The sequence below is a fragment of the Mustela nivalis genome (assembly GCF_964662115.1).
Source record: "Mustela nivalis genome assembly, chromosome: 16".
Classification (NCBI taxonomy): domain Eukaryota; kingdom Metazoa; phylum Chordata; class Mammalia; order Carnivora; family Mustelidae; genus Mustela; species Mustela nivalis.
In genome coordinates, this window is record NC_139035.1 from 58,747,507 (window position 1) to 58,819,595 (window position 72,089).

The 72,089-nt window shown below is 44.0% G+C and overlaps 1 protein-coding gene and 1 long non-coding RNA gene across 2 annotated transcripts; both read right to left on the minus strand.

Moving 5' to 3' along the window:
* Positions 1-2,827: 2,827 nt before the first annotated feature.
* Positions 2,828-41,795, minus strand: DUSP10 (dual specificity phosphatase 10). The gene is made up of 4 exons (XM_082702262.1): positions 41,659-41,795; positions 38,542-39,395; positions 7,429-7,800; positions 2,828-4,141 (listed from the first exon to the last, which is right to left on the minus strand). The coding sequence occupies exons 2-4, from the start codon at positions 39,350-39,352 to the stop codon at positions 3,876-3,878; spliced, it is 1,449 nt and encodes a 482-aa protein (XP_082558388.1). The 5' UTR covers positions 39,353-39,395; positions 41,659-41,795; the 3' UTR covers positions 2,828-3,875.
* On the minus strand, positions 34,435-36,538 carry LOC309849582. The gene is made up of 3 exons (XR_014303767.1): positions 36,449-36,538; positions 35,951-35,985; positions 34,435-35,377 (listed from the first exon to the last, which is right to left on the minus strand). It is a non-coding gene; the product is annotated as an uncharacterized lncRNA (long non-coding RNA).
* Positions 41,796-72,089: the final 30,294 nt, after the last annotated feature.

The following is a 72,089-nucleotide window of genomic DNA, read 5'->3' on the forward strand; positions in this document are numbered from 1 at the left end:
CTAAATGAGAAACTGCATTTCCCTTTCGTGTTTTACACTGGGTTAAGGTGAGCTTTCAGAGAAATTTACATGAGATTTGGAAGGAGGAAGTGAAGCAGCAGCCACTATGCTCTGAAGAGGGCACCAGGCAATATGGTCGACAGCACAGTTTCACTGATCTGCTGGCTCACCTGGGCTTGGGGAGCACCTGTTATTACTCCATTATTCCTCCTTCAGTTTCGCAAGTCCTGTACCAGGTGTGCATTCAGCTCCCTTGCTAAGAGCACCAGACCCTTCTCCAAAGTAACCCACATCATTGAGATTGCTGAAAGGCCAATGTGGGTTCTAGATCTTTCTCCAGATTCCACTTCCCATGCAACACACACCTTGATACATGTGTCTTGACATTGTACAAAGGTTCTCACAGAACCTTTGAACATTGACAAAGGTTCTCACGGAAAAGGAAATCAGGAACCATGGAAAGCAACTGTAATGCAGTCTACCACCTCCATAGGGGCAGGACGTCTTTTTTTCCAAATGCTTTATTCCTGCCCATTCTTCTGGGGTCCACTTCTCAATACTCATTTTCTGTTCACATCCATATATAATGACTGTGTCCGATTAGAGCTTGAAACCAAACATCAACCCATATTCCCTGAGATCAGCTATTTTATGTTTGGGGACTAAAACATAAAGACAAAATGTTGTGGTTTATCTACAAAAGCCTGTTCACAAGCAAGGTAAAAGCCATATTGCTTATCTCTATTCTGTGTGGCTCACCAGATAGTTCATCATCCAGAAGATCTAGTTAGAGCAATTTATCAGTATTTTATCTTAATCAACTTCTGAAGTGTGACTCAGGTCCCAGTTCTTCATTCTAATATAGCTTTTCATTTTTGTTTTACGGTAATCTCCAATTCTCTCTTTGCCACACTTTATTTCCTTTACAGAAGCTCATCTTTCCTCTTGTATTGTCCTTGTGTGATTGCTGCTATTTTCCCTTGTACATTTCTCTACTTGTCAGCTTTTCTGCCCTACCTTTTGCCCACTTGTCCTGATCCAAAAGCAGCTGGCATAAAGGCGAGCATCATATCCTGGTTAATATGCACTGATTAGAAAAGTGTTAACTGTTGAAATAAATGTACATAGAAATTACTTTTCTGTTCAACTTAAGGTAACAGTGCCAGCTCTATCTGCTGAATCTGTATGTAACAGATTTACTCTATTGAATCACTAAATTCACTCAGCACAAAACCATCATTGCCAGATGCTGAGAATGATGTATGCTTCAGTCAGTCAGAGACACTGTTTCTCAGGAAGACAACACTCAATTATTCCCCAGTTAGCCGAGGCACCTAGTGAAGCCCAGAAACCTGGGGAGTCTGGTTTTGACAGCAATAGCTTGGTTAATCCATTTTATTTTCATGAAGTGGTTCAAATTCCTCATGAAGAAATGGAGGCTAAGTGACTCAAAACAGATTAGCGAAAAAGACTGGAGTCTCTCTCAGAATTCTCGGTATGCAGGCTGGCAGGGTTCCTGTCTGCCCCGGGACAGTCTTACTCTCAAAATCATCAAGTTCAAAAAGCATAAATCATTTCCGTGCAGCTAAAGAACAGAAATTGTACTGATTTCTCTTCTTGTTTTCCTAAAAAAAAAAAAAAAAAAAAGAAAAGAAAGAAAAGAAAGGAAAGGAAAGGAAAAACAAAAACAAAAACAAAAACCTTACACTCTATCAGAAATTTAACATTTGGATTTAGAATAAACGAAAAGAAATGCCTAGTAAATCACCATGTATTTTAAATCACTAATCACATAACAACTTGACTTCTTAAATATGCTGTAGCACCAAGGGAATTATTAGTCTGAAGAATAGAAAACACCGTAAGAGAAATTTACTTTTCACCTGATTAACTCTTTGTCGTAAAAATAATTCAAACAGCTCTCAGTTAATTCCTGTTAAGTTCAGTCTTCACTTTTCTTTTTCACTTCCAGTAGAAAAGCTATTTAAAAAATAAATGTCAAAAAATACTATGTTGTGGCAGTTCTAAGCAATGTTCGCAAAAATAGGTCAAACGTAGTCATCTAGCACTGGACATGCCCAAACTCTTTAATTCTGTTACTCACCCCAGGCAAATTTCAGTTTGCTGTGAATCTTCTCCTTGGCCAAGTCCCTCTAGACATGTATTTTAATAAAATGTAGAAAACATTAAGATCATACTCTTCCCCTAGCCCCATGCCCTCTTTTCTCTGCATTGGAAACACCATCTATGTATTAACCAAGTGTGATAAGAAAGTTGTATTCGTGATGCTGAGCTCCATTTGCTGCCTTGCACTCTCTGTGGTTAGTGTCACCCAAAAGATGTCAAGTGAACAAGTGACAAGGGGAGTGGCAAGAGGGCAGGGGAGGGACTATCCAAACCCTAAATGGCGGATGGTCACAAATATTTCTCAGCCAGCCACTGGAAAGGTCACAGAATTCTAACCAATCAATCAGGCAGTGACCTGTCACCAGAACTCAAAGGCTGGAGTAGAATCCCCCTCATCCCTCTAAGTGACTTCACCTGAGGTTTTTCCCTATGCGGAAAATTGCATTTGCTGATGAGGGTAGAGATCTAAGAGAACAGGGGGGATGATAATCAGGCAGATTGATTACCTGAGCCCTTTGGTTTCCTTGCTAATTCTCTCTGCGTCACACTGGAATCCGAAAATATTTTCCCTTCCTCATCTCACTTTCCCCTTATAAAAACGTGTGTATTTCCAAGTATGTTACATGTACAAGTTACCAGAGGTAAGAGATGCTTGAACCTGAGTTGAGTGAAAGAGGAGGAAAAAAGACACATCCCAAAATGAGTTTCATTTATATAATGAAAATAAATTTTTACACAATCAACAGAAACACATCAAGTTTTTTTTTTGCGAAAAATATTTTTAAATAAATTTTTGTCTTTTTTTTTTTTTTTTTTTTACATTCTGATATACATATGTAACAAGGTTTATGGCACTGTAACCAGAATCAAATTAAAAAAAAAAATTTAGGGAAAAGGTGGGAAGGAAAGTATTTGATTTTTATTGAATTCCTTTCTATCTCCAAGCTGGCAAATTTGCACTATTTGTCTATTGTCGACTGCCAGCTCTAACTTGTTTGCACACTCAAAACACCGTATTATTGCACAAGAAGCCAGTGAAGGCATATGGTATAATGGTCAGCTCCTCGCTATTTAAAAAAAAAAAAAAAAAAAAAAAAATCTCTTAAACCCAAAGAAGGGGGGGATAATCCAGAGTATGAAACACACAAAATCAACAGTATCTTTTGTCTCTTTAAGAATGTGAAGGGTTCTTAGACCACTTAAGCTGCCCTGATTTTCTCTTTGCACCAGTGAGTACTACAGGGCTTGGTTTGGTTGGGTTGTTTTTTTTTTTTCCTGTGTTGGTGGCCCAGGCAGCTCTTGGGCCTTTGTGATTCAATGTCTTTTCTGTCTCTTACTTTTGGTTCTTTTTAATTTGTTTAAGTTGTAGTATCTTCGGTCTATGAACCTGCACAGACTATTTAATCATCAACTCTACAAATAGCTTAAAAGAAAAAGGGGGGAAGAAATGAGTTTTATCATATGTTTATTGTTGGCTTTAAAAAATTACTCTAGCTCTAGCCTCCCTGCTTTATCAGTTCGAGGGAAGGAAATCTCAACGGCATCAAAAGATAATTTCTTCTCACACTTGTGAAAAATAAAAAGTTTTTAAACAAGTTTTGTTTCCATTCACAAACTTGACCCCCATCTAAAAAAAAAAAGAAAGAAAGAAAAAAGAAGAAAAAGAAAGAAAAAGGGAAAAAAAGAATCCATCCTTCTTTCTCTTTGTCTCTTAACGGAGACGAGTCATCCTTTCCTCCAGACTTGTGTCAGACGACCGTTTCCACGCCCATCAGCTTTGGTGTAAGGATCCGAGGTGTCACACCATTGTTTAGGTCTTCCTCAAACTCCAGTAACTGCCCCATGAAGTTAAGGTTTGGGGAAATAATTGGTCGTTTGCCTTTGACAAATTTATAGGCATCAGTCATGGTCATCCGAGTGTGCTTCATCAAGTATGCAATGACGATGGTGGCAGAACGGGACACGCCGGCTTGGCAATGGATGAGAAGCCCTTTCCCACACTGATGAGCTTCCTCTGGGAAAGGAGAGAGAAAGCCAAGAGGTGCAGGAAGGAAGAAAGATACGGAAAAAGAGAGATTAGCTTTCATCCAGACTTGACAACGTTCTCTTTCGTAAAGAGTAAAGAATAAATAAATTCAAATGGCTTTAAAACAAAGTATAATTTACTAGTTAATCGTATGGACTTATGCTGCAACCTCCGGAAGTGGCTAAAAGTAATATTAGCATGAATAAGAATTTACATTTCTCCATTTAAAGAGAAGACGAGGGGAAGGAATCATTCCTAGAAACAGTTCGCTGCACAGGGGGTGGCCACTTAGGGCAGCCAGAGTTACAGCACAGTTAACTAGCTTGTGAAGCAAGCCACGGATTAAGTAGACCCTTTTGATAAAGGATGTTAATTTCAATCACTAGGTTGTATGGTTTATCAAAACTCGTGTTGTTAACAATGTCTCTCCCAGCTGTGATAGAGGAAGAAAACAAAACAAAACATTTCTTTCTTTATATTATAGAATTGTTCTGTACAGGAACTGGTATTAAATAGATAAGGATTCCAGCCTTACTAAACTCTGAGATTTGAGAAATGAAACCCAACTAGAAAGCAACTATGTTCAGCTTCTTACCAGAAAAGCCTGTTGTTGCAAATGTAGCTCAAGACTTCCAGCACTTAGGCACAAGGCATCATCTGCACTGAACTGTCCAACCCCCCTGCATCCCCGAATGCTCCTCCAACATGGCAGTGATGACAAAGATGGAGGAATTCTAATGATGGCCCAGAAATCAGAGCAACTGAAAGTAGCAATACTTTGTAAGTTTTCAGATACATTAGAAGCTCAGAGGAATAGCTTATGGGCACTGCCTAAACAGATTCTTAATGACACTTCTAGACCAGAAGGCGTCCCAAAGAAAGCATCCCTGAAGGAATATCAAGTAGATGATAAGTACGGGAGGGGAGTGAGAAGGAGTGATCTAACTTAAACCACTTTTTTTTTTTTTTTTTGGCTTATTAATTTACTTAAGTAATCTCTACACCCAATGCAGGGCTTGAACTCTTGACCCAGAGATCAAGAGCTGCGTGCTCTTCCAACTGAGCCAGCCAGCTGCCCCTAAGTTAAATTAGTTCTATTGACTACCCAGCAGCGGACTGAGAAAACTAACATTATGCAAAGTTCCATCTTAAAAATCTGTGAATTAAGCTTACTTCTCATAGATAAAAGTATCTGAAGAAAGTATTTCCCTTTTGCAATTTCTTCCCTTGAGCACACACTATTCATTGACCTCCACTATGCGCTGCAAAGTGCTAGGTTTGACCATTGGTTCCACTACAGGCTAGTGTGAGTCACCTGACTGCCGAGAGCTTCAACCTCCCATCCACATACTGGGAGGAATACTCATTAACAAGGCTCAGGGAATGTGGGAATAATATCATCCAATTCAGGAATAAATAAATAGGCATAGTTAAATCCTAAACATACACTCTGCTTAGTTTGTATTAGACTCTCAGTAAATGTCATCATGGTTGCAAAAACTGCTGCTTTCAGTTATCTAATGATATAACAACAAAAATAACATTGTGCCTATACAGGCTGTGATGCCAAATTGTTCTTCAGGCTAAATGCTCTTTGTTACTTGTTTTGTTTTCCTTTTTTAAAAGATCAGATAAGCCTGAATAGCGTATGAGGAATGCAGAGGCCTTGCTTGAAATCCTGTTGGGACAAGCATGTCTGATGCTACTCATTAAATGGAAAACAATCTCTTAACTTCCCCCAGCTGGAATTAAGTCAGATAAAATTGCAGTCATAACATCATATATCAACCAGAAAGCTCCTCATCTACTCGGTGACAAATAGTTCTTCCTCGGGGCTCAAAGTTTGATTCAAATATAATTAATAAAGAATCTAAGGTGTCTTTGCAGCCACAAATTAGTTAGTTGCCATTCAGGAACTAACAGCATTGGGAACACTGCCCCAGCGTATTGTAGAAAGGCCCCTGTCTTGGAGTCAAGAGCTTTGCATTCTGCTCCCTTCTCCGACACTACAATTCTTACAATCTTGGAGAAGTCACTTTATTTTTCTGAGTTCAGTGACCACCCAGACTATGCTTCCAGACTGAAGAGTCCATGGTCCTGCATGGAAGGCACAATTAGCCAGGAAAACAGCTGGGTGACGAGACCAGAACTGCCAACTCTATAGCAAATCCACCAGACCCAAGGTTTTGTTTTTGGTTTTTTTTTTCCTGATAAAGGAGCACCAAACATGAGTGCATTCTTCCTGGGACAGAGGCCAGTAACACCCTGCTACAATATTTGAGAAAAGTAGTGGATCACCTTTTTGTGGTAATGAAAGTTGGAGTCACTTGAAAAAAAAAAAAACTGGAGCATCTGCTAGGTGCCCAGTTGTCCCCCCAACATGATAATTTGAGCCTTAAAACAGTTCAAGGCTATAGAAGCCGCAAAAATTAAAGTTAGGATTAGGGTTAGCTTGGTGGTTACTTCCTTCTGGAGATTAAAGTCAACTGTTGTTAGAATTCCACCCCTCGGGAACTACTCAGGCTACACAACCTGGTCTTTCCGACTTTGGGGCAAGTCTTATGAAATCTAGTACCATCTCGCTAATGCTCACATTCACACCCTTCTGCTACCCAGTGTTTCAGAAGGGAGACAAAGCAAGTAGAAAGGAAAAACAACTCAGCCCTCCACTCCTGTCTCCCCTGTGCTGATGTGACATGTAGAAGATGTTCACGACAGCACTGTTCTACTGCAAAACGTTCTTCAGAAGCAGCCTTTCAGCAAATGTCACCTTTGCCTCAACCCCGCATAAAGAAGCTATCCCAAGTGCAGATGAATTCAGCCCAGGTAAGGGAAAAATGGGCAAGTTTGGAAGTAGTATCGTCTTCACTGTATTTTACCTCTTGCAAAGCGCTGGCAGACATGGTAGACCAGATAGCCACAGCCACAGCGCCAGCTCTGGCCTCCCAGGGCTTTCCTCTCCATTACTTCTTTTGAAATTCTGGGACAGAACATATCTGTGTGCATCCCTACCATCTTTTCATTGAGAAGGAGAGGGATGTGGATTTCCCCACCAAACGGAATCACTGTTTCTTTATACCCATCCCAGGGGCTCCCATGCATTCGTTCAATGGGCCGTGACTGAGAAGAACACTGGCCACACCAGGTGGCAAAGCCTGAAAACACCCCAGAGCAGCTTTTTGACAACGCAGGCATAAACCTTGGGCTTGATATCAAAGCAAAAGCTTTGGGGCAAGGAAGGTGGAAGACGAGAAGTCCCCTTGGGAGATAGTTACCGATGAACTCAAAAGCCTCTTCAAAGTACTGCCTCAGGTTCTGCTTGTTGCTGTCAGTAGCCGGCAGCCTCTTGTAGTTGAACAGGCCTTTCTCGTAGTGGTAGAGGGGCAGGTGAGTGGTGACATTGATGATGTAGCCGATGTTCAGCCGCTGCATGGTGTCCAGGTCCTGAGCGTCCTGCTCATTGCCGAGGAACAAGAAGGGCAAGATGGGCGTCAGCTCCGCATTCTCGATGTCAGGGGTGGTGGGGATGGACTGAGGTAGCTTGCTGGGGGCTGCAGATGCGCCGCCCCCCACCTCCCGGCACTCTTGGAGCTGGAGGGAGTTGTCACAGAGGTTTTCATGGTTCTGCTTGAAACTGCTAAGTCCACCTGGAGCAAACACACAGAAAGTGACAATGACCATCCCTGGAACTTCAGAGTTGCAGAAAATGCCACTGTCCCCAGAGACGTTAAGTGCATTCTTGCAGAGGCACACTTTTAAAAAAATGAGATCAGAATAAAAATGCAAGGCCATTTGGAGATCCAGGACAAGCTTCAGAGGATCTCACTGCATGTGGTACTGTCGCAATGTGGCTCTTTACACAAACCGTGGCATGGTCCCCTGGAAAGAGTTCATTCGCAGCACCAGGCAATTTTATCAGGAGCAGATTTGACCTGCCTCAAGGTGCCATATGCTCAGCGGCCTACATAGAACCTTGTACTTTGGGAGCCAGGGAAAGCATGGCCAACCTCCGTGGGCAGTGTAGGCACGCCCTGCACTCTTCCATAAGCTGACCTCACCCAGAAAGACAAGTCAGCTTCCAATACGGAAGAGTGGCTATGGACAGGGACCTTGGAAGACCCAGATTACCTTGGCTATAGTCCCAGGAACACAACTTCTTGGCTCTGTGACTTAGGCAAGTTAATTTCTCTCTCTGTGCTTGTGGTTCCCCATCTATAAAATGAGGGAAATAGCATCTACCTTTTAGTGCAACTGGGAGTCTGGACTTAATGAATACAGGCACAGTGTGCAAACCACCACCCCATGAGTAAGTCCAGCAGCGCTTTGAGGAATAGAGCTTAAGAAAGTGATCTAACTAAAATATCCAGCTAGATGTACAAAGAGGTTTATATAGCATTATCTGTTTCACAGAAAAGGCCAAGGACAAAAACAAATCTTAAAAAATGAAAAGTTATCATTTTCATCCAATGGAATGTTATGTAGCCATTAAAAGTTGTGAAAGGAATATGGAAACAAAGAAAATGTTTCTATATGTAATGTTAAATGAAACAAAGCCAATTCAAAAACATTCACCATACTTGTGATCAAGAACTAAAAGACCATGCAAAAAAGAACACTTGTTTAAGGTAGGAAATTTATGGATCACAGTTTCTTTAACTTTTTCCTTTAACATTTGTTAGATGTATCATACACATGCAGAAGCCCAAAGGATTATCAGGAGGGTCAAATGACACAATGTACATATAAGGTCCAGGAAATCTGAGTTGATATTATTCTCACCAAATGGGCTCTAATTCTTATCAAACAACTACATACCCTGGTCTTCCCTTTGAAAGGAGGGGGAAGTTAGAGACCTCCTAAAACCTGAAAGCCTCCAGAATACAACATTTATGCCCTCTGAGAGTTTTAGGAGATTAGGCCAGAAACACAGAGCTGGTACAGGATACGGTTGTGTTGAAATAGACAGGAAGTTTATATGTCCAGGGGGTTCCGAACGTAACTTATGCCTTTCCCATTTCAAGTCTCATCTTTGGTATCTATAGCAGGAGCTCCAGACTATAACCTAGACCAAGTCTCAAGGCTGTGCTTGCCTAGTACATAGCCAGCTAGACGTGACAACCCAGTAAGTCCTATTAATTATCATTAAGGTCCAGTGGTGGCACAAAGATCATTCAAAGAGGGTAATATTATGGTCACTCAGTTCATTCATCGGTAAGTGCCAAAACCTATCTTTGCTTTTTGAAAAGAAAAACAGGAGCTACAAATTCATTTTAATGGATATCTAGAATTAAACTCTGCCTTTACATATTACTAGTTCACTCTGCTATGATATCATGAGTAAAAAGTTTGTCTGTGCCCTAAGAGATTATTTTTAAAGTAGAGAGAAGAAATGGAAAACCAGAAAGACTACTTCAGTAGTGACTACTTTCTAGAAAAAAAATTGAAATTACCCACCATCACCATTACAAACCCCATGAAAAAGACTATGAAGAGTTATTTAAAAATCCGCTCAGCTTTGCCTCCATAAAATCCAAGTAAACAATTCACACTGATGCTGTGATGGGAACCTAATTCACTTTTTTTTTTTTTCCCCTTAAGAAAAGGGCAGTGGTTACACTTTTTCATATGAGAGGAAAGACCAACAAAATAAATTCAAAAGAAGTCTCTAAGGGGTGCGGGGGGGCTTTTGTCTATTCTTATTTAGGGTACTCAAGCTGTAATTTGTCTTAAAAGCAGCTAGTTTAAAAAAAAATGCATGCCAAAAAAACCCACACACAGAAAAAGCAGCATACAGCTTTTTAAAATTCTGTCTCTACACCTCCTTTCCCCATGACATCAGCTGGAGGCTCCCCACCTGCCCAGTTGCCATAGCAGTTACACAAAGACATACAATGACATCAGTTGGCATGATATCAGCTCTTTGAGTACAAACAATACAAGAAGAACTACTTTGTTTAAGGCCTTTGGTGCAACTGTGTTCTGGGGAGCCAATGATGTAATGCTAACAGGTGGCATGGGCCTTCCATTTGCCTAATGGGGGGAAAAAACCCATGGGGGAGGGGAGAAGGGAATTTGAGACAGACAGACACAGAATGCATCGAATCCCAGGGGGTGCTCATGTGCAAAACTACATGTATATGGTATGTTTAAGCCATGTGGGAACTCTGTTCATCACTATTTGGAGATGGAGAGGATATTAAAGGAAATGTTATGACTCAAATACATGAGTTGGACAAGAAAATTCTCCTTGAGGGGCATGAAGAAACAGTCTCCCATTCACTTGTCGGTCTGCTGACCAGCGCAGGCATCAGTTCTCACTGAGGGTCGTGCCTATCCACACGCAGCAGTCACGCAACTCTCCCGGGGCAAGGGGGGTGCTCCAAGGCAAACCAACCCGTCAGATCTCACAATGGTGTTTTTTTAGAGAAATGTCTGCAGAGAGGATGGTTTTATTCTCTTAGGAGATCGGACTTGGAAGCTGGGGAAGGAGAGCAGGAAAGACTAAGGCTAATATGGTTTTCTCCTTCAACCACCTTCCCCCACCCTATCCCACTAGCGGCTGAACAGCCTGATCACTTAATGAGGAGACTGATTATGTCCTGTTCCTTATTACTACATAAGAACATTCTAACTAACATTCTAACTAACAAGTGAGGTAGAGACAAAGTAGCTGGTGATTAAGAGCACATGTTAGAGGCCGACAGATCCAGGCTACAATGTTGATTCTGCCCCATGAGAGCTGTGAGTCATGGTGCAAATCACTGTCCCTCGCTAAGCTTTGGTTTACTGATCTGTAAAGTGGGCATAAAGTCACCTACCCATGGAGCTGTGGTAGGGGCAGCCTATGAAAACATGGTGATCTATGACCAGGCATTTGATAAATAATGTCTTCTTACTCTGCTATCATCACTGTCCGTGTCCTCATCTCTCTTTGATCTGTCCACACTGCAGTCCGTGAGAACCCTAAGTGCTGGGCAGTGGTTCTCAGGCCAGATGGCGTGGATCTCAGTCCCAGCCCTGGCGACACAAGCTACCAGATCCTGAGCAAATTCCTTACCTCCTGGTTCCTCAGTTTTCCCAGATATAAAACAGGGATAATAATCATACCTATCTCACATTCCTGTTTTGAGGATTAGACTGGTTAGTAAAAATAAAGTATTTTGAAACAACATCTATCCATGGTAAGCACTTTTTGTTTTCATTACTTTGGGAAACCACTATTTTAAAGATCTAAAAAAAAATTTTTTTTCTTTTCCTTAATATAAAGACTCTAAATGACCAGTAAGCAAATGTTCCAGAGTTTTTACTTTTAACATTTTATTTAAAAAGAGCTAAGTCCGGGGCGCCTGGGTGGCTCAGTGGGTTAAGCCTCTGCCTTCGGCTCAGATCATAATCTCGGGATCCTGGGATCAATCCCCACATCGGGCTCTCTGCTCAGTGGGGAGCCTGCTTCCCCCTCTTTCTCTGCCTGCCTCTCTGCCTACTTGTTATCTCTCTCTCTCTTTATCAAATAAATAAATAAAATCTTAAAAAAAAAAAAAAGAGCTAAGGCCTAATGGACCTGAGTGGTTTTAACATTTAAATAATATACTTTTATCATAAAAAAGCCACAGCTCCCTATTCTTCCTAAACAAATAGGTTTGATTTCCTTTGTCCTTGCTTTCCCAATAAAAACTGCATATTTTTTTAATTTCTGTGTGGTTGTTTTTTGTTTTGGCTTAGTTTGGTTTTGGGGGTTTTGTTTATTTGTTTTTTCCAGTGACAGAGTATGTTTTAAGTAAAAGTGCTCTTGGCCCATCCCTTACTCCACGCCCTAGGCCCCACCGGTCTGAGCCATCTTCTTACACACACAATTGCTTGCAGTCACAGTGCAAATATTTTCAAGGCACGAGCAACACTGCTGGGGGCAAACATTTCCAACCTTATCTCAAAACTAGGTTCTCTGCCCAAATGAGCATGGTCAGCACTTTGATTCTGAATGGGAACAACAAAGAAGATTCTACCCCTAAAGAAAAATATGTAGAAATACAAGTCCTGGTTTCTTCCAACAGCATGGCCACAGACCCACAGCAGCAACGGACTCTGGTTTTAGTGGCAAAGCTCTTTGTAGCTTGGTTTCGGCTCCTGCTGCTGTTTTGGCCATGGTGCAGTTCTAGAAGCAGCAGAGCCTTCTGTATATGATTCAGAAGCGGTGCTCTGGGTGGCAACAGAAGGAACCACGTCCAAATGCAGGAGCTATAAGCAAGAGATTTCCATATTCTGAAGATGGACAGCACTTTCACACACACGCTTTTAGGTTTCCTGTGATGCCGGAAAGTGAGCACTCTCCAGAAATGTCAGGACAACTCTCGCTGAAGGTCAGCAAGTGGAATTAACACCCAAAGAGAGAAGGAAGGGGATGAAAATGCAACTTCTACCAGCTTGCAGCGAGCATACCAACCACCCCTTTTTGTTGTCTGTTTTCTCTTAGGGGGAGACTAGACTTCTATTTGTTTATTTATTTATTAGTTTTTTTTTTTTTAAGTTTTATTTCTTTATTTCAGAGAGAGAGAGAATGCAAGCAGTGGGGAGGGGCAGAGAGAGAGCAAGAGAGAGACCCTCTCTGCTGAGTGCAGAGTCTGACACCTGACTTGATCTCACACCCCTGAGATCATGACCCGATCCAAATCAAGAGTTGGATGCTCTACCGACTAAAGCCTGGGTGAGCAGTCTTTTCAAGTAAAATGGTACTTTGATGACAGTGGTTAAGAACACAGACTGGAGGCACACGGCTTGGTTTCAAAATCCTCCACTAACTAGCTGCCAGCACTAACTAGCTGTGTTACCTCGCGCAAGTTATTTAATGTTCCTATGCCTCTGTTTTCACATCCACAATATGTAGTTAACCCTGGTATCCATCTCCTAGGTCTCTTAACGTGGATAAAACGATACCTGACTTAAATATTATTACTACCAAGGGGAGAGCTATTGGTGTAAAACGGGCCCTAAAGGATCCTATTTTGTGGGTCCTTCAGGCAACTGCAATGCATCAAAGCAGACTCCCGAGATTCTTATACACAAGGACCCTTGTGGAAGAAACAAAGCCTGGATCAACTGGAGGGGACGCCAGGCTTCCTGCGCTGAAACGCTCAAAGACAGGGCCATGGTGATGTCATGCTTTTCAAAGCAGAAAACCACCCACCTTCACAGGAGAAGTATTTGGGATAGCAGCTAAAGCCGTTCAGGGTACTGTTCCTGCTTTACATGGAATTGTCTTCATAGTCCACAGACTGTATTTTATAGTAGGCATGATTTCAAGTTCAATGGCTGCTGGTGTCCCCTACACTGTCCTATGACCCTGTCCCCAGGCAATGTGTGGGGCGTCTATATTAAAGAGAGAGACTGTGTCCAGTGAGAGTGCGGTGTCAGTAGGTATAGGAAGAAACAAAGGGATCAAGAAACACTTCTGTTACCTAAGGAAGAGGGAGACTTGGGAAGCTGGGTCCCACAGTTCGGTTAGTGAGGCCATGAGTCAGGGAGGAGTCTCCCAATCACACTGTTTCATCGCTTCCATGTGAAATGTGCAACGTGTGAAAAGATATAAACAAAGAGGTATCATTAAGCTTAACCTTCTTAACAATGCCAGGATCTTCAATCCAACGGAACACATATGGATGATTTGGACAAATATTAAGTGTTCTAGGAAGATATATCTGTGTCACCTCGTGGGTTTTGTTTTGTTTTTTTGTTTTTTAATTCCTTGGTCTCTTTGATAGGAGATACAAGTTATCTACAGATATATTTCAAAAGCCAACTCTATAAGGCAGTCTCTGATATATAAGGCAGCAGGGGGAAATCCTTGCCTTGATTCAGAATAGTAGCTCGACCCCATGCTAGCTGTGTGGCTTTCTGAACATTATTGGGTGTTTCTTACTTTTCCTTAAGTATAAAACGGGAATACTACTTACTACTCAGTCTCCTGTAATGATTCATTCATGGAAACCACTGGTGAAACATCCATCCTCCTATCATTAAGAAGATTTTTCAAACCCGTAGCTATTTGCATAAGAATTGTCCTTGGGGCCACCAAGATAAGGAGCACTCTGGGTGGTCGGTGCTGGAAGATGGCTGTAGAGGGTCAGAGTTGGGGGCTGAGCTAGATAGAGGTGGGACCACAAAAGAAGACACAGATGTTTCAGAGACACAGAGACATGAAGAAAAGAACATCTGCTAGCACCAGTCCCAAGCAAGGGACAGGCTATCAAAGCAGAGCCTACAGGGCACCCTGCCTACAGCGCTGCTCTTGGAACGGTCAATTCGGTCACAGCTTATATTCCACTAATGCAAGAGGAAATGGCATGCAGAAGGGGGGCTCAGTCTGCTGGTTGGTGGTCTCCCCTGGAAACTTCCTTATATTTAGTTATTTGTGTTCTAAGATGTCAATAGAGGCAGGATATATAGGGTCATCAATACATATAAATGCATGCCTGGCAAATTTTATGGAGATACATACACACACACACACACACACACACACACACATATACATATAGACACACACACACATATATATATACATAAACACACATATATTTCTAGAAATTTTAGAAATAGAGATATAGAAAAAGTGTGTGCATGTATAACTTTTCCATTCCTGTAATTCCTCAATTAGCTGAGATGTTCAAAATTTTGCTTGGGGTCACCGTATAAAATCTTAGTTCAAGCGTCCGTAATAGGCTCACATGCAACATCACTTCACAACTAAAACTGCACTTTTAATGTTTACTCTTTTTGGGGGGGGGTATTTTTCTTCCTATGTATAATTAAATTAATCGTTTTAATAGAACTTCGGTTCTTGAAGAGCAAGAATAGTCTTATTTAAATCCCTCAGTACACGGGGTTTTGCCAAATGTCACAGGAAGACAGGTGGTTTCTTGATATATTTGATCCCAATAACTGTAGGGAAGAGATATTGAGATAGACGATCAATCCCTTTTTGGAAATAATTTACAAACATTAAAAGATAAAGGTAAAAGTTCTCTCTGGTGTCAACTTTACCTAGTGACAAATCATAGGTAGAAAGTATTTCAAGAATGCCCCTTAGGGGGCTCTGTCTGTTAAGCATCTGCCTTCGGCTCATGTCATGATCCCAGAGTCCTGGGTTCGAGCCCCACATTAGGGGGGAGGTCCTTGCTCAGCAGGGAGTCTGTTTCTCCTCTGACTCTCCCCCAGTATTGTGCTGTCTTGCACACTCTCTCTCTCAAATAAATAAATTCTTTAAAAAAATATACATAGCATTATGCCCTTCACAAAATCGTCTCCTATAACAGACTATATAGGTCACTCGTGTTCTTATCCTTGATATTACTTAATCTAACCAAGAGGTATTTAGTTATGTTTTAAAGAAATTTCCTGAAAAGTTTACACTAGAATTTTCTCAAATTCTGAGTTTAAATAATAAAGTCCTTTCAAAGGATTTTCTACTGGACAAAAATCATAAATTAGACCACTAACGCTCACCCCAAATAAACATTGCTTGTTTATTGTCTAGTCATTGTAACTCAAGTAACTTACTCATTTTTATATTCTTCAGACCACAATCTGGTAGACTAATAAAATCCAGCATTCTGGAAAAGAAGCTAATACACGACCTTAATCTATATCAAGAACTAAAATCAGCCTTTGCTCGTTCCCAGTCTTTGTACAATTTACAATGAGCTCTCAGCTTCAATTTTGTCTCTATGTGCTTTTATAACTATTTTCAATCATTAACTTGTTTGGGGGCCCTTCTTTCTTATGTTTTAAAAGACACTGCTTCCTTCTTTGATCGATCAAATCTTTGTAGTATCCTCAGTGGGAATTTTTTTTATATAAATACATGCATAAATAGTTATTTCAAAAAAGTAAATGGAATCAGAAGGATCCAAGAACTCAGGAACCCTGATTTTAAAAAGTTGAAAATGAAGCTCTGATCGTAGCCTTTGCAAGGAACGCTGATGCTGGCACGTTTCTGTCCAAATTCCAGAGATGCTGTCTCTGTCCTCACCACCTCACACACCTCCCAGCTCAAAAGTTGCCTCCCTGGGCTTCCAATCACCTTCACTGCTGAACAGGTCAGAACAGTGCCCAGACTCCCTCTTCAGCCTTGGGCAGGAGCTCCAGTGCACTAAAAAAGGACTGGGTGGCTCCGTGGATTAAAGCCTCTGCCTTCAGCTCAGGTCATGATCCCAGGACCCTGGGATCGAGCCCCACATGGGGTCTCTGCTCATCAGGGAGCCTGCTTCCCCCTCTCTCTCTGCCTGCCTCTCTGCCTACTTGTGATCTCTGTCAAATAAATAAAATAAAAAATCCTTTAAAAATAAAAAAGCACTTTCTCCCACGAAGGGAGGTGGACTTCTAATGCCCCCCACCCCCCACCCAACACCATCCCAACTTTGAGACTTTCATGGGTAAGGAGGGTTCAGGATTCCCCAAGTGTAATTCCTGCCTGTCGAGGGAGCACCAGTTGGATGGCTGGCGAGGATTCTTCACCAGGAGGTAAACACAGTCTGTTTCTTTAAATCTGTGACCTCATGTATTTACATTAGAACAGAAAGCACTGCCAGAAGCAACAGCCGATGACAGTCATGTAATTTTCCACAAAGACAACAATCAAGCAGCTTCGTGTTATTTTAATGAGCAGATGACTTTTCTGTGAGTGGGATTTGAACCGTAAGATTTCAGGGTTCCCACAGGCCCAGGAACCCCCTCAGGTTCTCGCACGCAGGACGCACTTGGCCCCCCCTCGGTTTGCTCCATCTGTCCTCCTCCCTCTCCCTGCCCTCCCCCCCAGTCTATCTCAGAAACCCTACGGAGAATCAGGGAAGAAAATGAGAGGGGAGATTCTACCTGGAACAGGTATGATGCTTCGCCTGCCAATGAATCTGTAGATGATGTCTGAAACCCAGTGCAGGGTAGGGATGGGAAAAGAGATCAGGCCCCTTCTCCTCCCCAGGGCCCATAGTGAGGCCCTGTTCATGCAGAAAACCCCATCTTGATACCCACTCTCTCTATTCTGTCAGAAAGATTTCAACAAGAACCACCTGGAAGGCAGGGGTGAGCATCATTGACTCTGGGGAGTCTGCCCCTCTGTCTGAGAGGCTGGGACAAGCCCCCCTCGCCCTACAGCCTGGCCTGGAATGGGCAGAGCAGCCACCCCTGGTGGGTCCAGTTGCTCCCTGCAGCCTCCCACTCCATCCGCAGACCCACTTGTGGAATCTCCTTCTCGCGGGGAGTCTACCTGCCTCTAGAACAAGCCCCCCCTGCCCCTCTACCAAAAATGCCAGTGAAAGAGAGAAGATGTAACTGTTTTCTCTTCACGATGGGGCTTTGGGACTCAGTCGAGTGAATGGCTTTCGAGTGAATGCTGTGTGGAGAGAAAATAATGGAGCACAGGGACCGAAGGAAGTTCCAGCCCCAGGTCCCTGGAAAACTGCAAGTTTGGATTTCCCTTTCATTCCTCCAGCTTTCCACGTCTAAACTGTCCCAAAGTCTCAGCACAGACCAAGCAGCTCCCAGGGACAAAGGTGCACCAGAAACACTCTGCTCGAGTCTCTGGGTTCTCTTAGACACACCAGGGATATCTGTAGATGTTTCCCCTTGATAATCTCTCCCATCTAAGAATGAGCCCTCCCAAATTTGGGGGGATTTGAATGACATGCTGAAGATGTTCCCTTCGTCTCTCCACCCTGCTCCGTCCCCACAGGTCAGGGTCCAATGGGAGGAGATGGATGATAAACAGATAAACACACAAAGAGAAAGGTAATGATTAATTATGGTAAGGGACAGGAGGTGCCCTCCAGTTCCTGGGGTCTGGAAGAGGGAACTAATTAGATGGGTTTCAGGGAGAGCCTCCCTGGGGATGAGAAGGGAACTGGCTGGTTTGGGAAAGGGGTAGAGGGTAGAGAGAACCACACTCTTCGCAAGGGCAGGACACTCGTATGCCTGTAGTGACTCAAGCGAGTCAGCCCCATGTTTGAAGCCTTCAAACATGGGGCTGACTCCCTTGAGCAGGCAGGGGGAGGGAGTGACCAACAGAGTTAAAAAAAAAAAAAACAAAAAACTCTGCAGAGGGCCTCTTAGGGACAATAAGCAGTGAGGAGGATTTTATTCTAAGGTCAGTAAGCAGGAAGCTCTTGAATGTTCAGAAGTCCATAATAGGGATTATTATGTGTTTGAAAAGAAAAGGGGGATCAAGAGAGAAGGGGGAAAAAATAATTTACCAGATGGTGTGATTTAACTCTACTCCAAGACCTGGGCATAAATCACACCCTTTCTCTCCCCAAATAACATCTTTTTTTCCTATAGGGACTGTGTCCCCCACTCCATGCCAAATTTGCATGTTGAAGCCTGACACCCCCCAACTCCAAAATGTTGTGGTATTGGGAGATGGGGGTCTTTGAGAGATCATTAGGTTTAGATGAGGACATGGGGTGGGGTCCTCATAAGAAGAGACAGAGCTTGGTGACTGTCAGTCCACCATCAGGGACACAGCAAGAAGGTGACCACCTACAAACTGGGAAGAGGACATTCGCCAGAACCTGACCATCCCAGCCCCCAAATCTCAGACTCCCAGCTTCCAGAACCGGGAGAAAATAAACTTCTGTTGTTTAAGTGACCCAGTCTACAGTATTTTGCAGATTAATACCGTACCACTTTTCTCAGCACCATAGCTGACTTGTTAAAACTACGAATTATAATTCCTACTTTCCAAGAACCACACCCAAGCTTATGGAATACCTGAGAATCTGGCCCCTGGGAACCGAACCATGTCAGTACCATATCTTAAAATCAAGCCAGAGACGTTCCAAGTCAGGATAAGGATGCTGCCTATGGACCAGCATGGCCATCAGAAGCAAGTCCATGGAACCCTCCAGAATCTTAGCTCCATGAGCCCGTTGCAAGCGGAGAAGCCTACTCCATTCCCAAAGACACCTAATTCATTCGTTATACACTCCTTGTGGCTCAGCCTTGACCCATGCTGTCCCCGCAACACCTCTCTGGGCTGAAGAACATTTTTGTTGGACAATTTCTGTGTATTTAGGAAGCTACTCTCTACCACGGTAGGGCTCCACCTTCTCTGTTCGCTAAAAACCTCAATACCGGTTAATCCATCAAGGCGGATTAAGGGAGGGGGAAAAGAATCCATGAGATCATACTGGAAGGCTGCAGAGGGAAGAATGTTAACAGGAGGAGAATGTTATAAAACACAAAGCCATATTTTTCCCAAGAGCTCAACTAGATACTCTCCATTATTATTTAATTCTCTGAAGAGAGGGAAAACATTCTTTGCTTTTCAGGGCAGAAGTTTAAATAATGAAGCATTGCTAAACAAACAAACAGAGGAAAGCCCAGTGAAGCTATTCATTAAATGACCCCAGTGTACAAAAAGGAGCATGGCTGCTAACAGTCCAGCTCCCCCGAGGACCGACATTTGTCTTAGACCCCAAATTAAACACATCACAACTTCACAGCAAAAGTATGTTTTCCAATGGGATTTAAGTAGAGTCCAATTAAATAAATCTCTAGAAATATCAGGAGCAAAGCCTCAAGGGAGAGCATATTTCTACTGTGAAACATTCTCATTGGAAATTACATTCACAAAAGGTCATCTAGAAACATCCATGGCAAGAGAAGGGGAGGAGAGGCAGGAAGCAAGGCAAAGGGACACACACCAAGGGAAGCCAGGGACAACAATCCTGGGTGCATCTTCACCTGCTTGAATGAAAGCCCCATGTCCAAACAAACAGCTTTTATGACCCTGTTTTTTAAATATGCCCTGGAGGTCAAAAGCTGTAGCTTAGGGAATTCAGGAAGTGGAAGGGGAAAAGATCAAGTGTCAACATCAAAATCTGAATTGTTTTACAGAACCTATGTTTTCAGTTCACGAAAAGCATAGCAACAAGTTCCTCAAGTCACCAAGCTGAATTCTATATTTGGCAAGAATAACGAAGCAAGACTGAGCACTTAACGATCAACGGCCAGAGTGAGCAGGCGTGAGCTCCCCCCACAGCAGATGGCACCCAGCCTGCCTGTGGCACACAGTCAGACCCCGGAGGGAGGGCTGAGCTCAGAAGGGTGGGCCCAAAGCCAGGGGAGGCCTCAGGGCACAGTGAGAGACAGGAGGTCACACCAGATCAAAAGCTAGCAGGTCTAGGTGCACTTTGTAGACCACCTCCTGAAATTAAGGGGAAACTCACTAAGAGACCAGTGCATCTTTGAGGAGGGGGCTGGGACGATATACCATGCTCATGGACTTGAGTTGAGGCTAAGCGGAGGGCCAACCAAGTCATGGTCAGTTCAACCTGGGACATGTGCAGTGAAGAGCAGGCTTGAGATGCTCCCCACATCTGGCACTGTCACACCACCCAGACACATCCCCTTGAAGTCCATGCCAATGCCCCACATTGCTTGGGGTGACAGAAGTCCCAACGGGCCAGCACCTGAAACGCAAGATCGAGGGATCCTGGGTTCTAGCCTGGGACCTCTGCTGCCACTTCTATGAAATCAGGAGTTTCTCCAAATGGGGATTCTGCACTCCCAATGCCAGCACTCAGTAATTTAACACAGCTTCGCTAAACCGGCTCCGGGTGCAAGAACCAGGGAGAAGCTGTCTTTTGGTGCTGAGGCCTGGGTGGTCAGCCTCCCACTAGAGGGGCCCAAGCACTTGCTGCTCTCTCTTCCTGGAACCGTCTCCCTCTCGTTCATCACGTGGGTGGTTCAGACCTAGGATTAGACGCAGTCTCCTCCCAAAGGTCTGCCCGACACCCAGTCTACAGTGAACCCGCTCTGGTCACTCCTTCGTTTTGTATCATCAAGTCTCAGAGTTTATTGTCTTTAGGGCGGTTACCACAATCGGAAATTACTTGTCATTTCTTTACTTGTGTATTGTGATTATTCAACTGGTGAGCCCCACCCCACCCCCCCACCGCCCTCCCAACCCCACCCAAGAATGTCCATATGCTGTTTGTCTTTGGGGAAATGGAGCCCAGCAGTTCACCGTGCTGAGGCCTGAGCTCTCTCCAGGATGTTCTAGCAGTAGGATCTTGGCCAGGCTGCTTAACCCTCTTGTACTGTAGTTTCCTCATTTGTAAAATGGGACAAAGTGCCATAGGCAACAAGATTTACTGCAAGAACTGAGTGAGCTAATGCTGGTAGTTATTAACAGAAATTATAAAGGTATTTACTGTCCGGCACCCAAAGTAATACCCAATTTGTACAGGGGCTCATGAAATATTTCTAGATTATGTGACCTTTGCAATGAGATGGGGAAACGCCAGTTAGTTGACAAACACCTATTATGCGTGGTTCAGCATAATGTTAGGGACTTGAGAGATTAAAAAATATATATATATACATATATGTATATATTCATATATTCTCTGAGGATAAATCTAATGAGACAGAAGGAAGGGTTAAGGTACATTGGAGGAAGCTTAACAAAAGGACTGGCATAAATCTTTAAAGAACCTACCAAGGGGGCACCTGGGTGGCACAGTCAGTTAAGCATCTGCCTTCAGCTCAAGTCATGATCCCAGGGTCCTGGGATCGAGCTCCACCTTGGGCTCCCTGCTCCGGGGGGGTGGGGGTTGGGGGTGGGGGGTCTGCTTCTTCCTCTCCCTCTGCCCTTCCCCCTGCTCGTGCTCCCTCTCTCTCTCTAATAAATAAATAAAATCTTTAAAAAAAATTTTTAAATAGGGGCTCCTGGGTTGCTCAGTGGGTTAAGCCGCTGCCTTCGGCTCAGGTCATGATCTCAGGGTCCTGGGATCAAGCTCTGCATCGGGCTCTCTGCTTAGCCTCTCTGACTGCTTGTGATCTGTGTCTGTCAAATAAATAAAATCTTAAAAAAAATTTTTTAATAATATTTTTTAATTAAAAAAAAAAAAAGAACTGTCCAACTGTGATTCACGGAAGGCAGGTGCCGGACCGGACAGGTGAGGTCAGTACAAGGACACAGAGATCCTGGCCCTCTGCGGCTGGGAAGGAGGACCAACAAGGCTCCCGGGAAAGTGGCAGCCTGCGCCAGGACCCAGACCTGCATGTGACATTTAGTTATGACTTGGGTCATAGCTTGTCATGGCTGCAGCCGGAGACAATGTGCACCCGGTGGCTTCCAGTGCTTTCTTCCTTCCCCAGACCTCCCCCTTGGACATTCTAGATGAGTGGTGAGATGGGGAGATGGATGGAAAGCAGCCATGAGGGAAGGAAAAAAAAGGCCCTGGAGGGCACGCCTGGCCTGAGAGATCTCAGGGACTTTTGAGGGGGTGGCAGTTCAGTTCTACACACATTTATGAAGCACTCAGTATGAGCTGGGGGGCCCGGGACTGTGTGTACAAATCCCAACGAGCTCTGGTTCAGCCTCTCTGAGCTCACTGACCCCCGCCCTGGGCACGGTGAGCAGGAACAGATAGACGATTCGGGGACAAGGTCTGCACCACGTCAGCGGCTGTTTCTTCTGCCTCCCGTTGAAGAAACACAATGTGGGATCTTAAAATCAGGCATTCTGGGTTCCTCTCACCCCTCTCATTAGTCCTGCTTCTTTGGGCAAGTTACTTAATCTTAAGTAACTTAATCTTAAGGTCACTTTAAAGCATGATCACATCTTCAGAACTTTTTCTTCAAACATGAGCTTCCTCTTCTCACACATTTATGAAGCACTCAGTATGAGCGAGGGGCCGGGACAACCCTCGCTCTCTCACGGGAGTAACATTATGTCTGCTCATGTCTCTGTAACATCGTTACACCTTACTCTGTTCCATTGTTCATGTCTCCGTAGCAACGTTTCTGTAACACTACAGTCCGCTCATAGGCAGACAAGGGGCCTCGGGAACTCTGGTCCTCCGGAAGGGGAGAGGCTCAAGGGTCGGGGTGAGAACGGAATGCCTCTGTACCCCTTTAGTTGTTTCCGATGATCCAACTTCCCTCTTAGAAACTGGGACTGACTGACGTTCCACAGTCACTGACAGTAGCAGGGAGAGATGCTCAAGGGGTTACAGTCCCCTACACCTTGAAAGTGACCAGCTCTGAAGAGCGAGCCTCCCATAGGGGCAGAATGACGAGCACCCAAGGATGGCCCAAGTCGGAGAGAAATCAAGTCATCTTCAGTATTTCAAAAGACCTCTTTTAGACCTCTAGAACCCTTTTGGTTTTACTCCTAGCTTTCACTGGTAAAGGAATTTTCCCTCGTAATCACCACAGAGTTTAAGTTTGTCTTTTCTTAGAAATGTGCCTTCAAGGGCCGCCCCAAGACGCCCTTTCAGGACTCCACTTTCTAGGAGTTGGTGACCTAAGAGGCCTTGCAGGACAAGGGCCAGGCCTGAGTAGGAACAGAAGGACGATAGTTAGAACCACAGGCAAGAGACAGTGTCTATTTTAAGCAAGGAAGGAGAAATTAACCAAACAAAAATAAATCAATAAAGGACACAGGATCATGGTTTAGAAATGCAAACGAAAGCCTCCAAAGAAAAGACAACAATTGATATGAACACAGTGTTTATGAGATGTAATGGAACCACAAAAGTATGGTTCTAGAGGCACCTGGGTGGCTCAGTCAGTTAAGTGTCTGCCTTCAGCTCAGGTCACTCCCTGCTCTGCAGGGAGTCTGCTTCTCCCTCTGCCCCTCACCCTGCTTTTGCGCTCTCTCTCTCTCTCTCTCAATCTCAAATAAATAAATAAAATCTTAACCACACAAAAAAGTATGGTTATTGCAATGAAAACTATTAAAAAATAACCTACAAAAATGCTCCTTACCCACAGCATCACCCTTGATCAGTGTCCTATAAGGAACTCCATCCCAAATCAATATTTAAGAATCTCTGGCACGAATGAGGTGCCGGCACGTCATCTCTGTATGCCATCACCATCACGTAGGGCTGTCTGCGGAATGAAGACACAGAGCAGACCCTAAGTGTTGCGGGCCAGGAGCTACTGGCTGTGGTGGCATCAGAGACTTCCCCATCTCCAGGCTGAGCCTAGTGGTCAAAAGCATTGACTGGTGGTTAATGACTCAAAGGCTGAGTCATTTTACACGTCTAGAATGGAACTAGCCATTGTCGCCCATGATATGGGGTTAGGGAAACAAGCAAGTCCTTCATTTTCCCAATTACCGTGCCCCTAAAATATATATCCAGATGAAAGGTATATTCTCCTGTAAGGCTGCAGTACAATCCTGACCCTAACAATGTGGAGTCAGCACAGACTCCACAAGCGAAAGCCACAGTCCCCTCACTTCAGATACCAACGCCAAGTTCAGGAGTCCCAGGCCATCCACGCTTCTGACCAGTAGACTAAAATTCTGGGATTCCCACACCCCCTCAGTTTGGATAATTCACTACAATGACTCTTAAATTCAGGAAAATGTCATACTTACTCTTAGTTTTATTACAAAGGATACAAATCAGAACCAGGCAAATGAGGAGACCAAGAGAGGGAGGTCTGGGAAGGTCCTAAACACAGAGTTTCCTTGCCTCGAAGACCCCTATCACCCTCCTAGCACATCAATGCATTCATTAATCAGGAAGCTGAGCTGAGCTTTCGTGTTCAGAGTTTTTCCTGGGGTTTCATCACAGAGGCATGGTTCAGTGAACCATTTGGTCATGTGACTGAACTCAATATCCAGCCCTTCTTTCTTACCAGGAGGAGGTCTGGATAATAGCGAGTCCCCCATCCTCTAATCACATTGTTTGTCCTCCTGATGGCCCACCCTTATTCTGAAACATCTCATTAGCCTAAACGATCTTATTAGCCTAAGCTATCTCATTAGCATAAGCTTGGGTGTGATTACAGGTTAGGACCCAGGAACCAAGGACAAAAGCTGGACAAATTCTCTATCATACAGTTCAGCAGTGGGGAAGGGTGCGAGCTCCAGAGTCAGGTGGCTCCGAATTTGGCTTTCTGCTGTGTGACTTTGGGCAATTTACCAAACCTCTCTCAGCTTCCGTGTCCTCATCTAAAAAGTAGATCCGGATAATAATACTGTTATTACTATATATAGATCAGCACCATGTAACAAAATTATTTTTCTAGTAGCTGCATTTATAAAAGTAAAAAGCAACTGATAAAATTAACATTAATAATATATTTTACTTACCTCAACATGCCCCAAATAGTATCATTTCAACATGCAATCAATGTTAAAACATTTCTTTTATTTATTTATTTATTTATTTATTTATTTATTTAGAGCGATGGAGAGAGAGAGGTAGGGGGGAGGGGTAGAGGGAGAAGGAGGGAGAGAACTTTAAGCAAGCTCCATGGGCACAGAGCCCCACATAGGACTCAATCTCACAACTCTGAGATCATGACCCTGAGCCAAAATTAAGAGTCAGACACTTACCAAGTGAGCCACCCAGGCACGCCCGGGTTAAAACAATTATCAATGAAATATATTACATTCTTCTTTTACACAAAGTCTTTAAAATCTAGCATGTATTTTACAAATGTGACATGTTTCTGTTCAGACTAGTCCCATTTCAAAGGCTCGGGGGCCCCCTGTGAGTCCTGGCTACCTACCACACTGGATAGTGTTCAGATAGAGATCACTGGAGAGCTTAGATCGAGGGCTGTTATTTCCACTAAATGGGTTGGAGCTCAGTGCTGTACCAACCCTGTTTAAAAATGTGAACTGAAATATGTATGTGCACAGAGGCAGTGGCAAATGACTAAAACCCAAGCCGCGCTATGTCTGTTAGCTCCACAGAATGTAAAATGGCCCCCCTCTTCTCAGGAAAAGAACCACTTCAACTTGGAGTAGAGAGGCTCTTGGATAGTTAATCCACAGCTGCTTTTTTATTCCCATGCTCCCACATCTCCCTGACATAGATTTAAAACTGGCAAAATCAAGGGACAACAGGCAATAGCTTTCAATGGGAAAAGATGCCCCAAAGCACAGAGCTGCAAGTAAGTAGCTGTGAATGGCTGGGGGAGAAGGGGAGGGGAGAGGGTGGGAGGAAACCAGAGGGAGGAGTTTAGCTCCTTGACTCTCTGAGGAGCCCCCCCACCCCCCAGAGTCACTGCCCAGCCACCAGCTAGTATACCAAACCAGTCACCTACCCTGCACTCCCTGGAAAAAGTTCTGCACTATAAATTCAGAAAAATATCACTAGTAGGGGACAGATTTCAAGGTAATTGTTTAGGCAGCTTTGTAGGTTCTGATTCTCAGGTCCCAGAACATTCTCAAAGGTTCTTTTTTTTTTTTTTTTAAACTTTGCAGATTCTAATATGGAAGTGCTGTCTCTTTTAATGGTGGCGCCCCACATTCGGCTGTGGGTCCCAACTTTTGCAAGGGAGAGCTGCCCAACACCCTGACATTCATCTAATTCATTCAATTCTCATTGGAGTTGGGATGGGGCGAGTGCCAGCCACCCTCAAGGTAAGAATAAAGAGATCCACCTAATAAGGGCAGACGAATGCATTTTTACATAATATGCAAGATTAATTATAATAAATGCAATCCAATTCACATACCTTATCAAGGAAGACAAGCTAATTATCTGTCAGAGAATTAGCTCCTATTTAAAGGGCATTTTACCTCAATTTGGCAAAAAGAACTAATGGGAATTGTCTCCGATCTGATATATTCTTTTGACTGCACTTGCTTAAACACTCAGAAGACTTCAACACTGCCCTAAAACCCCAGGGTTTAAGGAGGGACGGGGCAGGGGGGACCCAGAAGCACGTATTAGTCAGCATCTCACAAAGTCCAGCTCTTTCTGCTGTCATTGTAATGATGTCCCTTCTGGAGTATCTTATCAGCAGCATGAAACTGGGGGTGACTCATATTTACAAAACGAGGGGGTATTGACCCTGCTAGACTGTCCACTTCCACAATGCCTTCTGTTTCTTAATAGTGCTGAGTGGTATCTCCACACTTCCTCACTCTGCCCTCCAAAGCAGAAGCCCAAGACTTACCAACGCATGCTTTATTCAGGGATGTGGGCTGCACACACAGCTGAGATGCCTGTGGAGACCTACGCTTGAGGACAAAGACTTCCCTAAAAATTAGTAACTTTCCTGGGTAGTTGGTTCTTGTATTCTGGAGAGAAAGGTAGGAATGCACAATATAAAACCAAGGTAGCTGGCCCTACCCTCTATTCCTTAAGGTGGAGGTAGGGGTGGGGATGGGGAGGGTGGTGAGGAAGATTCGGGAAGGCACTCCCTGAAGAGGCTTCTCTTATACAATCAAAAACTTGGAAATAATCTTGATGTCATTGATAGGAAGATTCGTCAAGTAAAATGTGAGGAACCCACAAAATAAGACATGTCATAACATTTAAAGAAAATCTGCTGGTGATGAGGGAAGCAAAACTATATGCAATGTAAAGTGAAAATGAATTTCAGTTTCCATATGAGAAACTCTGCAAATTATGCACATATATGGGTAAAGAATGAAGAGAATATGTAAAAATGAAACCAGGCCAGGCAGGGGGATGAGTATATCATCTGTTTTCTCCTTTATAAAATTTTCTTGATATTCCAACAATGGGTATGGAACTGAGTCTTTGCTGAGACTTAATTTTATAAGATTTCCACACAGAGAAATAGTCTATAATTTTCCAGTATGGCACTGATTCAGAAAAAAGTACGGATGTACTTAGCTATCCACTCCACTGGGTTTTTCCAAACCTTTAAACCCAAATCTACCAAGCGTCAAGGAGTTGTTTCTATTTATATTGTACCAGGGGCAATGTCAATTCATTTTTCTGAATTAGATCACTCATGTATCCCCTGGACATAAATAGACAACGATGAATTATTCTTGTGGCTCTTTCAGATTATAATTATGGGACATTTTTAATAAATGCTACTCGTTGTGTGTCTGGCGTTGTTCAAAGCATTTGTGCAGGTGTTATCTCATTTAATCCTCAATTAATTCCATGAGGAAAGTATCCTTATCTTCCCCATTTCATGGATAAGAAAAACGAGGTACACCCAATTTAGTGCGCTCAAGTTCATGCTTCTAATAAGCAGCAAACTCAGAATTCAAACTCAGCAGTCTGGCTCTAGAATGTGTGGTTAACCTCCCTGCTATACTTTAAATTCTGAAGAAGAGTGATGACAAACACAAATCCGCAGACCGCTTCATTGAGAAATCACATACGAAGCTCGCTACAAAGAAAAAGGGAATAAAAAGGTGGAGCGATCCGGCCAAACATGTGGACCCCTAAGAGTCTCTTATTTGATAACAATTCAGATACACACTGAAGGATTACACTCCCACTGGGGTTAAAACAAATTCTTGAACCAAGAGTAAGGAAACGTGAATCCTGTGCTAGTTCTGCTTCCCGCTACTTCGATGCTTTTGAGTAAGGCATTAGTGTCCACATCTGTAAAATGGGACTCTTGGAACACATACTCAATAATTCTGCTGCTTCTGGCCCAGGTTCTCAGGGGTCTGTTCTGCTAGCCTTCGAGGGAGTCAGTTAGGTGTTTTCTAGGGTCCATCCCTGCCATGCGCCCTGATGATCTGAGCTGTACATGCAGGCTTAGGCTATAGAAGGGAAGAAGAAAGATAAGAAAGGAAAAGAAAGCAGAAGAGAAAAATAATAAAAAGTAAATGGTTTAAGATCTCTGTTCACTTATCCCAGAGAATTGACTCTCTCAAAGGATAATGATAACCCTAGTAGAAATTCCTTCCTCACACAATTTGGGTTGGTGGGGATCTATAGTGAACGTTATTATCCACACTAACAGAATGGATGATGACTACGAAGCAATCAAACGTCTTTGAGTATTGGAGTCTGCGGAAGGTCATCACGTATCATCATATCACATATTCCATCATACTTTCTTCGTCTAACTTTGTACTTATCTTTTTTTCTGGCTCATCTAATTCCCCCTATAGAAAGTGAATATATTAATAAGTGCAGAAGGAACATCATCCCCATATCCACAGGCTACTAGGAGAATGCATCCAAAGTTTCTCTTATATTGAAAACGCACCCAGCAGAAGCGTAACAGTGCTGGGCCCAGGCTCCAATGGCTGAATGACCTTGGACAAGGGCCTGAACCTCTTGGAGTCTCAGTCACTCCCGTATAAGCTAGAGTGTTATCATGAGATAGAAAGCTCCGAGCACCGAGTCTGGTATATATAATAAACATTTCGTAAATGTTAGAGATAATTACTGCAGTCTTCAAAGTTTCTTTATTCAATCTGTTACTCCTTAAAAGCCTCTGCCATCACCAAAGTTTGAAGTTGCCAAAAGCTGAGATATAATTCAGAGCGAGGTCACGGGAAGACTGCTCTTCTCTGAGGACACAGAGTGGGCCAATTTTCAAAGCAGTGGCATTCCCAGTGGAGGGGGAAACAAGAAAACGGAGGGGCTGGGGGAACTGATATAACTTAGGGCACCTCAGAGATAAAGCACACTTAAAGCAACCGTAAGAAATGAGATCTAGAGCTCACTTATTTATGAATAAGCATGCAGCCAGCTTGGAAGGAACTCGGGCCTCAACATCCTAAGCACTGGGGTTCCATTCTCATTCACCAACTCACTGGTTAATAACATGGAAGAAAATATTGAATCTGTTCCTCAAATTCTGCATCCGTGAAACCCGAGATCTACAGCCTCTCTCACAAAGCTGCACTGAGAACAAAATAAGACACAGATTATGACAGTATGATGCCCAACTTCCCAAACTATCTGGAAAATAATTTTTTTTAATTTCAGGGATGACAGGTTGGCCAGACCCAGAGTAGTTATGTGTGATTAAATGGTGTTCTGCTGTCAGATGAAAATATCACTTCATGAGAACCATAAAACCCTTCTTATAAAGTCTTATCATAAAAATATGCTATTTTCGTAAGACTAGAAATATAAGACCCGAGAAAATGCCCCCTAGCCCTTCATGGAAGCCCCCCTTAGAAATCTGTGTCTAGACTTAACTATTTTAAGAGGGAAGCAGACGCTCCAATAGCTAATGACAGTAACTCACTGTCTTGAACATTAGAACCCAGGACCAGGGCCAGGACCCAGAAGGCCCTGCCACCCCGAGGGGCTCCGCCATTGTCACCCTGTTCTGTTCCCGCTACTCCACTGCCCCTCCCCTTACCCCCCCAACCTGGTCTTCTTGCCACTTGCCAGCAGCAACAGCTGGCAACGTTTAGCCCGGGGGTTGTGGACCTTGTGGCCGTGATTCAAACTGGTGGGATGAGTCCTTCCATAGAAGAACTATAAAGGAAACTGGAGAGTGATGCCCTGGCAAAAGCGGTGACTGCCTTGTCACCTATAGACACCAGCTAAGATCGGCAAGGGTTTATGCACCGCCAAAGGGACACCGGCCAGGGACAACCCCTGGGTCAGGCATTTTTATTTATGTCTCTCGTTGAGAAACTGGGCAACAGATGCCCAACAGGGGTCCCATCTGGAAGGCGAGACAAAGAAACTGAAACCCTCTGGTGGAGCCCTGAGAAAGTTTGGCCTTGTTTTGCCATGAAACTCCAGTCTTAGAAGGCAAAAAAAAAGACGATGAGGTCTTTACTGAAAGTAAAACCTTAAAGGCAATACAGATAATTTGAGGAATCCTTTGCTCCCTGTTAGTGATCTTCCACTTGGCCAGAAGCAGGGCCTGGGGTAACGTCCTTTATCTTCTATGAAAGTACTGGGCTGCAGGGCTCATTTCCTGACCCAAGAGCAGAAGCTCCAGGTTCCCTTTCCTTCCCATTACACATGAAAAACGGGTCTTGCTGGGGTAGAGGAGTACAGATATGTATGTGTGTGTGTAATATACATATTACACACACACATATATATATCCCCATACCTTTAAGTAATAACAGATGAAACAGACACAAGCTAGGAAGAAAAAGGATGCTACTATCTTCCTCTTGGGCTGATGGATGAACACATCTCAGAGTCAGACTTCATAATTAGAAAATACACATCAATGTCAACATAAAGTGTGTATTTCTAAATGTATGGTAAAATTCATGTTTTGATTCACACTCATCATTTTCTCTTCCCTCCAATTTTTCCGAATTAGTAAGGGTTATATAATATGAGTGTAGTAGAGTCTAGAGTATATGGAAATGCAGCCAGTGAAACTTGGCCCAAGAGGGACCCACACGGTTCAGGGGAAATAATGCAGGCTTTGAGATGACAGACTTTGTGTTTTTATCCCAGCCCTGTCTCCTAGCATGGTTTTTAATCGTACTTGCAAACTTTTTATTTCTCTTTTTCCTGAGCAGGCTAAAACCTTGTCTTTGAAATATCATTTACAATGCTTGTTTGCTTAGCATGCCCTCTTTTCATAGATAGCATTCAGGAAAAAATAAACACCAACTATGTTCCTATTAGCAACATGTCCAAAATTAGTGAGGTCCAAATTACAAAGTTCCACTCTAATGCACGAAGAAGGCCTGTCAGCCCGAGCTTCTAAAGCAGAGAGAGAACGTGTATTCTCTTTTCCATTAAAAACCTACAATTTAACAAAAAAAAAAATCATTTCTCTTTGGATCAAGTCTTTGGGAATAAATTCTATTGGCCCATGAAGATGTGCTTAGAAAAAGCCAGACTTTATCCTGCAAGGGACAAAGAAAGGAATGCCAAATGTCTCACAAACCTGTACTTCCCAGGAGAATGACAGCCCTGAAGATGAACTCCTCCCTAAATAAGGTTGTGTAGGACAAGAGGATGAAGAATACAAACAGGTACATGATCTTCAAGGTAGAAAGATCTGGAATACCGGCCTGGTCTGGGTATTCTCTCACCAAAGCATTAAGATTGTAAGGGTTTTGGGGGCAGAGTCCCCAGCCTGAAAACAAAAGCCCAGCATGCAGAAGGCATTCAGTAGTATCAAAAAGTCTCTAGAACCCTGAGATTCTCTGGTACAAGGGTGCACTTTGATACGTGTGTTCCAGCTCGTTATTAAACCACTAAGTTTCCCAGAAGACAAGTTTAAATCTATGTTAATATTTGTCCTGTATTTCCAGGACCCACGCAAGTATCAGGACCATGAGCTGCTGCTTCCAAAAGAGCTTAGACTTAGGTCCCTATAGTTCTGGACTGAAATCTCAAAATTCAACAAAAAAGGGTATTAATACTAAAAATTATTAATTAAGTATATTATTTCATATTTGTATGCTCACATTAGATACTGTTATCATTAGATAATCACACAGACACACACACACACACACACACACACACACTATCAACCTGGCAAGACCTATTTTAGCACTAAGGACCCAGGCTCTAAAATTAATCATGCATGTGACCTTGGGCAAGTTAAATCTCTCTAGGTCCATTTCAGTAACTGCATAATGAAAAAACAGGACTAGATCAATGGTATTCAAACTTTGCGGCATGTCAGAACCACCGGGGAAGCTCTTCAAATTCTTGATGCACAAGCTGTACCCCCAGACCAATTTAATCAAACTGTCCAGAGGTGGAAACTGAGCATTGTAGGTTTTAAATCACCCCAAGGGATTCCAGTGGGCAGCCTGCAGGGACAACTTTGGGACTAGGGAGCCTCTAAAGTTCCTTCTTATTCTAAAAAGTGGGATGCTTGAGTTCAAAGAATGTGAGAAGACCTCCTCTGGGATCAGAATTTCCATTCCTACTGCCCAGTGTATCCTTGTCTATCTACTTGAAGTCAATTGCCTAGGCACTGCAAACTGACCCATTTTTATGCCCAAACTGCTCCCCCAGGCTGGGTCCAGGAGCCTGGCTGCGGCCAACACCGAGTCTTAGGAAGCAGGGCTGGCTTGGTTTCTGGTCAAAGGTCCACCCTTAGCTTCTGAGGGTACGTGCGCCGCAGGCTATACAGAGAGTTTCTCTGCTCCCATGATTTTGTCAACCCTCCCTGCCCTCACCCTCCTTTTTCTAATCTAAAATCATTATCTACTACTGCCAGGAAAGGAGTTTATTGAACTTGTCCTTGACAAGCCAGATGGTTAACTTAACTGATCTGAGTTAGCAAGGACAAGTGGTTGATATTAACAGGCTCCTGTAGTACTATGCTTGGAACAACTTGCCATCTTCTCCTCTGACCAGCGTCTAACGTAAGAGGATCTGAAAGGGCACAAGGGTGGTGGAACAGGGCCCAGACCAAGAGCTATTTATGTGCCCAGGTACCTGATTTCCATTGTCTCAAGCCGTCCTATGAGGGGGAATTATGCCTCTTTGACAGTGGAGAAAGAAGTGGGGCTTTGGGAGGTGACCTGAGCTCCCTAAGGGCACCTACAGTTGGTCAACAGAAAAGCCTAGATTTGAACTCAAGAGCACACAGCACACTTTGCTGAGCACACAGTGAACGAGGAACAGATCGAGCAAGGACAGGGAGGAGGGAGACAGCTCACTTACATCTTTCCACTTACATTCTAATTAGGAGGCAGGGTAGTATATCCAAAAGCTCAGAGTACAGGCCACTGTGAACCAGTTCAGAGAAAAGGATCGCGTCTCACTTACAAAAACGAGCAGGCCTTCCCACGGTTCCCTCCTTTTTCCTTCACACGCCGTATCGACACAACTCAAAGCTTCGAGAACTTTTGAAAATGAAGTACACTTCCCCCTCCTTCCACCTACCCTTTTATAGTCAGACTACAATCCTTATTCCAAAAATAAATCAGCCTGATGAGAGGCCAGAAAAAACGAAGCTTAATAGTTTTCCACTTTCATTATGGGACACTAGTTGGACAGACTTATCATCATATTTTTACAAATTTCCCCTACAAATAAATAATTCTAGGATATGCCCAAATAACTCTGGCATCTTGGCTCAACATGTTTTTATAATTACTTGGCACTCCAACTGTATGCTACTTAAATCAGGGAACAGTCAACAAGTTATTTTTAGGCCATAGCAACACACACACACACACACACACATACACTCTCTCCGTTATACCTCGCTTGTCACTTACACTCCTTTGGAAGGGGAGCCCAGATTGTCTTTATACTGATGCCATCATTTCTTTTCAACCAATGGTAGTAACAGTATGAAGCTTCAGTTAGGGAGCACTCACCATGTATGAAAACTGGTCTGGGCCCTCTGTACACATGACTTCTTTCGACTCCTAGACTAAGACTGTAACATAGCTGCTTTTACATCCTCTTTTATAAAGGAGGAAATTAAGGAAGTAAGGGATGAAGCAATTTGCCCAGGGGTTCATGGCTAGTACAAAGGGACCAAGGCTAGAATCAGACAGACTGGATCCAAAATCCTGCCTGAATTTCCCCACCATTTGCAACAAGGCGAATGTCTGGCATGTTTGGATGTTAAGCGGGGGCTCAGAATAACAACACGAAGTTTGTGCCTACAGGAGGTATGTCTTTATTTCACGTATCTTTTAAAAAGTTCCTCCCGACATCCAGAGAGACAAGAGGAAGACTGTTGTTCCCCCACGACAAACAACACAAAAAAAGACTATTTTCCTGGGGTCTCTGATTACTGAGCATAGCCTTTCACACTTGGTCGTCCAACTCAGTACCGCCTGTAAGTGTTACTTCAGAAGCGTTTGTGATTATGGAAGAACGTGTACTCTGCGTGCTTTATCCCTCAGGAATTATGATGGAAGGTTTTATAGTCTACAAATTGAACTCCCTACGGATCAGCCTCCTGAAGAGATTGTCCTTCCTCCACTGCTCCCCACTGAACACCGCTGGTGCAGCAGCAGGTCCGGGGAGGGGGGGGGGGGCTGGGTCTGTCGGTCAGTCTTTGTTTCCTGACAGCCCAGAGCAAGTACAGGCATGGGCCTGACACATCCACATGGAAGGGAGAGCTACAGCCCCCCCGAGGAGACGCCCAGAGCCCTCCCACTCCGAGGGAGAAAGGCTTCTCCACAGACCTGAGAGCTAGCTAGTCACGGTGGCAATTTAAGTTTGAAAAAGTGGGCGTAAGACACTGAAGTATTCAGGAGTGAAAATGTTGTCTGCACGGTACTATACAATAGCCGCAGCCTTATTAATTCTAGAGCAGTAACTTTAAACCTGAAACATATCTGGCTATATTAAAATGTTACCTGTACTATAAAATATTTCAACAACCGAAAAAGGAAGAGAAAGCCAATAGGGCAATCAAGAACAGCGGTTTCATCTGCGGGGTAGATGTACGGTGCTCTTAATCCCCTTTCTTATTTTTCTGCATATCTGAAAATTCTTATAATAAAAGTTTTAAAGGCACAGAGGTCTTTAAGGAGGAGGCAGGTGGCAGTAGATTATCCTTTTCAACACAGGTAGGTAAACGAAGATTTTCCTGAATCCAGCTTTCCTGAAAAGGAAGGGTACCTTATAAACATCAAAACCAAGATGGTGGCTCTCCTTCTGGGAGGTCCAGAACCATCTAGCCTTCTTATTCAGTTTGGTTAAAAATCATACTGAAAATCAACTTGGGGTTGATTTCAAAAATTTTGCAAATCCCTAAATATTTATGCATTGGGATCATTTTCACCACAAGGAATAGAAGCACTGGTCTGATGCCATTTATTCTTCAGAAGATGAGAATAAAACATGGATTCAGACACAGGTCACAACAGGGAGGGGACTGTAAATTAGAACAGTAACTTAATCCCAGGGGCTTCTGCGGCTCTGATCAGTTTCTTCCCAACCTGACACAGCATTACTAAAATGGTAACTGAGCAGCCGCTCTACTTGACAAGCAGTACCAAAAATGGAGAACATGGCATTGAAACAGGGGGACAGAAAACTTGGACAGGGGAGGGTAGCAACCAGTGTTTACAAGTTTACAAACATAAACCAGAGAATCAGTTGGGCCAGCCATAAATTACCCAAGATTGTACTGAAATCTCTCAAAATAAATTAATGAGGACTTCAAAGTTTCTACCTTTCATTCTAACTACCTTCACCACCATAGTTTCCCTGCAAAAAAAAAAAAAAAAAAAAAAAATCACTCGTTCCAAAATGGTACCGTTACCATTTCACTAAAATAAAATCTTGCATCACCTAGGGAGGGGATTAGTAAAATAAACCTCAGCAGAGAAGCCAGACCAGAATGGTCTGCTTGACCCACTCAAGAACTTGGGAGAAGTCGCTGACCATGTCTTCTGAGAGATGCCCACCCCATTCTTTACCTCCACGGTGCTATGGTATTAAGCTTTGGTATACCCAGATGAAAGGGTAGCTACAGGTATCATAATTATGATCACTCTCCTTTCTTTCCCATCTTGGTCCCAATTTTAAGCCATTCCCCCCAAAGAGACCAACATAATAATGATGACAATAATAAATAAATTAAATTACCAACCCTTTTGCTCCTAAACTATTTTCAATCAAATTCCCAGATATTTGAAGGAAAAGCACCCAAAACTACAAATAATCCAACCTCTACCACCAGTGCGTCTTCCAGGTCGACCGCCGCTGTGTCTCACCAACCCGAAAATGATGAGCCCTCACCGCGGCCGCCTGGGGTGCCCAGTGGTGAGGTCAGCAGCATGTCCGGCCCCGCCCCACTGAGGCAATCTTAACTTCACTGACACTGAGGAGCAAGCCCAGGCTGCCCGGACTCTCAGCTACATCCACGGGGAAGGAACCCCACTTTCTTTGGTAACACCGGGGAGGTTCATTTCCAAGCATTTGACAGGCCACCCCTAAACACAATAATGTCTACTGCAAACAAGAGGGTAAGATCTCCAATTCCGCCTAGTCATCCACATGTTCAAGTCCAGAGTCACCTTAATTTGTATTGTTCGATGTCTGTCCTCAAATCACATAGACACAAAAGGTCTGCTTTTTCCTAACATCGACACTACATGAGCAAAGAGATGACCTACAAGACCACTGGCTACCCCTCTCTTTGTTCCCCAAGATAAACTATTACAAATGAGAAATTTGTGGACTGTATTTTCTCATCCAAAAAAGACAAAACAAGCCAAGATCATGGTGAGAGAACACTAGCTGGGTATGCCAACTGGGAATCACTCAAAGTCAACCAAACAAGAATGAAAACAATAAAATACAGAGCTACACAAAGGAAATCTGAATGTGTCTGTAATCCTAAGAAAATTCATCAACCACAACAAAAATGCCTGGGCCCTGCTGAAATTCTCTGGATATGACCTCCATCATGTTCTCCTTCCCACCAGAGCCTTTCAACCCTAAGAAAAGTTATGCCTTTGTGGCAGTTGAGCCAATGACAGCAAGCTCAAGAAGAGCTTGGAGGGGATGGGATGGAAGTCGTGGGGGGTAGGGGATTTGTCAACATAATTCAGAACCATATTTCCAATAATGCTACTTAACAAAAGGCAGAGTGCATGATCAAGAAGATAAGAAGGAGAATGGCAGAGCTGTCACACAAAGATAAAATAAGTGACTTACTCATCCCAATGATCTATTGCATTTAATATGCAAGGTGTTCAAAAGAACAGAGCAGTACCTCTGGTCAACACACTTCAGGAGACTTGATAGTGATGTGGCCCAGAAACTGTGTACCTTAGCTCAAAACACAAGAGAAGAAAAGAGAGAAGATGACCATCTCTCAGCGCCCTCAAAGGACAGAAGACACCAAAGAAAAAGAGTGGTGTGTAGTGCCCCAAATGACAACATCTGAGGGCAAAGAGCAGCGAGTCAGATAGACACGAGATGAAGGTTCCCCTGCTATGTTAGGCAACACTGTGTGGAAGAAGCTCAGAAAACAGTGGGTAATTATTTCTTCCTGCCCAGGCTCAGCAACACTGATGTCAGAGTTATTCTGCATTCAGTGTAAGGGGCCAAGTGACCGACCACCCCATCCTGGAAGGAGCCATGATGCCAATGTTTGTCAGATGAGGCCAGAAAGAACAAAGGGTTGAGGAATATTTCATAAAAATGTCTCTGTCCCCTTGGAGCTTTGGCAGAAGAATGAATGTCGTTGGGACACTTACGCTTTGGTGCTGGGGGGCTGGCGGGTGCTTACAGGAAAGACCTCTGCCCTTCTTGAAGGTCACTTTATAATCCATAGAAAAGCCAAGCTAGTCAGAGGTGAGAAAGAAGATTTCCTATAAAAAACACTGGTACCTGAAGGTTTACTGATAGTTCACCATAGCTTCTGCTTCCTCTTAAATCTGAGAGACTGTAACTTTCCAACTGGTTTTTGACTGGAATAGAGCTACTGGACTAGCTATGACTTGAGATACCATCTGGTGGTCCACAGCCCCACTAAAAGGTGAGAGAACAGTCTCAGAGAGGTGAAATGCTCGCACAGTACAAATGAGAAGCTGCGCGGAGGCTAGAACCTGGGTCTTCTGGCTTCTGGTTCCATGTGACTGGTTTTTCTCACTACAGCAAAATAGTTAAGGGCAAAGAAGGGAAGACAAGAAGAAGGAAGGCTATTTTGGTCTCACGTAGCCATGGTAAGGAGAATCCTGGCACTTCTAAGACAAACCCAAAGTGAACCCAGGCTAACCAGGACTGTGCTTGGGAGGGGGACAGGGGCATTACCTTTCAACACCAGAGGTTCTTTGCCTTCTCTCTTCAGGGACTCGAGGACTATGTGAAGTGGCTGGGAGGGCATCACTCGGCTCGGCTCATTGGTATTCTCATCATAAACTATAATTTCTTTGGAAAAGATCCTCTTGAAAGAGTCCTTGCCTTCCCTACAGGAAATCAAGTCTAAGACCGTGATCTTGCCCTGCTGCAATCTCCGCCGGCTGATCTTATCGGCACAGTTAATGTGGACAGCTCCTTGGATGTGACTTTTGTTGTACTCCATGAAGGGCCTGCAGTCAATGATGACAGGGCCCTGGCTTGGCAGGTGACTCTTGCTGCATTTGGTCATCTTCTTCGCCAAGTCATTGGGGTAGATTATTTTGATGCTGGCCAACTGCTTGGGGGTCCCTGACACGGGGCTGCCCACCCCACCTGACGGACTTAGAGAGCCTGCATTCTCATTGTTGTTGACCATCTGGTTGGCAGGGTAGGTGGTAGAGGTTCCGATGGCGGTGGTGGCGGTGCCGGCAGCGATGGCTTGGGTTTGGGCCTGATTGTCCTTGTCGTAGGTTGCCACAGTGCAGCAGCTGGCACTGCTGCATCCACAATTCAGGGAGCGGGCAGAGCCGCTGGATGAGGGCATATACGTCAGATTCGCAGCCTTGAGGGATACGACGGTGGCAGCAATGACGGGAGGGTGGCTGTTACTGCCTGGGGCGGCAGAGCCAAGGTAGCTAGAGTCTAAACAAAGGTTGAGATCCTGAGGTCGGACGGGCCTAGACAGTGCCACTACTACCCTGTCGTCTAAAGGAGACGGAGGCATGAGGAGGCTGAAAACTGGCAATTGAAGAAGAACTCAAGACAGTCTGTAAAGAAGGGGAGGGGGAAAGAAAGAATAAAGTCACGTGACACAAAAGGCAGTCTGATCCAAACCCTAGGAAAGGCCTGTGCATCCCTCTGAGTGAAGTTGTCTTATGGGCCCTTTATCATGCCACTCTCCAAGCCCGAAACTCATTTTTAGAGATTCGAAGACGATGTCAACCTGAGGGCCCCCACCTATTTGGTGACTAAGTCTTAGGTTCCACGGACGGTCTACACAAATGTTGATGAACAACCTCTCATGGACCTACATCGAAGTTCAGCCTCGGAGAAAGTACAAGTACAGAGAGTCAGAAAAGCCAAAGACAGAAGGGAAGGCTCTTAAGAGGCATCTATTCCGGGCCCCATCTCCTGGGCAGAAGCATAGCGCAACCATATGAGAAAGACCCATTTGTCCTCCCTTGCATACTTTCCATTTAATTCCTTCACCCACTGCAAAGGCGAGGGAATGACCACGAGCTCTGGCACGGCTCACCGAAATATACAGCAGCTAAATATACATCAGGGGTGGATGGCAACTTTCTGCGAATCAGAATGAAAGTATCCCCCAAGTGAATCTCTTTAACTAGGAGCTATTCTTGCTTTGCATCCCTTTGAAAAGCACAACACAGTCATATTAAAACCTCCTGTGTTTCCTGTTAGTCTCTTATAAATTAATCTGCATTTCCCCTTTTGTTACAAAGGAACTGTCCTGAAACAAAGACTCAGGTCAAGAAGCCAGGTCTGGTAACCCCCCAACCCTGGCAGACCCATCACCCTTTGCTCCTCTGCTGTCCACCTCAATCCCCCTTTCCCCCGCCCACACTCCTGCCTTTAAGAAAATGATCACTTTGACTGCCCCTCCTTCAGTTCCCTAGTGGCACAGACTATGCAACCCAGAGCTTCTCTCAACGTGAGGGAGGGAGCCACTGTGTATAATATTTCAATCCCCCACAGAAAGACCCCTGCCCCTTGAAGAGGATGAATTCCATAGAAAGGACTTGCCCTGTTAATGGGGGCCGTGAGGTGTTGCCCACTGGGTCCACCTCCTGTCACCTGAGAGGACGCCTGCAAAGGAATACAGTTCCTTCCTTCCCATAGGCACAGGGGCACTCGACAACCCGACCCTACAGGCTCTTCTGCTATTAGACATACTCAGAGAAAAGAAACCAAACCCCATGCAAGAGTCCTCACCTAAACAAACTTTAAGAGATGTCTGAGAAAATGTCATCTATCATCCGTCTACACACGACCGCACCACTCTCTGACACAGAGCCAAAGTGTCACAGGCAGAATCCACACACGCGCGCACACTCATACACTCAGAGACACGCACCCGACAGGTCCACAGATCCCCACCGACTCACGTTTCTCTCACCCACCTTTGGATGGGAGAGAAGGATTCAGCCCCGTTCCTCCCTCCTGTCCTCTCACCTCTCCCCTCCCCGCCCCTCCTCCCTCCCTCCCTTGCGTAGTATTTTTTTGAAGAGCAAGTACTATTCCAGAAGCTATAACTGTTTCCCAGCTGGACCAAGCGGTGAAAGTCTTTGCTATTGTGTTATCAGGTAGGGTACGTCCCAGGATCAACAGCCCATTTCCTTTGCGAGGGACGCAGAAGCGTGCTCGCGGAGACACAGACACAGGCTGGGACCCCCCACCTCCACACGGAGTGCGCGGCTGGCTTTCTCTCTCTCTCTCTCTCTCTCTCACACACACACACACACAACACACACACACACACACACACACACACACACACACACGCCCCGAGTGTATAAAGAGATCTGCATCCCTGCAGCAGAGGGTCGAGCGTATATGTTGCCCGTGAAAGCATCCAGACTGGCCCAGGAAACCTCCCAGAGAAACACTATGCTATCCCCTCTCCCTTGCTAGTCGTCCTTCCACCTCTCGGCAAGGGCTGGGAAGAAAATTAAGTCGTTAGAGAATGCTACTTCCCCACTTCTGGGCGCTTATTCCCCTTCGCAACACAACGCACTAACAAGCCCCTGGCATTTAAAACTGCCGCAAAGCATCCCAACAAACCTCATTTTTTTCTTCTCCGCAAATCCAAGTAGACTGCAAGGGGAGTAAACGCACTGGATAGCGTGAGCCATCAGCCGGAACCCTATAACCTCACCTGCTGTGGCTCCCCCGTGAGCATCGCATCACACACACACACACACACACACACACACACACTCACTCACACTCACACTCTCACTGCCTTACACTCCGGGGCTCTCAGGAGTAGCCGCGGTGACTTCCACTTACTTCATAAATAAGTGTAGCCCTCCACCATCTGGCGCTCCGCTTCAGCTAAGGATTCGCCCATTCAGCCCCCATTCACTTGGCTTCATTGATCTCCAGCAGCAACATAGTTACTTTCTCTTTTGCTACACTGTAAATGTAAGATTCTGAGGGGGCGGGCCGGCTGCCGACCGACGGCACGTTGGGCCAATAGAAATCCGGACAAAGCCGACCGCTACCTCACAGCGGCCCGCGGCCAATGGACAGCCTGGGGGGAGGAGCCGGGGGCGTGGCCTCGTCTCTTTAAGGAGGGTTTATCCGACGCCGCTCCGGGTCCACAGTGTTATAACACGGGCGGTGATGTCATTGGCAACCAATCAAAAACTTAAAAGGGCCAGCCGGGGCCCGCGCGAAGCAGCTGCTCTCTATTTACATGTAAACCGAACGGGCTGGATGCAGTTAACCCTTTCTGGGGCTGAAGTGTCAATGGACCAAGCTCGCCGCTCCGGCTTAAAACTGGCTCTGTCCCTTTCCCGGAGCCTCCTGAGTCCCCCTAGCCCGGGGGCAGATCGCGCTTTCTTTTTCCTTCTTACTCGGGACGGAAGATCAAAAGTGTCGAAGTAACTTTCTAAAGGCAAGAAACAAGAACGATCGCCGTCCCCAGTGGGGAAACCGGGTTCTCCGAGTCGCTAGAGGTATTTTGACAAACCCTAACCCGAGATTCACAAACGTCGCCGAGCCTCCTGCGGTGGCACAGACGTGAGCGCGCAGCCAGAGGAGTCGCTTCTGCACCGGCCCTCGAGCACCCGCCACGCGCTGGGGCCCGGGACCCGGGCGCAGCTGGGGAGTCGGCCGGCGGGACCCGGAATGCGAGGTCCGCCCAGCCAAGCTGCGCCCGGTGTCTTCGGGCCGCCCCGCTCGGCTCCGCGCCGCCTGGAAGCGTCGGCCGCCAGCCCGCAGATGTCGCTGCCCCTCCGGCTGCCCTACTGCTACCCGACGCGGCCGTGGCGCGGCGCCCTCAGGCTCGCTTGCATCTGCGCCCCGGTCACGCCCCCACTGTCCCCCGCTGTCCGCCCCCCGCTTCCCTGGGCTCGGCCGGGAGCACCGAGGCGGCGCTGTGGAGGGCTGCTCAGAGGCGGCTCCAGAATCGGCGGGGAGCGAGCCCACTAGGCTGGGCGTCGTGGTGCTTGCCATGCGCTTGCCACACCCCCGGGGCCCTGTCTCCCGCCTACCGCGCAGGGTCCCCGGGCCCGGCCTTCCGCCCGCCTTCCCCGCGCTGTCGCCAGCCGCCCCGCCACCCCGAAAGGCCCCAGGCGAGGCGAGGACAGCCAGCCTGACGTTTCTGGAACACCTCCGCGGGCGGCAAGGGGCTGGAGCTGGGTGTAAATAGCCAGATCCAGTGTAGCCAGCGGAGCGTCGAGGAGGCGACGCCGACCCCTGGGTTTTCCAAACTTTTTTTTTTTTTTTGTCGCCCGCGGGGTGGCCAGCCGAGGTACCCATCCAGAGGAAAAGAGTGGGGGGCGAGGCAGGCTGGCTTGCGTCTGGGCACGAAAATAGCAGGGAAACTGCCAGGAAAGTTGTGATGGGGTACGCAAAGGAGTGGAGATGACAAGATGAACTGCGGAAAGCCAGCATCACAGAACCGTAAAGAAATAGAGCTTTTCCTTTTCCGTCTCCTGTCTCAGAGAGACAAGCGAAGGAGTTTAATAATGACAATGGAATACATTACATTAGGAACACTAGAATATTTGGCTATGAGTTTTCTCTCTTACTAGATTGAAGGTGTTTGGAGACATACTTAAGGCTCCAGGCCTATTAAGTAAACTCAGTGGCAGCGACGTATTCATATAATTCATTTAAGTGCAGATTTGAAATCAGAAGTTGCCAAAGGATGGCCCGCAACACACTCAGCGAGCTGCTAAAGAGAAATCAATCCTCTTGGATTCCTTGGGGATGGGGGAGGGGGATATCTGTATAGTTTTTAATGTATGTGTATACACATATGCAGTCCAGCTTTCACACCCATGTTTCCACGTGCAATAAATGCATACAATCATCTTTAAAAGAAAAGGGTTCTGTGTAGCCCTTTTTGCATTCATACACCAAAACACATACACGTTCACCCCCTTAATGATAACTGATGAGTACTTAGAGCACACCTTTTGGTCCTTACACCTTGGGGATCAGCAGGTCCTGGCCAAGGAATTGGTTCTGGTTAATTTCATAGAAATCAGAATGGAAGTTCCCATAGGGTCTACATGGATCTATTTGGAGTTGTAATAGCTTGCCTTTCCCTAACCATAGACAGTTATTGAAAAAATGTTCATTAATTTAGGGTCAGAAAGTTCTGGGTGTAAGTCCTGATTCTGACTCTCATCTGTAGTGTGTGTTCATCCAGACTCACTGTGCTCATTTATCTGCAAGACGGTAACATCGCAGCCCAGAAGGAAAAGGGAAAAGTCCTGGTGGGAGTGCTGGGGGGGGGGGGTTGCACAAGAGGGGACACTCTGATGACTCTGCTGATAAAAGGCATTCAGTAAAAAAAAAAAAAAAGCATTGTCTTTGCTTGCAGAAACTGGGTGCCTCTGTTTAAAAGCACTTGTGATCTGCAGATTATGAATTCATTGCTAATACCTCACTATCTAAGCCCAACAAAGTAGGGATTTATACAATTGCAGAATAGTTTATATCAGCTTTTCCCAGAGACCCAGAAGGGGAATGCCACTTCAAAAACAAATTTAACTCATTTAATGAGATAATTATTTTATTATAGTTTCAAACTAGTGGATTATTATAATTTAGTTGACTAAGAGTCGAAGCCATCCAAGCTGAAAAATTAGGAAAAATGGCAAAATTCCTCACCATTTATCAAACTTGAAACATGGAAGAATTACCAGATCATTAACATATGCAAACATGTAATTATTTTTTTAATTAAGCATCTCTAAAGGTATAGCTTATGTTCAAATTATAGAGTGGTAGAGAATAGATCACAAATGGCTATTTTCACAGTCATTATACTTTTGAGCTTCTTTTGCACAAAAAGAGGTGATTTTGTTTTTCATTTTGTTTTCAGTCATAAATGTGAAAACACTATCTGAAGTACTGCCCTTAGATTTAAATTTGTAATACCAGCCAGCCAATGGCTATGAACCTGATCTGTATACAAATTGCCAGCAAAGCCTTAATGTTCAATTTTAGTCCCAAAGAAACAGCAACGCATCTTCACTGCATTTGAGTGTTCTAATATGATTATGCTGAACCACATCTTTGTTCCAACAAACAACATGAGGAAAATACTGTTTTGGTGGAAAGCACTATATGTTAAAGCCAAAAGATGAAAATAACTCAAGTCAACATATAGATATAATATGGATCATTTGAAAAAAGAATGTATTAATTAAATGACTTCCTTGATGTGCTCTCAAATGGGTAAGTGTGTGGGATGATGGCAGAAGGTAGGGGTGGATGTGAGAGCTGGATTTTCAAAATAATCCTCAAGGTCAAGGTGGATTCCTGGAGGTACTAAAATTAAGGCAGAGAAAAACTTAAAGAAAACTTAGAAATAATACATCACAGGGCAAAGGTGTTAGTAAATTACCAAGAAGTGGGGAAAGAGCTGAGGGATAGAAAGATGAGGTGTCCAAGGAGCTGAGGTCATTGAGGCCAGCCTTGGAAAACATCCTGAAACACGTTCCAGGGCCACAGAAAGGCTGGTGAGAAGGATCTACTGGAAGAGGTGGCCGCTACTGTGTTTGTGGGGTGATGGAAACAGAAGCCGGGCCCTCTGCTGGTCTCATTCTCCATGAGTTTGGACACAAGGATGCCTGCAGATCTTTCTCACTAAAGTCATGAGTAGGTTGCACCTGTGACTCTGGAAAAGGCTCTGAGCCATGGAAGGTTCTAGATCTGCATTTTTCAGTACGGTAGCCATTTGCCACAAGTGACTACTGAACACTTGCAATGTGGCAAATATGAACTTAAATGTGTTGTAAGTTTAACATACATGTGGGATTTTGAAAACTCCATGTTAAAAAATCTAAAATATCTCAATTATTTTTATGTCAACTACATGTTGAACTCTTTGGATATATGAGGTTAATATAAAACAATTTTAAAGATTTTATTTTTTTATTTGAGAGCAAGAGAGAGAACATGACCAGGGGCAAGGTGTGGAAAGAGGCAGAAGGAAGAGCAGACTCCCTGCTGAGGACCCTAAAATCATGACCTAAGCGGAAGACAGACATTTAACTGACTGAGCCACTCAGGTGCCCCTCAATAAAATATGTTAATGAAATTAATTTAACCTGTTTCTTTTTACTTCGTAGAATATGACTACTAGGAAATTGGAAAAGACGTACACACTTTACATCTTTTTGTGTGCAGTGCTGTTCTAGAGCCTATAATCCTGCCTTTGATTCGAGGTCATTTTGGTGCCAAAGGCACCAGAACCACAGAATGTTAGAGTCAAAATGGACTTAGAGCTTATCTAGGCCTGTCGTTTTTAAGCTGTGCTAGGATGAGCCACAGGGAGCGGAGACACCAAAGCCAGGGGTAGGGTAAAGTCAGAGCTTGGGGGGTGAGCTGGAGGAGCTCTGAGACCATGCTACCGACCCCCAACCCACCCTTGAGATGTATTCTTCTATTTCTGAGACTCCGAAGTGAGAGTTCACTGAAGAAAGGACTCTGCTTGGTATTTTGGTGTGGTGTGGTGCTTTGTTTTAATCCTGGCCCATCATTTTACCTGGAAGGCAACTGGAGGCCCAGGGAATGGAGATGACTTGACCGAAGCCATCCTTGACCTTAGGACTTGACCTCAACTTCATCTCAAGGTCCAGCATGGCCTCTACAGTAGAGGAAGTGACTGACCTCCTGGGGAATTAATAAACTCCCTGTTTCAACTAAGGCAAACTGGTCCCTCTCCAAGCACTTAGCTGTTCCTCCCCACTCATCCTCCCATTTGTGACCTCAGAAATGCCTCCTGCTGTTTGTCAAAAAAGAATTCTGGCCAGGCCCGCATGTGTGGATCATTGACACAAACTTCTTTTCTTTATGAAAATGCCAAACAAAGAACTCACTGGCGGTTGGTTTCCAGCAATGCGTTGCTCTGGGATGGATGGCCTATTATTATTATGTGTTGCTACATCAAAGACTTCACATTCTCCCCTCTGCCAGGCTGAGCAATCATTTTCTCATTAGAAAATGCCGTCAGACCCACAGCCGCTCAACCCCAGGAGGCTGTGACTGAGTACTGTGAAGGGACCTCCTGGGATGCCTAGACAAGCAGAGGTAAACACACCCTCTAAGCATTTCCAAAGCCCCTGCCACCTGGGTCAGGTCTAATGCAAAGGAATTACTCTAACATTCTGTGAGCATCTTTTAGTGGCTTACGGCTGTATGGCTTCCAGACAGAACGAGCTCCTTCACATGGCCCAGTGTGTCATACTGTGCCTTACTGATCTTTACAAATTAAACAGGGACTGAACCGGCTTTAAAGATCTGGCATTTGGAAAAATAATAGTAATCGGTATGGAGTCTCGTTCCGCTATGTGCCCAGCACTGCTGCATGTGACTGGCAAGCATTAACTCTCTTAAAGCTTCACATTCACATCAGGGCTATAAGTAGGTACTACTTTTATTAGCCCTAATTAAAAGATGAGGACACAGAAATACAGACGGGTGAAGAATCTGCCCCGGGTCACACAGCTACAAAGCAGCAGAGGCAGCACTGGAACCCAGACGATCTGGCGCCAGAACATCTGCTTTTAACCATTACGTGTGATTTAATTCACTCTCTCTGTGATTTTATAAACTTCTTTCGTATCCCCCTCCACCTCCCAACTTCCAGCGTATTTTTTTAATTGCCTCTTTGTGAGAACGCACTGTTTTCCCCTCTGCTTTCTCCTGAACCGCTTGGAGTCCCTTCTGTCCTCGCATGGTCTTTCTCACTGCTGGATCCTCCACGTTCTGGATGGCATCAAAAACTCCGCTTTGGTTCCAGAATCCTCCTGAATAGCGCTCTAAACTTGGTCAGCGCTTTCGGTCGCTGCTGCAGGCAGCAGGGGAAAGCCTAGGACAGATCTATCACCCAGACCTGGACTAGTTCACCGTCCCATCCCCGAGCCAGGCACCAGAGCTGGCACAGAGTGGAGTGTAAGCTCAGGAAGTTCCCAGGAAATGAAGAAACAAGCGGATGAATGAACGGAGCATTTTTCTTACCATACCCTTGCACTGTTTTTCCCTAGATGCACACCTGGCTCATCTGATGCCTTTGAAGCTACTGATCTGGGCCTTCGGCCATAGCAAGAAGTTAAGGCACCTCCGAAGTCCCTAAGTCCAGCCTTCTTATAAATTACTTCTGCAGATATCAACCAAAGATCCGTCCCCATGGAGCCCCATTGCTTCCTCTGTTTGCCCACCAGATTCTCCCCCTGTATATCTTAACTTCAATTTCTGTTTCTCCTGGCTTCTACACAAATATCAACAGCTTTCTCATTACCATCCATCTCCTCATGATCCGTATCCTACTCAAGTTTGCATCTGTCAGCACTCTGCACTGTGATCGTCTTCCGTGCTCAGGAAAATTTCGCCCTTCTTGTTCACTGAGTTTCAGCAGAAGGCAGGCATGCTCCTTTTCTCTTTCAACATCTTCCCTTATGGAGCGTTCAAAGACATCTGTTTCCATGTGCTCCTCTCCCAGCCAGGCAGCTCGGCCAGTGTTTGTTTTCCAGCATGTGACTGATGCCGATGAATAGCTTTTTTCAGAAAGAGGCATTTCACCCAGACCGGTGCCTGGAAGCCCGTAAGTTCTTCGTCCTCCTGGGAGTGGGTAATGGGCTCTTAAAAACATGCTGTTCCAGTTCTGGACTAGACAGGGAGCTATGACCTGAGAAGTCCTGTTTCTAGTGTTCGGTGAAGGTGGCCCACATCCCCTTAGGCACGCAGCATACGGTGTTCATTGTTGCCCCCGATTTATGCAGTGGATAAAGCAACCACTTCAGAATGACATTCTCGGCCTGCAAGCACTAAGAATGTGCAAATGTGGCAGAGGAGTCCATTTCTGGGTGAATTGAAGTGTCTACTGTGGGCTGAGTACTGAGCCCACAGGAACACCCAGGCACATCATAGATGCTCAAATGAATGCAGGTCAGGTCAGGTCCTGTCAATGCAAGTTATTCACAAGAGTAAAATTCCTGTTGAAGTTGACTAGACTTGTAGTTCAAGTAGGAATCTGAGAGAAGAAGAAAATGTTATTGATGCCATACACTTCCAGTTCACAAGAAATTCAGAATTCAAAGAAAATAAATAGATCAGATCAGAAGGTGGCCACACAGAGCTGGCGCTGTGCATCATTCATCTGCCAAAGCATGGAGCCGGGGACAGGGGTGTGTGGGGGACACATTAAGATGTATGATTCACAGGGAATTCTTAGCCATCTCCAATGCTGCCTTTTGCAATTCCAATTCCTAGGAACTAGCAAAAGAGATACTATTGGATAAATTACTACACTAAACTTTAAATTGGATTCATAACAACAACCAATCCACTGAAGTGTTTTCTTTATATTCTTCATAGCGGATTTGGAGCCCCTTTTCCATGCATCATCCCAATCCTTGTGTAGGATGGGATGAATTTTCCAGAATGTGGATAAGAAGTTGGACACTTAGACATTTTGCTCATCAAGATCAGCCAGCATATCCCACCTATGGCTCCTTCCAGCCCATCTAGTACTTGGGACTAATTTCCAGAAGCTCAAACTTTTGCTTCCCCACTTTCTGCCTTCCAATCATCAAAATTAGTTGTGGAAGGAAGAAGAAAGGACCAAAAGAAGGAAGGAGAGAAGGCAAAAGGAAGACAGAAATAGCTGGGAATTTTTGTTCTGTTCATAATTTTTTTGCTTGTACTTTTGACTGCAGAGTTGCAAAGTGTATCCTTGGGCAGAGAGGGAGCAAAGAGTGGACAAGTAGAGGAAATGTTGCTGATTCCAGACATTTTTGTTTTCATAAGCAAGGCAGATGGGATCAGAATGTGGCCACAGCAAGCTGTTTTGAATGCTTGGTTGCTGAAACTCATGGTGGCCCTGACGCTGAGCCTAGCGGTCCCCAGCAGATACTGGGCCCCTGCACCTGGGATGGGAAGGAAGCCATAGGAATGTTGGTCTTGATGCATCTAGACTCTGGGAGGCAGTTCTGACTCCGGCAGCAATGGTCTGCTCCTGTGCCTAGCTATGGGACCTCGAGGTTGAAAGCGTCTAGTCCTCACCCTCTGGGAAAGCTGAACCAGGGGACATTGTGGTATGTTCAACTGCATGCCCAGAGCCACTGTATTGGAACCCAGGGCAAGTTTCTCTGATCCCACAGTATGAGGAGCAGATTGTGCCTCTCTCCTCTGAAGGTGCAGAGCTTTTCCCTCTGTGTGTTTAAGCTACTGTGATCTTCGCCTCTGGTGATTAATTTCATGTGTCAACTCAACTGCACTACAGTGCCAAGATAGCTGGTCAAACATTATTCTGGATATTTCTGTGAGGGTTGTCTTTTGGATAAGACTGACACTTCAACTGATGGACTTTGAGTGAAGCAGATTATTCTCCATAATGTGGGTGGGTGGACCTCATCTAATCAGTTGAAAGCATCAAGAGAATAAAGATCAATCTTCCCCAGGGAAGAGAGAATCCTGCCAGCAGCTGGCCTTTGCGCTTAAACTGAAACATGGTCTCTTCCTAGGTCTCTAGTCTGCCAGCCCATCTTGCAGATTTTGGACTTACTAGCCTTCTCAATCAAATGGGTCAATTCCTTAAAATAAATCTCCCTATGTATGTATACATACACCCTTTGATTCCTTTTCCCTGGACAACCCTGACCAATATATACCTTTCTTTCCTTTTATGGACAAAGCAGAGGAAAGCCTGGGAGATGCACATTGTGTCACATGTTGACACATCTCCTTTCCTGTCCTGAATTACTAAAGACACACTCAACTGAGTGACTCTTCATCTGAGTGTCTTAATGTCCAAGAGTTTAAAGCTAGTGAAAGGGTGATAAGTAGACAAGGGTGATAAGGATACACTCAATAAATCTAAGATAGGAAATCTTTTAAAAAATTTTAATCTAAGGTAGGATATCTGATACAGAAGGAAAACAAACGTCCAACCCTACCCTGCCCCACCCCCTACAATTTATTAGAAAAACTCAGAAAATCCCAGTGAGGCTTCTGGCTTTGGATTCTAAAGCAATCGAGAGATTGGAAAGATAAAAATAAGTTATGTTCCTGAGATCCTTATTTGTGGCCATTTAGCCTGAAGGAAGGAAGATATGAATATGTTTGTTTGCCCCCAAATGCATATTTAATCTTTACCTAAACATCTTGAAACTGGAGCTTGTGGGGAGTTTCCATAGTAAGTATAGATTGCTTTCCCAATTTTATATCACCTATTGAGAGACATTTTGAAACACAGAACTAATGTTGCAGTTACTTAATTCTTGTTTACTTTTGCTTTTCCAAGGTAATCAACATGCAGTTGGATCATTAAAAGACCTCAGCATAGGAGCCTTGTGTGGACTTCTCAAAATGAGGAGGCCACAGTTCACGAAACCACATAGGAGACGAAAGTGTCCTCTGTTTCTGCAGCTGCACAGATTCCCTGGCTCTTTCTCAGGAATGTGTGAGGAGCTTGACTGCAAGTCTACAGCTCTGCTTCATCCTCCCCAGTTTCTGGCAGACCGGAAGCCTGTTCTCTAGACCAGAGCTTCTCCACCTCTAGGTTCACACAGATCACCAGGGTGTCTTATAAAAATGCTGGCTCTGATTCAGTAAGTCAGTGGTGGGATCCAAGATTCTACATTTCCTAATGCACTTCCCCATGGTTTTGAAGGAGCTGGTCTACAGATTACACGCCTGGACTCAGACCATCCAATTCAGTAGCCACCAGCCACATGTGGCTCTTTGAGCATTTGGTTTGGGGTTAATCTACATTAACACTGTAAGTGTAAAATACATACCAGGTTTTAAAGAGTCAGTCAGAAGAACAAAATATCTCATTAATAATTTCATCTTGATTACATGTGGAAATAATATTCTAGAAATATGGGTTTAGGGACACCTGGGTGGCTCAGCTGGTTAAGCGTGTGCCTTGGACTCGGGTCATGATCTCAGGATCCTGGGATAGAGCCGCACATAGGGATTTCTGCTCAGCGGGGAGTCTGCTTCTCCCCCTCCCTCTGCCTCTCCCCCAGGTCATGCTCTCTCTTGCTCTAGCGCGTGCTCTCTCTCTCAAATAATCTTTAAAAAAATATGAGGTTCAATAAAATATAATTACTTTCACTTTCTTCACTTGCAGTGACTTTTTAAAAATGGAATTACCAGAAATTTTTCAGTTACATAGATTGTTTTTATTTGTGGCTTGTATTAAATGTCTGTTGGAGAGTTATGTTCCAGATCAACAGAGCTGGCCCTAGACATTTTTGTAAGGCAGTGAATTCCCTACTCTTTTGGTTCCTTTTCAACAGGCACCTGAATTCATCTCTTTTAATTTTTTGAGAGAGTGTTTGTCGGGGGTGGGGGTGTGGGTTGCAGAGAGAAAGAGAGAATCCCAAGCAGTGTCCAACCTCAGTGTGGAGTCCAACAGGGGGCTTGATTGCAGGACCCCAAGTTCACAAATTGAGCCAAAATCAAGAGTTAGACATTCAACTGACTGAGGCACCGAGGCTCCCCCAAATCCGTCTCTTGATCCATCTCGTGGCTCTCAGATCTGATGTTGTGGTACGTGTCCTGGCATCCCTCTCCCCACCCCTTCTGAAGATGGCTCATCTGACTGCATGGCTATCTTAGGTCCTATCAATCAGGGTGTGTACTCTCTGGCAAGACCTAGCCCCAAATGACACAGAAACACCCTCGAAAAATCACTAATGGGGCTCTCATGTTCCCCCCCAAAGTCTGTGACATACACGGGCACTTTATAAGGAACCAAGTCTCTCAGCAAAAAGAGCACAGACTTTAAAACCAAGAGACGCTGGAATTTAATCTAATCACCTTATTAATTAGTTAAGCCAATAAGCGACTCTGGGCCTTTTAGGTGCTAGGGATTCATGGTGAACAAAAGTAACACCTTCTCTGCCCTGCAGAGCTTAAAGTTTAGAAGAGAAAACAGGCATTAAGCCCGAAAGTATATGAATAAATAGACCACAAAATACAATGCCAGAGTCTCTTGTTTTCATATGTGAACCTTCCTTATCCCTTCTGAGCCTTGGTTTGGTTTTTGGAATGGGGATAAAAGCACCCGCTCCCAGGGGTTTGTGAGGATTAGAAACAGCGATGACATCTGTGCAGCTAGCAACGTGCCCGACACAGAGTAGGTGCTCAGTGACCAGCTGCCCGCTCTGGCTAAATAAAAATGAGCAGCCCGGATCATATTTATTTGTTGGCTTATTTATATGCTGCCCTGTAGTGGGTAAGTTTATGTATCAACTTGACTGGGATGTGGTGCGCCCCGATAGCTGATAAACGTTATTTCTGGGTGTGATTTGTACTGATGTTTCCAGAAGAAATTAACATTGGAACCAGCAGATAGAAAAGAAGATAGTCCATGACCTCAGGATAATACCCATCATCCAATCCATTGAGGGTCCAAATGGAATTAAAAGGTCAAAAAGAGCTAATTTCTCTCTTCCCCACCTCATGGATGTCAGCGCTTCTGGTTGTCTGGCCTCAGTCTCCAGGACTTACACCAATGACCACCCCCCACAACCCCACCCCACCACGAGGTGGGTTCTCAGGCTTTTGAACTTGGACTGAATTGTATTATATCATGAGCTTTCCTGGTTCCCCAGCTGCTCAGCCTCCTTAATGCTGTGATCCAATTCCTATAATAAATCTCCTCTTCAATATATCTAAATATGTCCCATCGGTTCTGTGTCTCTGGAGAGCCCCGGCTGGCACACCGCCTTGTCGCACAAAGCATTTGCGGTAACCGGTTAGGCTGCTGTCTCATGGCAGCTGGTAGGGGAACTCAACTCAAACTTCTTGACATGTCCTCAATCAATTCTTGGCACATAGGAAACATTCAATAAACATTTCTGGAATCAAACTACTTGCGAGACTCCTTGCGAGAGCCCTAGCACAAACCTCCTCATTTGCAGCAGATGCTAGAAGCCAGTTGATGCAGCTTACCCAGGAACACACTTCTGGTAATCCCTCTGGAAAAGAAGACACTGGTCTTATCTGCTAGGCACCTGTGGACGGAGAACAGTTTGCGGAAGGGCAGCTGGAGAAGAGAAGGGGCACTTGGAAGAAAGAAGACAGAGGGGAGCATGTTGCAGAGAGGCAGGGAGGGAAGGGGGGGAAGTGGACACTATGTCAAAGATTCCAGTTTCAGGAGGTTTGGTGATTAAGAAAAGGAGAGAGCCAGGAGCTCCATAGACAAAGCACCAGCATGGGGGGTCGTGGGGGGGGGCTTTCTGTTTTGTTTTAGAACAGAAGAGGTGAGCATAGTAGAAGCTGACCGGAGCTGCTGGTTGAAATGAGGTATAGAGGATACAAGACAGAAAGAGCTGCTGTGACCCTGAAGCCCAGGCAGGAGGATGGGTGAATGCGTCGGCAGAACGGGGGCTATCAGCAGCCTTAGAAAGTAAGGGGTCGCCTTGGTTTCTGAGATGAGCAGGGAATGTGATAAACATTCAGGACGGAGAGAGGAGGGGAGGGCGCGCTGGGAGAGGGAAGAGCAGCACACGCCGAGGTTCTGCCCAGACTTCCAGCTCAGACTCTCCCGAATTGACAGTCCAGACCCAGGCTTCTCGAAGTCTGGTCTGTGACTAGTTAGTGCCGGACCACACACTGTTCGTTGCTGGTCTAAATTCAGAGAAAGAGTTTGGTGCCCGAATGTAAATAAACAACATTGCTAAACACACTGTTTGGTTTAACTGAATGTTTTCCTCTGTCTGAAAGGAGCAGAGCATTAATTTACCTTCCGGTCGGGCTCCTTTTCTCATCACAGTGCACAGAGAAGGCACTTCTGGGTCACACTGGTCTGTACAGTCTCCTACTGACAATTCAGCCCAAATAACCCTACAGACATCTCTTACAAGACTGAATTTAGTGCCTTAGCTCCCCAACTTGCTCCAGCTCCTCTGCTGTCTTCCTCAGTGAGTTGGTGTCTCCCTCCAAACAGGTCTCCAAGCCTGAAATATCAGGGGGTATTTTATCTCACACTCCTCTCTCCAACCTTAACCAGTCATTCATCAGCCCTGTGGCTACCCCCCCCCCCCACACACACATACGTAACTCTCAAGTCCACCCTCTTTCTATCCTCATTCTCGCTTGAGGACTGTCAAGGCAGAAAGGGACAGCTTAGCTGACCACGTCCTGAGCAGAGGTGATGGACATGGGGTCATGAACTGCCGCCCGACTACGTTCAAGGTGGTCTCAGAGCCCAGACTGAACTAACGAAGCCTGCAGATGCAGTCACAGAACTCCAGCAATAGAGGTGGGGGCTGGAACCAGTCAGGCCATTCCTGAAAAGCTTCCACTGACTGTGGCTTCTCTCACTAAATCTGGTTACATCAACAGAAGGTCTCCTGCATCCTATCAAAAGCTTCAGTCAAGACCATCTGTCACATTGAAACTCCTACCCCTGCGCATGTTGTCAGCTACTTTTCATTTCTAGGCTTCCTGGTTTCCACAATCCTCCAACACAAATACCACTATCCTCCCACCCCACCCCACTACCATTTTGACTTCTGCCCTTGACTTAGGCCCTGTTACTTAAAATCTCGTACTTCCCTTCACATTCCTGTAACATAAGACTTAGACAGTCTGGCCCCAGATTCCAACACAGCAATAGATGGAAAGAAAGACCCAGGTCTGACAGTCTATCCTGGCCTGTAGGACTCCCCTTACTATGTGTGGTGTTGTCACTTGATGCAAAAAGAAAGATAGGTAGGACAGAAAAGGGGTGGGGGAAACTAGCACAACCATTTGGAGCCAAATAATAGATGATAGCTGGAAACTCCCGTCTTGATTTGGCTCAAGGGCCACAGCTATATTTGGATGGCCCCTGATTGACATAATTATTATTGCCAGAAAGTAATTTTAGAAAGACCTTAAAAGGAGGACATGGGTGATTAAAGTTCTAATAATAACATTTCTAAAAAGTCTGGGTTAATGAATCTGTAACTCAGGTAAAAGAAAAGAGGCTTCAGGTGTTCAGGGATTAGTACTGGGACTGAACTTGGGAAAAAAAAATTCTGTTGGTGAGTCAAGTAGGGCAGGGATAGATCACACGCGCCTAAGAAGTCATGTGGATGCGGAGACAGAGGTTTCACAAAGCAAATAATACGTTAAATCCATTCACTGAGCGTACCTTCCTTCAAGGCGTCATACCAGACCCTTCCTGGCATTGCCCTGCACGCGACAAGGACTGGTCCAAACATTAGCCTAGGCATCCTGGCTCTTTTTGGCCAGCATCTAGTTGGCTGATACCCTACCAGTTGTTAAATATTTTGAATGTCACCCTTGGATATAAGGCAAACTTTCCATCCTAAAATAGCTTACAGTTTACAGGATGAGATACGCCCACGGGTAACTTACAGCGAGAGGCTGTCTCCTAATAACGGTTACGATTTTATTACGTGTTGTCCTTTACAACGTGATTTCAGACACTGTATCACATTTTGAACTTCACAACAGCTCAGAGGTATATGTTCCTATTCTCCTTTTGCAGATAAGAAAGCGTAAAGTCCAAGGAAGGAGGCAGCCTTTCACATTTCACAGAGCAACAGCTCCTTCTGGCTCGACAACATCTGAATTTTCCTCCTATTCTTACCCCCAGCGCCCATGGCCTCCCTACTTAAAACAGATTCATGAAAGCAGGCAATTATTTATTTCATGAATTATCTCTTGATTTCTAAATACAGATTTTTATACTCAATAATCACAAGAAAATCAGCTTTGAAAGCATCCTGATAGAAAGCTTAAAAAGCCTCATTCTGAGGCACATGAGTGGTTCAGTGAGTTAAACATCTGCCTTCAGTTCTGGTCATGGTCTTAGGGTCCTGGGATCGAGTCCCGTGCCGAGCTTCCTGCTCAGCGGGGAGTCTGCTTCTCCCTCTCCCTCTGTGTGCAGTCTTTCTCTCTCAAACCAATAAAGTCTTACAAAATAAATAAATAAAATGTCCTCATTCTGAGAAACACGCTGCCACAAACCTCAGGTCACACACATTCGGGAAGCACAGACGGCTTTCAGGGACCTCAACTAAGCAGTTGCATGTTAAATAAACAAACAGATGCAAAACAGAATCAAAAAGCGAGGGGGATGAGAGAGTGGATTGTGGAGGAAAGAACAAAACCAAATAAGCAGGCAAGAAACAAAAACACAAGAGTCTTAAACATAAAAAAAAAAAAAAAAAAAAAAAAAGTACCCATTTACCTGGGGACCAGCCCCAGCCCTGCGCAGGAGATTCAGCAGCTCCACACAGAACTGTAGCAGGTGTTCCTCTTCCCAACCCAGAGGGAAAGAGGTTAGATGTTGGAGGAGAGCGTTGACACCTGCGGAAATAAGCTTTGGTTTTCTGGGACCTCTCTCACGCAGAGTACCTCCTTCTCCAAGGGCCCCAGATGTGTGCAGCTGCTTTGAGAGCCCCTCAGGCATTGATAGAAATGGTCAGAACAGCATGGCAGTCAACCAAGGGGAGGGAAAACAAAACAGCTCCTGAGTGAGTGATGCCTACAGTCTACAGGATGGCTTGTCCAGGGCTCCCAATACAGGAGGACCTGCAGATCCGGGTTCTCAGAGCGGACCCTCTGGCCGATGTGCTGCTTGCCTTCTGCATCTGGCACGCATTTGAGCAGCATTCCACTCATACTCATCCCCTGGAATGACTTCTTTCATGAAACGTTACAGAAATACTCTGTAAGGGTGCGAAGGAAACTTAGGAATTATTTAGTGCACCCCCTCCTTTTTTTTTTTTCCGAAAAGGAACATGAAATTTACAAAAGTGAGATGACTTATTCAAGGTCGCCAAAGAGGTGAAGTGCAAATTAATATTAAGGAACATCATTTCTGGCTGTCTTGACTAGACGTTCATTAATTGCAGTGTTTGTAATAGTCTTACTATCAAACAACTCATGGAGCCAGCAACTCCACTAGGTATTAGAGTGCGAGTCACGGAAATTAGGCCACCTTATTCACACCCGCTCCCTGAAACATCCTGCTCTCTTTATGAGGTGAATCTCGGAGAAGTTGGGCATAAGTACACTTTTGATTATTTAGACCCTATTTTGCCCATACTCGGGGATCTCTCTCTGGTGCCTCTTTGAGGGGTCTCCAGAGTGAACTTTGGCTCTGAAGCAAAGCAACTTCTTACAGTGGAATATTTGCCACCCAAGCCATTAGTTCGACAACGCTGACCGTGCTGTTCTTCAGGGGTGGGGTCCCATTATCACCAGCATGATCAGGTGCATTTTGGTCACTGATTCATTCACTTTGCTGCCAGAGGCCCCCAAATGAAACCTCTCCAGGGCAGGGACATTTGTCTGTTTTGTCTGGTCCCTGATGCCCAGGACTTAGACTTAGCCTGGAACACAGGAGGGTCACCACATGGGTCTGATGACTGAATAAAAGAATTAATTTTCAGGAAGGGGATTTCTAGTCCTGGCTCACCTCCCCACGATATCCCCCTCCACAGATGCTCCTCCTGCTGGGAGGAGGCAAGTATACCACCACAGCCCTGCTCTCCTGGCTATTCAGACAAGCTGGCCTTCCTTCTCATCTCCTGTCTTGAGCAAGCAGCCCACAGCTCAGCGGGTCTGAGGCATGGGTCCCGGCTCCTCGGACCATCTTCTAGGTCTTCTTTGAGTGTGTTCTTCTTTCTGCTGTAAGGCACCCAGCAAAGGCCCATCTCTCATCTTGGAGCGAATGTCCACACCCACCACTAAGGAGTCGAGGCACCCCTTCGGTGGGGGAGGAACAGAACTGCCCACTATGGGAAGGTGCAGCTCGGTGTCTTGTGGCCCCTGTAAAGTCAAAAAAACCTTCTCCCCATGGGAAGGTCATCCAGAGTTTCAGGGCGTATCACAATCCCTTGTGGAGATAGTTTGGCATAATAGTTAAGAACGTGGCCTTGGGAACCAACCGATTCCATGTCAAGTCTGGCAACTTCTACTTCCTGTGTAAACTGGGGCAAGTTACGATTTCCTGACAAGTTTTCTTATTGGTCAAAGCAGGAAAATACCAGAACATATCTCATAAGGTAGAAGTGAAAAGTAAATGTGAAACATTGTTCAATGCCTGGTATGTAGTATAAATGCTCAATACATTTTTTAATTGTTCGAGAGGGGACAAAACAAATTGTGTTATTTCCAGAAGATGGTGATGCAAATTGGAAAAGTTGAAGGAGGGTCAGATACTCCATGTGAGAAGGAAATCAGCTCTAGGGATAGGTTCGGGATGGAGTTGAAATGGACAAGAGGGAGGCCAAGGGAGGACAGAGAGTTTGGCCAGGTTTGGAGGGGCAGAGGAGGAGGTAGAGGGTAGAGAGTGACCAATTAGAGCAGAAAAGGAGAATGTCCTCTAAGCTTCTCAGGAAAGTGAACTTTGGGGAAGTCTGTATGTCTTAAGCAATTTTCCTGACCAGCCCTCCTCATCCCCCAGACAAGGGTATGTGCCTCAGACTATGAGAACATACAGCCTCTCTCGTGTTTTGTAATTTTAGAATTTATCACCACTGGGCTGGAAACTCTGTGATGCTAACTATTCTACCGCCTTGCTCCTTGGTGTATCTCAGTGTCTGGCACAGCCCCTCCCAGAAGGGACACCTGACAGCAGGTAAAGCTGGCCAGGCTCTCTTACCATTATCTGCCTAAGATGGGGCTGCAAATCCCTGACTTGGGAATCATTATTGAAGAGGTTCAAGTGGTTCCTTCCTTCCCTTGCTACCCTTGCTGTGAACACAACAGCAATAGAAATAAATAAAAGTTAAATGTTTATTTTCCTCAACTTCAGTTCATTTGGGGTGTTAGCCTCTAGTTCATTTGTCATCTTGATGGTGTGCCTGGCTTAGCAAGAGAAAATGGGATGAGAGTGAAGGCTGAGACGGGCCCTCTCAAGTCTCTAAGTTCCGGTCACTCTTTGGTGTCTTAGCAGGGGACTCCCTGGGCAGACGGAGGGCAGGCAGTTTCTTGCTGCACCCCCTTCCCCACTCAACCACTGAGCCGTCTGCCATGCTGCTGTGAGCCTGGTTCCCTGCATCATTATGACCGTGAGCTAGAGGTACTAACTCCAGTACCTCAAGCGCAGGATCACCAGCGCTGCTCAGAACGTGGGTCCAGCCCTCCCCCTCAGCCCTTGCCCCACGGAGGCTGCATTCCTTCAACAGCTCTGGCCCCTTATCTCTCAGTCCTTGTTCTGTCAACTCCCAGTTCTCTCCTCGCACTATGCTGTGCTTTGCTCCCAACGGTAGCACTGTATCTTGCTACCGGCATGGGGTTTTGGTGAGGGCCTGAGGGCAGAACTCTGTCTCATTTATTATTGAACACACAGCTTTTTACATATCAGGTGCCCGGTCAATATTTGTTGAATGACTGACTGGTCTGTCTGACTCAGAAGTAGATTTGCCATGAAGCCAATAAATCTTTGGGGTCCCTCATTTCCTATGGGGTCATAGGATTATGTCCATATGGTCTCGTATTTTTTAAAAAATTTGCAAAAGTGATATATTGAAGCTACAATTATTTAAAACCAGTACGGTGTTTTCTGTGGTTACAAATACTTCCACGTAGTTAAGACACTACTAGCTGTTCCAAAGCAAGACTGATTTCCAGGAATACTTCCACTGCCCGGTATGTGAGCGCTCTTGCTGTTGTGACACAAATAGGCAGGGCTATGGCATCACAAATATGTGGGTGTGAAGAAGCCAGGCTTGAAATGCATGGCACCAGATGGAAGTCTGTGGAAAGTTCTTCCAAATCTTACAGCTCATTTATGAAACTTCAGTAGAGTTTTCCCAATTTTGATAATGATCCTAAAAACGTATTTGATGTTGCGGAGAATGAGTGACACATCCTAAAGAAACATCTCTGAACCACCATGAGGAGAAAACAAACTTCCCAGAATCAGGGACCCTTGACACTATGCATTTTACAGCACAGAGTGAACTTTAATGCACACACACTTTTAAAAAACCATTTAGGAGGTCAGGAGATCTTAGGATGGAATGCAGGACATGACAAAATAATCCAACTGCATTAAAAAAAATATGTGAAACAAATGTTCTGAAAGGGACGGGGCAAAAAGGTGCTGACCTAAGTAACTTTGGAAATTACTGGAGTCTGCGGGAATCATGACCAAATCAAGCCCTGCATCGGCACTAGACTCTAGTTGACAAAGTTGTATCCCACGGGGCAAAGTGTTAACAATTCTTACACTGCTGTAGATGTTTACCTGGAATTGGTTAGGTAAGGAAAAGATGGTGGACAGTGGGTGTCATCTTCCTCACTGTCGATGTGGGAGGTCACAGATGGACATGGAGAAGAGACTAGAATGATGATCTGTGAGACAACAGTCTAGTGTTGGAGACATCAGTACAAGCCTATGGTCTGCTTAATATAGAGATAGATGGTTAAATACAGAAATATTCATACATATGTGTGTATATATATATATATATATATATATGCTAGAGTGCATGTCTTCAGTATAAACCGATGTTTGACTTAATACAGACACAGATGGTTACATGCAAAAATATCCATATATATAGGCTAGTGTGTACATCTGTTTCCTTGTTTTGTCAGCTGAGAGCCTGGAGCACCTGCAGGATAGTAGCAATGAACATGCGTGATGCTTACCATCTTGGTTTCTAATACCATTCTCCAAACAAAGGAGCCAGAACTCCTTCTAGGACTGGGGAAGGAAATATACAAGAGGATCCTGGAGCATCCTGTAGTGTCAGAAAATAACAAAGTATTTAATTATAATTATAATCATAATGACAGGAGTATTTCAAAGAGGCACAGGAGCTGACTGAAAGAGCTTCTGATGGTCCAAGTGGAAACAATTGCAGCAACAATATAAATAAAATAGTATTGGATTATAATCCAAAGTCTGAAATAAATACCACATATTTATAATGATATGAATAGATGATTGAATAAATACATCAGTGAGGGAGAAGAGATACATTTTTCATGCTAAAGATTTCAAAATAATTTATGTAGATGTTCTGCCCTCAAGGAGGAAGGAAACTCCCTGCTTCTTCTCTCTCTCTCTCTCTCTGTTTATTTATTTATTTTTATTTATTTTTTTAAAGATTTTATTTATTTATTTGACAGACAGAGATCACAAGTAAGCAGAGAGGTAGGCAGATAGAGAGATGGGAAGCAGGCTCCCTGCTGAGCAAAGATTCAGGGCTCTATCCCAGAGCCCTGAGATCATGACCTGAGCCAAAGGCAGAAGCTTTAACACACTGAGCCACCCAGGTGCCCCCGGTCTTTTTTTTTTTTTTTTAAATAAGTTCCACACCCAGCATGGAGCCCAGTTTGGGGCTTTAACTCATGACCCTGAAATCAAGACCTGAGCCAAAATTAAAGTCAGATGGTTAATCGACTGAGCCACGCAGGTGCCCCATAACTCCCTAAATCTTCTTAAGTGGGGGCCACAAATAGTGATTTTCTTTCAAAGAGAACAGAATGAGGAGAGGAATGATACATACATTTGACAATACATGATGAAATGACACTTTTTCTCTGTGGCTTTCTTCCCCGAAAAGTATAACCTCAGTCTAATCACGAGACAAACATTAGGTAAAACCGAATGAGAGGACATTCTACAAAACCCCTTACCAGTCCCCTTCAAAACTGGTCTTCAAACACAAAGAAAGTCTGAGACACTCACAGCCAAGAGGAACCTAAGGAGACCTGACCACCAAGGGCAATGTGGTGTCCTGGATGAGATCCTGGAACAGAAAAAAAATACTTGGCAAAAACTAAAGACATCTGAGTATCATACTGACTTCAGTTAACAATAATATATCAATATCCCTTCATTAATTGTAGCAAATGTACCATATTAAAGTCAGAGGCTAGTAAGAGGGGCAACTGGGTATGATGTGTATGGGATCTAGACTGTCTTCACAAATTTTGCAAATCTAAAGCTGTTTTAATAAAGAAAGTTTACTTAAAAAAATCAGACATATTAGAGGAAAGACTGGATTATCTCTCCACTCTATAAAAATAATATAATAATAATAATAATAATAATAATATAACAAAATCATTGTAACATGAAAGGTGATCAAGTAATATGTAGTCTAAACATAAAAAGCAAGCATTTTAGAGATGTATCAGGCAGTTTGCTTTTGCAGTCATAGAGTTGAGTTAAGTTCCATTGTGAAATTGCATTATTTTTCTGTATTTTGTAAAACTGGTGAACTCCCAACTTTTCCAGTTACGTAATGCATTGTGGTTTTCTCATTCTAAATGAAGTCACTTGTGTATTTAACTTTGCGTGTTCAATTTTGTACTGTTTTTCTTAAATTGGATCCCCAAATTGTATAAGCTTCAAGTCCCACAAGCTTCCCCTGGAAGTGCCCTGCCTGACTCCAAGCTGTTGTTGCAGACCCTTATTTTGGGACAGTTGGCCTGCCTATAGTCTTAGCCCAGGTGTTTGAGGACTGACCAAACCCCTCACTTGCCAACCACCTCCTTGCCTTCTAGAATTTCCCATCTCCACCTGTTGGCAACTCTTAATTTAACCATCTTTTGGTAATTGTTTACTGCTACTACATAGTATTTCCCATACCACACAGGCATTCTTCTTTTATACCAGACTGCATTGTTCTTTTTTTTAAAATCACCATGCTTTCTCCTTCTCCTTCTTCTTCTTCTTCTCCTTCTCCTTCTCCTTCTCCTTCTCCTTCTCCTTCTCCTTCTCCTTCTCCTTCTTCTTCTTCTTCTTCTTCTTCTTCTTCTTCTTCTTCTTCTTTTCTTAACCATTGTATTCAGATAAATTTGAGGGACAAAAGGTTGGACTTACTTAATGCATAAAACTCAATGAATTTAAGGATACATATCCATTCATGAAACCATCAACCCCATCACAGCTGTAGAAATATCCATTACCTCCCAAAGTTTCCTTACCCACTTTATTATTATTTTTCATGTGTGTGTGTGTGTTTGTGTGTGTGTGTGTGTGTGTGTGTGAATAGAGCACAACATAAGATCTACCCTCTTAGAAATTTCCCATTATGCAATCAAGTATAACTAGCTATAGACACTATGCTGCAGAGAAGACCTCCAGAACTGATCTTGGAAAACCTGCAGCAATGTCACCTCCCTGCTCCTGTGTAGCTTCTATGGGATCCTCTCCATCCAGACACCCTGATCCTGCACCTCCCACCCCCGACATTACCACTGTAACAGCTCCTGCTCTGTCCTACCCTCGGAGTGCGGTTTGCTTCTCCAACTACCTAGCACCTGTTTCTTTTCACCAGGACTCTACTGTATTGTCAACAATCAGGGGTCTCTTTTTTTATTTTTAAAGATTATTTATTTATTTATTTATTTATTTGAAAGAAAGCATGAGGAGGGGGGAGGAGCGGAGGGAAAAGCTGTCTCCTGGCTGAGCAGGGAACCAGATGTGGAACTCCATCCCAGGACCCTGAGATTATGACCTGAGCCAAAGGCAGACGTTTAACCAACTGAGCCACCCAGGTGATTTGCCAGGACTACTTTCTACACAAGTTCCATCATTTCATCTGTTATCATATTCTTCCTTTGGGAACAAATTAGGTTCTCCAAAGTAGTTTTAAATGTCATTTTCTCATCCTCCTAAAAGATTTGAAGAAATGAAAATAGATATGCCTTCTCAAAGCATATGGCATCAGCCACTCTCTGACCCTCTGGTTGATGTCCCTTTGGCAGCTCTTCCTGTTGATCCCCTAGTCGTCACATGTCCTCACTGAGGGAGACAGCATGGAGCAGATAGTATCATGGAAATCTGATATTTGATACTATAACCTCTGACTTCTAATTCGTAGCCATATCACTGCCTCCACTTTACAACACTCACATTTACAGATTTGCACATGTTTTACTGCTTGGTTTTTTAATCCATGTCATGGTTCTTAACCTTCTTTCATTTCACTTGGTAGAAATGTGTGTGTATGTGTGTGTGTGTGTTTCTGTGCAAACTCACAGTGCTTTCCACATCATCCCCAAAAGAAACGTCCTTTTCCTTTTTCTGCGTGGCTCATGAGGATAGAAGCGAATACAGTTGTCCTGGGAGGACAGTGGAAGATTTTCCTAAGGTGAAAGGGGGGTGGTGTTGCATTTTGGGGTGCTGCTCCTCGGGTGGAAGCACTGTTTGCAGACCCTGAAGTTCCAGCAGATGCGAACAAATGAAACAGATGTTTTCACGGGGGAACATCAGGAGGGATGTTCAACTATCAAATATTCTGTTAAAGTTTTGTCTTGTTTAGTTTTGGTTTTTGGCCAAATCACTCTCCCTCTGTGATTCCTGATGTGTTACTGGGCAACAGGAACAAAAATGTACTGATTAATTAAACCGAGCTATAGGGAAATTATTAACTATTCCTGAAAATGGTCAAACCAGTCATTTCACTCAATTGTTTACTCAGAGTGGATGGGAGGATGCAAGCTCCCCAGCAGGGAGTCTGGGGTCCATGCATGGTGGCCTTGCCATGCGTGGTGACCTCATCACACATAGGTGTCCTTGACTCTGCTCACTCCAGCCACGCGGGGCTTCTCTCACTATTAAGATGAGCCTTCACACATTCAGTTCTCTTTCTGCAACTGTCTTCTCCCCAGTGATGTTAAGTTCCTTTGTTCTGCATTAGATTTTAACCTTTTATTCACATCACTCATCTCAAAGTGACTACTTGATTAGTATTTGTTTCTCTCACCAGACAATACATTTCAAGAAAGCAGGGACAGGGACTGCTTTTTACCATCATTCTTTTTCTCTTGCAGAGATCTTGGCATATCCTAAAACTTCAAGAGTATTTTCTGATTAAATGAATTGTTACTATAACTAGTAACAGATTGTGCGCTGGCTTTTGTTAGATTTTTTGTTTAATTTCAGTCAGTTCATCATCATTGCCATTTTAATACTATTATTTATTAAGCATTTTCTAGAGCTGTTGCAAAAGGCTTTTCATAAATTAGCTCAATGAATCCTCATAAACTTCATAATAGCCCAACCATAATGGCAGCGTCTATGCCGTGAGCATGTTACAGAGGAGGAAAATGGAATTACAGACACAGGAAGTGGTTAAACCATTATGGGATCAAGCATTTAGTCTTGAAATGTACGGAGACTTATTTTATGGCCCAGCATAGGGTCTGTCTCGGTAAGTGTTCCATCGGTACCTGAAGAGTATGTGTATTCTGAAGATGTTGGCTGTCGTGTTCTATCCTGTCAATTAGGTCAAGTTAGTTGATGTTACTTTTCATATCTTCCATATCATTACTGAATTTCTATGTGCATAGTCTATCAATTACTGTAACTACCTGCTTTATGTGTCAAACTTGGTTAGACTCCAGGATCCCCACTATTTAATCACACAGTAATCTAGATGTTGCTGTGAAGATGTTTTGTAGATGGGGTTAACCCCTATGCTTATTTGACTTTAAGTAAAAAAGAGATTATCCTCGATAATAGGGTGGAGCTCAGTCAGCCAGTTGAAAAGCTTCAAGAGCAAGACTCCAACATCAAGTCCTGCTTGAGTTTCCAATCTACAGGCCTGCCCTATAGATTTCAGATTTGCCAGCCCCCACAGCTGCACCAGCCAATTTCTTGAAATAAATCTCTTTATACACATGCTTGCATACACACATCTGTTTCTTTAAAGTTTCCTGGCTGATGTAGTGCGTGTTAAAATCTCTAGTGTGATGGATTTTTCTATTTTTTTCTTTAATTCTATCATTGTGCTTCATATACCTTTAACAGCTCTTAGTTACATTCATATTTAAATTGTTACCCCTTCCTGATGAATTTCCCTTTCATTATTGTGCAATCTTTCCCTTTAACATTAGTAGTTGGTCTGAAATCTACTCTGCCTGGTTATTAATACAGACACACAATTTTTTATGCATTCTGTTTGTATTGTATACTTCTTTGCATTTAAATAGCATATAAGTGGGTATTGCTTTTTTTATTCAGTCTGGAAATAACTCTCTTTTAATAGGAGTGTTCGACTCATTTACATTGAATGAAATTATTGATATGGTTGAGTTTAATCTACCATTTTGCTATTTGATTTCCATTTTTCCTGCTGTTTTTTATTCCTCTGTTTCTCTAATTTTTAAACTTGTTTTGGATTAATTGAGTAATTTCAGTACTCTATTTCATTTCTTACATTAACTTCTTAGCATATGTGTCACCTTTTGTTTATTTGAATAAAATATCCTCATTTTTTCACCCTCCTTTTTGAATGATATTTTTCTTCGGGATATAGAAACCTTAGTTGACAGGCTTTTTATCGTCGTTGTAGCAATTTAAAGGCACTATTCCAGTGGCTTCTGGCTCCCATTGTTTCTAATGAGAAGTAGTCTCAATTTCTTATTTTGAATAAGAACATGCCTTCTTGTATGTTCTTATATAAGAACATGCCCTTGTTATAAAACATGCCTTCTTTTTTTTTTATCTAATGGACTTTAATTTTTAGAGTGGTTTTTGGTTCACAGAAAAACGAGCAGATAGTACAGAGACTTTCCCTAACCCCTTTCCTCCCCTGCTCACAGTTTCCCCCTTACTGATATCTTAGGTTGGTATGACACATTTACTACAGTTGATGAATCAATGCTGACACATTATTATTAACTTAAGTCCATAGTTGACATTAGAGTTCACTCTTTGTGTTGTATATTCCATGTATTTTGACAAATGCATGATGTCTTACATCCTCTGTTACAGCATCATAGAGAATAGGTTCACTGCCTTAAAAATCCCGTGTTCCACCCATCTGTCCTTTCTTGTCACCCCTCAAACCCTTGACAATCCCTCATCTGTTTTATTGTCTCTATAGTTTTACCTTTTTCAGGACAATCCTATAGTATGCAGCCTTTTCAGACTGATTTCTTAAAGCAATATGCATTTAAGTTTCTACCATATCTTTTCAGAGCTTGATAGCTCTATTTTCTTTTTTCTGTCTACTTTGAAGTTTTTCTCTTTAGTTTTGGCTTTGCAGCAGGATGACTATGATGTACCTGGATGTGACTTTCTTTGTATTAATTGGGCGTAAGTTTTCTCAAGCTTTTTTTTTTTTTTTAATGATTTATTTATTTATTGGACAGAGAGAGAGAGGTCACAAGTAGGCAGAGAGGCAGGTGGAGGGTGGGGAAGCGGGGCGGGGAGCAGACTCCCTGCTGAGCAGAGAGCCTGATGCAGGCCTGGATCCCAGGACCCTGAGATCATGACCTGAGTCAAAAGCAGAGGCTTAACCGAGGCACCCAAGTTTTCTCAAACTTCTAAGATTTCTAAGTTATATCTTTCTTCAAATTTATACATTTTCCAGCCACTGTTTCTTAAAATATGCTTTTTCTACTTCTTTATCACTCCTTTCTCCTTCTGAAACTGCAATTATGTGTCTTTTATAGTATTTGATGCTGTCTTATGGGGTCTAGACTCTGTTCATTCTTTCACTGTTTCTCCCCTTTTGTTATGCTGACTGAATAATTTCTATCTATATTTCTTCAAGTCAGTCCCTTTTTTCTGTTATCTCTAATCTCCTGTTAAGAACTTTAGATAAGGGACGCCTGGGTGGCTCAGTTGGTTAAGCAGCTGCCTTCGGCTCAGGTCATGATCCCAGCGTCCTGGGATCGAGTCCCGCATCGGGCTCCTTGCTCGGCAGGGAGCCTGCTTCTCCCTCTGCCTCTGCCTGCCATTCTGTCTGCCTATGCTCGCTCTCTCCCCCTCTCTCTCTGATAAATAAATAAAATCTTAAAAAAAAAAAATAACTTTAGATAATTTTTTATTCCAATTAATTTATTTTCAGCTCTAAATGAATCTGTTTTTTTTTTTAATTTCATAGTGCTTTCCTTTGCTAATATTTTTTATTTACTCATTAAGACATACTTTCCTTTCATCCTTGATATGTTTTAAGTAAAAACATTAAAATATTTGACTGGCAAATCCAACATCTGGGCCATCCTGATGTCAGTTTTCTACTGACTTCTTTTCTTGACCATAGATTAGATTTTCCTGTTTCCTTTCATGTTTAGGGCTTTTTATTGTCTACCAGACATTGTTAATTATCTATTGAGAGATGCTGGATTCTTTTATTCTCCAAAATGTTGAACTTTTTTCTGGCAAGCATTTAGTCATGAGGTAATCACTTTGAACTTGTTTAGGCTTTATTTTAGGCTTTGTTATGAAAGGTCTGTGGAGAAATCAAGATGTTTCCCAAGCTTTTTTGGTTAGGTGCATTTCAAAACGCTCACTCTGTTTCTCGTGAAAATCTTGTCAAAGCTTGGTTTTAAGATATGTGTGAGTGATATAGGGTAGGACTTAGTCTAGGGTATGTTCCTTACCTCCAATATCTTTTTCTTAGTATTTCAGCTAGGTGTCTAGGGAAGTTCTCAAGACCTAAGCTGGTACTCTGCTACCTACCAGCACTACTAGACCGCAAGAATGCCTGTTCTGCTTACAGTCCTACATCAGTTACTATCTGATAAGTCTCCTTTGGTCTCTTTCTGTGGAAGTGCAGCCCATTCTCCACTCAAGAACTCATGGGAAACCCCCCTAATAGAGTATGACCCTCTTTTCACAGTTTTCTTTCTTGTGTCTTGTCTCACAGATTCTAACCCCTTTAATGGCTTCAGATGTTGCTCCTTCGCTGAAGGACTCCTGTGCAGTCAGCTTTTACTCCAGGTCTCTGTGCCGCATTGGAGAAATTTTCCACAAATGGGATCTCGTGATTTTTCCCTTTCTCGGGATCATAGTCTGATGTTGTCTACTGCTTGATGGCTGAAAAAAAAAAAGTCTCACATATTTTGTCCTGCTTAATATTTTTTTATGGGGAGAAGACTGGTCTAGTAATGGTTACTGGCCAGAGTTAGATGTCTTGATTAAATCAAATCCTTGGACTTAAATCTTTGTCTATCTGAATCCAGAATTAGTCGTCTCAACCCTATGCTATTTTGCCTACCAGTATAAGGCAAAAGAAGTTGAAATCTGTAAACAGTGTAGTAGACAAAATACATAATTAAAATTTAGATCAGGGAAGCTGAGCCAGGAATTTCAGTTTCCAGATAGGCTGGGATAGAAAGAAACCTTTGTTTGAAGAACAGTAATAATAATACCTCCTAATGGACTTCTGATATTTTCAAAGTGCTTTGTACCCATTATTTTATTCTCCCAGCAAACCTTGTTCTACCCTATGCATTAGATGTTGTCATTCCAATGTGACAAATGAAGAACTCAGAGACCAAGAATAGCAAAATGGTTTGACTAAGATCAAGTTAGTAAGACAGTAGAGCCACAAGATGTGTATAGAGTAGATATCTTCAAATCCAAATTTGTACCTTCCAATAAATTAAGGATATCCTTATAGAAAAGGAGTCTGTGGAATGATTACAGCCTTATGTCAAGAAAGAAAACCTTGCTCATAGTTATGCAGTGAAAACTGAGCACTAGTTTGTCCTACTTACTTTATGAGTTCTTGGTCAGTGACACACATAGGAATGTGGCTTTACACCCTGTCTCTTTCAGAGAGAGCTCCACAACGGCCGCACGACAGAAGATGGCAAAGACATCATTCTAAACCTTTATAAAAGCCCATTCTTCATTTCCTGCTCTTTTGAGCAAGGAAAAAATACTGTTTATGTAAAGCAATCATGTAATAAATAACAGCAAGTCACTCTGAAAATATCAAACATTACAGAAGTAATTATTAATACCTTGGTCATCCTGAGTATGGATTTATAACCTATATTCTTCAAATGAGAGCTGGAAAGACTTGATCTCGCACATATATATGCATGCAAATCTTTTAATGGATACGTGTCCAACCTTCTGGAGGTGAGAATTTATATACCAAGTTTGGGAATTAATTACCGTGGAGTTTAAACACATGCACACATGCACACACACACACACACACACACACACACACACACACACCCCTCGATTGATTGAGCCCCGGGTTGGGCTCTGAACTCAGTATGGAATCTGCTTGAGATTCTCTCTCTCCCCCTCCCTTTGCCCTTTGCCCTCCCTTTGCCCATCCCCCCACATGTGAACATGCTCTCCCTCTTTCTCTCTCTAAATAAATAAAGTTAAGTTAAGTTTAAAAAAAAAAAAAAAAAGGGCATTGCTTGAAAAGCCCAAAAGCTGAGGCTGATGACCCTCCTCGTCTTAGGAAGCGAAGGTTGGAGTAGCCTCGGCAGTAGGTTCAGACTCAAGTGCTCAGTGGAGATGAGGTAAAGAGGATGACATTTAACCAAGAGGAGTTACCATCCTGTTTGAATGCTTTTGATTTCCCCACTAGTGGGAAATACGGACGGACACTTAAAGCACAGGGAAGAAAAGTCTGAACCGCAGAGTCTTCTCCAAATGGAAGATAGAGTGCCCAAATATTGCCTGCTGTGGCACGGGAATTTCTACGACAGAGAGAACTCCAAAACTTGACTTTGGAGCTACAGAAATGGATTCCCAGAGAATTCCCGAAGGGCTTGGAATCCGGTCTCCTTCTGATCAGGATCACGATGCAATGCCTTCAGGAAGACCCCACATTAGTGTGTCCAACAGCCTCCTGAGCAGGCACTGAAGCGATGGCTGGATGAGAGTGAACAGACCAGAAGGGAGACCTGGAGTACGTGGGTAAGAAAAATAGTCCTTACAGCCTGGAGTGCAGCACGGTTTACAAAGGCCCTCTCTGTACTACAGCTTCTTCCCTCCTGGCTTCATCCTGGGGAAGAAAGTAGAATAATCTTCCTGATATTAGAGGTGAAGAAAATGAGGCCCAGCGCATGTGAAAATCAAGACTGCCTAGACATCCAGACCTTGGCAGAAATGGAAGAGGACCCTGAATTTCTTGTACTTGTGCAATGTTCTTCTGAGAACGCAGTCACCAAACCTACCTACTGGCCACGTAGCTGAAGAGCTGAGCCTGCCCAGCAGCCATGAAGGGCTACTTTTAAGAACTGCTGTGTGAGCTCAATGCTAAGGCTACCACTTCCCTTGTATTCCTTTAGCAAATCCTCTCTAAATGAAAGTTTTATTTGGGCGAAGGAGAGTGTCCAGGATTCTTGAGTGTTCTAGCAACATCAGCAAAATCTGGAGAGAAGATTGACTGGAAACCAATCAAGCAGTAAGAGCAGGTGGAAAATGTTCTCTCTGCCCCAAATGCCACTTTCCATCCCTTTCATTTCTTGCTTTTCTTGAGCTTCTCCATTTCCCCGTAGGATGCTGTCCCCTCTGAGGGCACCCTATCCTCTTCATCTTTATA

What these genes read in the sequence shown, in the direction of transcription:
- DUSP10 (XM_082702262.1), bottom strand. Translation starts at nt 39,352, where the DNA reads ATGCCTCCGTCTCCTTTAGACGACAGGGTAGTAGTGGCACTGTCTAGG. An exon ending in AGAACCTCTGGTGTTGAAAG is followed by an intron (nt 7,801 to 38,541) that starts GTAATGCCCCTG and finishes TGTTTGCTCCAG; the next exon opens with GTGGACTTAGCAGTTTCAAG. An exon ending in AGAGGCTTTTGAGTTCATCG is followed by an intron (nt 4,142 to 7,428) that starts GTAACTATCTCC and finishes CTCCTTTCCCAG; the next exon opens with AGGAAGCTCATCAGTGTGGG.